The 62,891-nt window shown below is 46.1% G+C and overlaps 3 protein-coding genes across 3 annotated transcripts; 2 read left to right on the forward strand and 1 right to left on the reverse strand.

Annotated features, from left to right (window-relative positions):
• The first annotated feature begins 13,762 nt into the window (after positions 1–13,762).
• LOC136508686 (E3 ubiquitin-protein ligase RSL1-like) lies at positions 13,763–15,320 on the forward strand. The gene is made up of 2 exons (XM_066503433.1): positions 13,763–14,780; positions 15,140–15,320. The coding sequence occupies exons 1-2, from the start codon at positions 13,819–13,821 to the stop codon at positions 15,207–15,209; spliced, it is 1,032 nt and encodes a 343-aa protein (XP_066359530.1). The 5' UTR covers positions 13,763–13,818; the 3' UTR covers positions 15,210–15,320.
• A 15,880-nt stretch (positions 15,321–31,200) lies between these two features.
• On the forward strand, positions 31,201–33,111 carry LOC136508975 (E3 ubiquitin-protein ligase RSL1-like). Its single transcript, XM_066503755.1, has 2 exons — positions 31,201–32,237; positions 32,595–33,111. Exons 1-2 carry the CDS (start codon positions 31,279–31,281, stop codon positions 32,662–32,664), a joined length of 1,029 nt encoding a protein of 342 aa, XP_066359852.1. The 5' UTR covers positions 31,201–31,278; the 3' UTR covers positions 32,665–33,111.
• Positions 33,112–41,653: 8,542 nt separating this feature from the next.
• On the reverse strand, positions 41,654–53,669 carry LOC136506937 (transcription factor bHLH114-like). The gene is made up of 6 exons (XM_066501818.1): positions 53,428–53,669; positions 44,313–44,337; positions 42,554–42,705; positions 42,402–42,471; positions 41,961–42,035; positions 41,654–41,821 (listed from the first exon to the last, which is right to left on the reverse strand). Exons 1-6 carry the CDS (start codon positions 53,667–53,669, stop codon positions 41,660–41,662), a joined length of 726 nt encoding a protein of 241 aa, XP_066357915.1. The 3' UTR covers positions 41,654–41,659.
• Positions 53,670–62,891: the final 9,222 nt, after the last annotated feature.

Genomic DNA, 62,891 nt, shown 5'->3' on the forward strand with positions numbered 1-62,891 from the left:
GCTCGTCTTCCCCGAGCCGTCTCCGACCCCGATTTTCCCCGCTGTGAGACCCCCATGCTCCCCTCTACCTCCCCATGCCGTTTGAATTGAGTTTGGTGGCTTCTAGCGCCGTAGCCGCGAGCGCCGATAGCTCTTGGCCGCCGGCCATGGCGCCCGCCGCTTCAGCCTTCCCCTCCGGCGACCTTCTTGGCCTAGCCGTGATCCCCTGCTGCTCCGCATCTTCCCGGTGCCTTTGGATACGCATTTCGTGGACCGTGGCCCCCGAACCGAGCTCGCCGGTGAGTCCTCGCCGTCGGCCATGGCGCCTGGCCGCCAGGAACACTATTCCGGCCAGCCCCCCTTTGTTCTCTCTCCTCTGAAATAATCATAGCCGTCCGTCGCGTGATCAAAGGCCCTGGATGACCGATACCCTTTCGCCGTGGCAAATTTGTTAAAGAGCCACTCCCTTTTCCTGAAATAGAACTCGCCGTCCTTAGCGTATTTCCCCGTGTACGCTTTCTCGTTTTGAAAGCATAAAGTTAACTGTTTTAGTTCAAAGTACATTTTCAGTATTTACAGAAATGCCATTTGAACTGTTTTGCTTATAAAATCGTCGTTTTAGCTCCGAATTGATCCGTTCAAATCGCGTTAGCTTCGTAATTTCATAATCTACATGTTAGAACCACTGTTAGTCAAGTTTGGAACTTTTAAATTTCATGGTTAGATTTAATTAAATATATTGCTATAGGAAATCCCGTTTAAATCATAACTTTCGTATTTTAGCTCCGTTTTTCGTGAACTTCGCGTTGACGTGATCGTAGCGAGACGTAGATTATTTTCATAAATATTTTATCTTGTTTTCTATACTGTTGGTGTACTATTCTAATTATAGGAATGTTTGCTTTGCATGAATGCCTTTGGAATGTTGTATGTTGCCGTGTTGGTCGCGTTCAGACGGTGAGGAGAACGTTGGAGACCAAGAATTCTTCGACGACCAGCAGGACCAGCAAGAGTTTGTGAACCAAGGCAAGTATAGCATGGGCCTACCTTGATGTCCTATTTCACTTTAATCAATTACTCATGTGCATGTGTCTAATTTTGATAACCCTGAGGACATTCTAGACAGTTGATGACTTTTTCCCTTGACTCCTATGGGGTAATTGCATATGGGTAGATTGCTAGTGCTCTAACTGAATATGATCTACATGATGATGAATGGTTCTATGGAACCAAAAGTATAACATGATTTATAACAACTGATCCATAGGGCGAAGGGGCAAATGACTGTTGATCATGTTGCTCCCGGCCCTCCATAAGGACTTATCTGTCGGCAAAAGCTGGGACTGACAGTGCAACCGGGAGAGTCATATGGCTCTGACTTTAGCTCAGTAATAGGACCTTTTCTAGCTAGTTAGAGGTTACCTTTATGGCGCAAAAGGGGCTTGCCACGTTGGGTATAGGGCTGCCTCTGTTCCTATGTGTATAGCCGCGATGGATATGTGCCATAGGAAAGGAGGGTTCCTACATCTGCCTGCCAAGAAAACCTAGCGGCCCTAACTTGTTAGAGAAACCTATGAAATGGCTTCATAGTGTACCCTGCCCGCTCACCTTGGCAGTGACATGGGAGTAATTAACCCGGGCATAAATCATGACTCGCGGTGAATGTGCACCACCTCTGCAGAGGGTAATAAACTGTTATAACAGCCGTGCTCATGGTCACGAGCGGCCCGAAAAACTCACAGAATAACTGGTAACTTGTTGATGATCATTTAAGTTGTTCTATGATGATATATGATACACTTGACCCTGATATCTGTTCATATGGGATTAAATGGGAGCTTAAGCATAATTTGATAATACCTGAGAATAAAAGCTTGACTTACTAAAAATACTAACTGCAGTAAACCAGAGTCAACCTTTTTGAGCTTCATAACCCCATGTTAACTTGTTAAGTGCGGGGTGTACTTACGCTTGTTTATTTTCTTTATTTGGATAAAAATCCCGGATGGGTAACATATGACAATGGCTATGAGGAATTCCCTGAGGATTTTTAGGCTTGTGGTCAACCAGTTGACCTTCCCTGTGATGAGGCCCACGAGAGAGTTATCTTTTTATTTTTCCGCTGTGTGATGTAAGACTAAGTTATATTATAGATCTGATGTAAGGACATCGTGATGATACTTTATGTAATTTATCAGCTTGTGTGTGTGATTGATCCCTAGGCACACACGAGTTTTGTGCATTCAATTTTATCCTTAAAATTGGGTGTGACAAATTGGTATCAAAGCCGTGTTGATTGTAGGACGCAAGCCGAGTTAGAAAACGGTCGTTTTAGCATCTTTGCTCCTCTGGTTTCTTGCTTACTGTCTTATTCTTGTTATTTTATTAAAACATTTATGCTTTTCATACCTTAATCTATTATATAAAATTATTGATTCTAATTCTATCTCACTTTAAATCTATATATGTCGCATAACCCGAAGACTGCTCGCCTCAGCACTGCTGGCTATCGTGCCCTGTTCACCCCACGTGCTCCACAGGCGGAGAAGGAGATTGTGATCATCTCCGATGACGAGGAGATGGCTACCCCAACACCTGCACCTGCTCCTACTCCAGCTGTCGCACCGGTCTATCCTGTCGTAGCTACACCTGAGGAGTCGACGGCTACTTCCCCTACGCCTGCACCATCCTCAGCTGTCCCTGTGGTGGATGAGGAGATAGGCTAGAAGTGCAAGTACTACTTCAAGCCAGCCCCAGAGACGGCCTACTACCACACCCTCCTCACTCACATGCTGGACGACTACTACCCCGACCTGCACGCCTCCATCAGCTACCACTATGCAGAGTACCAGCATCCATTGGAGGCCACCTTCTGGAAGGTAGAGCAAGTGGTCACCGCTTGGAACGACATCAAGAATGGACATGAGGTGGAGACTGTCCACCGTGCCACTGCCAGGAGGGCCCATGCCTTGGATGGCATGGAAGATGCAGCACAGGACGCCTACATCCACTACCATGGTCGTCGCTTTGAGGCCATGAGGGAGGATCGTTTCAGGTTCCTTCCTCGCAATGATCATGAGAGTGTTTGGTAGGTCTTGGCTCCACCAGAGAGTGACCCAACTCTGGAAGCAACGGTGCAGCATGTCCATGCTATACAGGGGGTGGATGAGGAAGTCAAAGGAGAACTGCATGCATCCCAGAGGGCTGAGAGACGCCTCCAGAAGCAAGTGGATGAACTTCGAGCTCAACTTGGGCAGCCATCAATCTACAAGAAGAAGCGCCGGTCCTTCACCATGATTGACACCGCTCCATAGGTGTTAGGTGCCTTGATTAAGAGTACAACGTCGTTAGTTCGTGTTGCATATTTAGCCTTGTTTGGTCTTGTGAACTTGGATGATTAGATGTTTTAATTTGTGAACTTGGTTGATTTGGTATTTGTTTGATTGCTGGAAGTTTGTGGGCATGTCCACAACTTCCTTAGATTGGAACCTTAAGTTTAGAGGAAATCTTAATGCAGATGTTTCGCTTTATCTTATCTCTGCTGTGCTGATTTCTGGAGCAGCCTGTGTTCTTTATCTGGTATCTCGAAATCTGGGCTGTCAAAAATTATGAAATTTTTGTGGAGATAACTAGACCTCTGTATCTTTCAAATGTCTCTGGAATCACGTCAATAGCTGTTCAGGTTTGTAAGATCTAGCTGTCACAAATTGATGTACCTGCGCTATCTGGAACCCAGAACAGATTCGGTTTAGCTCTACTTTTGACCATGTGTGTGTCAGAATCTGTAAAAGTGATCTACATAAAAGTTGTAGCTGATCTCCTAAGCTTTCTAACAATTCTTGGTACACCTATGTTGGATCTCTGAAACTCAAGTTATAACAGTTTTACTGAACTGCTGAATTTGAATCTTGTCCAGAAAATTCTCAGCATTGTTTCTTATCTTTTGTAAGCTCTCTATAATTTGGAAAATCTCTAAATTTTGCGCATTTGTTGGAAAACAGATGGCCGCAAGAGGAGGAAGAGGCAGAGGCCGTGGTCGTGGACGTGATGCTCTCATAAATCCACCACCACCGCCACCTGTGACCATGGAACAAATATTGGGAATGCAAGCGCAGTTGATGCAAGCTATGATGCAACGCTTGGACAATGAACCTGCAAGAGGACCACCGCCTATTCAAGTCAGAGATAAGCGTGGAGAGTTTATGAAGGGTCGTCCACCGGTGTTCACTCATGCCTCAGACCCTATGGAGGCAGATGATTGGCTGCATGCTGTAGAGAAGCAACTTAACATAGCACAATGCAACGATCTTGAGAAGGTGTTGTATGCTTCTGGTCAACTCTAGGGAGCAGCTCAGGATTGGTGGGATTCTTTCCAGTATGGACGTCCCAACAATGCTCCTGCTATCACCTGGTAGGAATTCAAGGACAATTTCCGGTCTTATCATATCCCTGATGGACTCGTGGAATTAAAGCAGGAGGAATTCAGGTCCCTCAAACAAGGATCCATGACTGTGGTGGAGTATCGTGACAAGTTTGCTCAACTGTCACGCTATGCTCCAAATGATGTGGCTGAGGACAAGGATAAGCAACGCCGTTTCCTCAAGGGACTCTATGATGGACTGCAGCTTCAACTGATGTCCAACACCTACCCCAACTTTCAGTCATTAGTGAACCGCGCTATTGTGATTGACGATAAGCACAAAGAGATGGAAGCCAAGAAGAGGAGGCTTCAAGGGCAAGCTTCTGGAAGTAACACCCGCCCGCGTGCCTATCCCCAGCAGGGTTTCCAACAAAGGAATCAAGGACCATCTAACCAGGGAAACCGTGGTTAGTATCCTCAATGGAATCAGTTCCAGCAACGCCCTCAGTACTAGCAACAGTATGGTAATCAGCGTCCCCCGCAACAGACTGGCAATCCGGCAACACGCCAGGGACCATCCAACAATGCTCCTGTGAAGAGTGGTGCACCCAATAACCCCAATGCTTGCTACCACTGCGGAGAAGTAGGTCACTATGCTCATCAGTGTCCTAAGAAGCAGAACCAACAAGCACCTCAGAACCAGACTAGCAATCAGAAGTTCAACGCTCGACCACCTCACACTGCGAAGGTAAACTATGTATCATCTGATGCAGCTCAAGAGACGCCAGAGGTCATGTTGGGTACGTTCAGCGTCAACTCTATCTCTGCTATAGTACTTTTTGATTCTGGTGCTTCGCATTCTTTTATTTCCCAAGCTTTTGTTAGAATGCATAGCATACCTTTGTGTGCCATGAAAAACCCCATACTAGTAAATTCACCGGGAGGTAGTATGCCCGCTTCATATTGGAGTCCCTCAACTAGCATTTCCTTAAGGGGGGTAGACTTCAAAGTGAAAGCAATTGTGTTGAGAACAACGGGAATTGATCTTATTCTAGGAATGGATTGGATGAAACAACACCGAGCAGTGATTCAGTGTTAGGAGAAATCTGTGGTTGTGACATCACTCAATGGAGATAGAATCTATGTAGAAGTGGTAGTGCAAGCTCAGCCTACAGCCATAGTGAACCAGCTAGATGGTGAAGCCAATGAACAAGATCGTGTCATGGAGGAGTTCCCGGATGTCTTCCCCGATGACTTGCCAGGTATGCCACCTGACCAAGACATTGAATTCATTATTGAATTATTACCTGGAACTGCACCAATAGCTAAACGTCCATATAGAATGGGGGTTAATGAATTAGAAGAGCTTAAGAAACAACTAAAAGAGTTGCAAGAAAAAGGTTTCATACGCCCCAATTCTTCCCCATGGGGGGCACCTGTGATCTTTATGGATAAGAAGGATGGTAGTCAACGGATGTGTGTGGATTACCATTCACTTAATGAGGTTACAATCAAGAATAAATACCCTTTGCCTAGGATTGATGATTTGTTTGATCAGTTGAGAGGAGCCCATGTGTTCTCCAAGATTGATCTCCGCTCTGGTTATCATCAGCTTAAGATTCGAAACTCGGACATACCCAAGACAGCATTCACTACACAGTATGGATTATATGAGTACACCGTTATGTCTTTTGGATTAACCAATGCACCTGCATACTTCATGTATCTAATGAATAAGGTGTTCATGGAGTTTCTGGATAAATTTGTGGTGGTATTCATAGATGACATACTGATATTCTCCAAGACTGAAGAAGAACATGCTGAACATATAAGGTTAGTCTTGCAAAAGCTTAGAGAACATAAGTTGTACGCTAAGCGGAGCAAGTGTGAGTTTTGGTTGAAGGAAGTCTCTTTTCTGGGTCATGTTGTCTCCAATGGTGGAATAGCAGTGGATCCAGGCAAAGTGCAAGATGTATTGAATTGGAAACCACCAACCAATGTAAGTGAGATTCGTAGCTTTTTGGGATTGGTTGGATACTACAGCAGGTTCATTGAAGGTTTTTCCAAGCTAGCCAAGCCTATGACAGCTCTGTTGGAAAAGAATGATAAGTATGTATGGTCGGATAAATGCCAGGCAAACTTTGATGAGCTAAAGAAGAGATTGACTACAGCTCAAGTATTAATTCTGCCTGATTTAAGTAAGAACTTCTCTATATATTGTGATGCATCCCGTTTAGGCCTTGGATGTGTGCTTATGCAAGAGGGAAGAGTGGTGGCATATGCATCTAGACAATTGAGGAAGCATGAGTTGAATTACCCTACTCATGACTTAGAATTGGCAGCTGTGGTTCATGCTTTGAAGATCTGGAGACATTATCTAATTGGACATAAGAGTGATATATATACAGATCACAAGAGTTTGAAGTATATCTTTACCCAATCAGATCTGAATCTGAGACAATGTCGTTGGTTGGAATTGATCAAAGACTATGATTTGGAACTGCATTATCACCCGAGAAAAGCAAATGTCGTAGCTGATGCACTTAGCAGGAAGAGCTATGCTAATGGACTTGGGACAACAATTATGTCAGCAGAGTTATGTGCTGAAATGGAGCATCTCAACTTGAGCCTTGTCACTAATGCAATGGAATTGGTGATAGAGCCTACATTGGAACAAGAGATACGCAAAGGTCAATTGGAGGATGAAAAACTTAAGGAGATAGCAGAGAATGTAGTGCTTGGAAAGGCACCAGGATTCAGAATGGATGAGAATGGCACCCTTTGGTTCAGAAAAAGGATATGTGTACCTAAAGTGAAGGCTATCCATGATGCAATTCTGCAAGAGGCCCATGAGTCTGCTTATTCTATACATCCCGGAAGTACCAAGATGTATTTGGATCTCAAGGAGAAGTATTGGTGGTATGGATTGAAGAGAGATGTGGCAGAGTATGTGGCTTTGTGTGACACTTGTCAAAGAGTGAAAGCTGAGCATCAAAGACCTGCAGGGTTACTACAACCAATGAAGATTCCTGAATGGAAATGGGAAGAAGTTGGTATGGATTTTATCGTAGGTTTGCCCCACACTCAAAGAGGTTATGATTCAATATGGGTAACAGTGGATCGACTCACCAAGGTTGCCCACTTTTTACCAGTCAAGACTACCTATACAGGTGCAAGACTAGCAGAATTGTACATGGAAAGAATAGTGTGCTTATATGGTGTTCCCAAGAAAATTGTGTCGGATAGAGGCACTCAGTTTACATCGCAATTCTGGCATAAAGTACATAGATCTTTGGGGACAAAGTTGAATTTCAGTTCTACTTACCATCCGCAAACTGATGGACAGACTGAAAGGATCAACCAGATTTTGGAAGATATGTTGAGAGCTTGTGCACTTCAGTATGGTGATAGTTGGGATAAGAGTCTGCCATACGCAGAGTTCTCATATAACAACAGTTATCAGAAGAGTCTCAAGATGGCACCTTTCGAGGCGTTGTACGGACGTAAATGTAGAACGCCTTTATTCTGGAATCAGACTGGAGAAACTCAAGTGTTTGGACCCGATGTCCTCAAAGACGCGGAAGAACAAGTGAGAATGATTAGAGACAATTTAAGAGTGGCTCAGTCCCGACAGAAGAGTTATGCTGATACTCGTAGAAGAGAGCTGACTTTCGAAGTTGGTGATTATGTGTATTTGAAGGTGTCACCAATGAGAAGTGTGAAAAGATTCAATATGAAGGGAAAGTTAGCACCAAGGTATATAGGACCTTTTAAGATCCTAGAGAGACGTGGAGAAGTAGCTTATCAGCTGGAACTACCTGAGAGTTTGTCAGGTGTGCACGACGTGTTCCATGTTTCCCAATTGAAAAAGTGTTTGAGGGTACCAGAAGAGCAAATTCCTTTGGAAGAACTTGCTGTCAAGAAATATCTTACTTATGAAGAGTATCCGATAAAGATCTTGAAAACTGCTGAAAGAGTTACAAGAAGCCGAACCATAAAGATGTGCAAGGTGCAGTGGAATCGGTATACAGAGGATGAAGCTACTTGGGAAAGAGAAGAAGATATGAGAAAGTCTTACCCACAACTGTTTGAGTAAGCAATCATCCGAATCTCGAGGACGAGATTTATCTTAAGGGGGGTAGAATTGTAACACCCAAAATTTGCCTCTTTTGGAAAATAGGTTTAAAAGGATTTAATTCTGTATTTTGTGCTCATGAAATGTAGAAATAAATAAATTTCTCATGAATTTAAAATTTATCATAAAATAGTAACATGTATGTGCATTGATGTCGCTGCATATTATTTTGTGAATGTTTGGTATTGATAAAAAATTTCAAAGAGAATTGAAATTTGAATTTAAAATGCTTTTAGAAAATTTGTTTGGAAAAAGAAAAAGGAAATTTCTTTCCTTTCTCCCCTCCTCTGTTTTTAGCCCGAGCAGCCGCGCCAGCCCGGCTCGGCCTTCCCCTGGCGCCCCGCGATGGCCCAGCCCCGCGCCGGCCCAGCAACCACGTCGGCCCAGCTCCACGCTAGCCCAACCGCAGCCGCGCTGCTCGCCTCAGCAACCGTCGCACCCATCCGCTGACACCCAGCCCCGCCTGTCAGCTCCCCCACCTTCCTCCCGCAACCGCAGTGGCGGTCAAGCCGCAACCGCGCCCGCTCCTCGCGCGTCGTGGGAGCGCCCCCTCCCCGCGCCCCGACCTCTTTTTAAGCGAAGCCGAGCCCCCGCGCGTCCCTCTCTCGCTCCCCGCTCTAGTTTTCGCCCTCGCTCATGCCTCGGAGGCCGCAACCGTCGCATGGAGAAGCTCCGAGGACCGCCGTCCGCCGTCCGCGTCGCCCGTCTTCCCCGAGCCGTCTCCGACCCTGATTTTCCCCGCTGTGAGACCCCCATGCTCCCCTCTACCTCCCCATGCTGTTTGAATTGAGTTTGGTGGCTTCTAGCGCCGTAGCCACGAGCGTCGATAGCTCTTGGCCGCCGGCCATGGCGCCCACCGCTTCAGCCTTCCCCTCCGGCCACCTTCTTGGCCTAGCCGTGATCCCCTGCTCCTCCGCATCTTCCCGGTGGGCTAACCGGGAGAGTCATATGGCTCTGACTTTAGCTCAGTAATAGGACCTTTTCTAGCTAGTTAGAGGTTACCTTTATGGCGCAAAAGGGGCTTGCCACGTTGGGTATAGGGCTGCATCTATTCCTATGTGTATAGCCGCGATGGATATGTGCCATAGGAAAGGGGGTTCCTACATCTGCCTGCCAAGGAAACCTAGCGGCCTTAACTTGTTAGAGAAACCTATGAAATGGCTTCATAGTGTACCCTGCCCGCTCACTTTAGCAGTGACATGGGAGTAATTAACCCGGGCATATGGGAATCACGACTCGCGGTGAATGTGCGCCACCTCTGTAGAGGGTAATAAACTGTTATAGCAGCCATGCTCACGGTCACGGGCGGCTCAAAAAACTCACAGAATAACTGGTTACTTGTTGATGATCATTTAAGTTGTTCTATGATGATATATGATACACTTGACCCTGATATCTGCTCATATGGGATTAAATGGGAGCTTAAGCATAATTTGATAATACCTGAGAATAAAAGCTTGACTTACTAAAAATGCTAACTGCAGTAAATCAGAGTCAACCTTTTTGAGCTTCATAACCCCATGTTAACTTGTTAAGTATGGGATGTACTTACGCTTGTTTATTTTCTTTATTTGGATAAAAATCCTGGATGGGTAACAGATGACAACGGGTATGAGTAATTCCCTGAGGATTTTTAGGCTTGTGGTCAACCAGTTGACCTTCCCAGTGATGAGGCCCATGAGAGAGTTATCTTTTTATTTTTCCGCTGTGTGATGTAAGACTAAGTTATATTATGGATCTGATGTAAGGACACCATGATGATACTTTATGTAATTTGTCAGCTTGTGTGTGTGATTAATCCCTGGGCACACATGAGTTTTGTGCATTCAATTTTATCCTTAAAATTGGGTGTGACATGGACCCGGTTAGAATGTGGCTTGGATTAAAAGAGGAGTTTATATCAAGAACAACAAAAAAACAACTCAAATTAAAAAAATCAAAGAAATTTATCAATTGGATTGTATAGGACACGAATTATTCCGTGTCACAAAATAGATATATATCTATATAGATTCCAAAGAAAAGTTATTTGAAGCTAAGGCTATATATATATATATATATATATATATATATATATATATATATATATATATATATATATATATATATATATATATATATATATATATATATATATATAAACTAACCAAGTCACCCAGACTCCAACTAAAACTTTACTCAAATAAACCTATACATAGCTATCTAGGAGCCTGTTTGGTAGCGCTCCTACCGTTCCATGTGAGAAGCCGAGGAGCGTTGCCAAATGCCTCTGCTCCCCACTTCCCCCTTCGTAATCGCTCCCACAACTCCTCTTGTTTTGCACTGCATGTGGGGAACAGAAAAACCTGCTCCCCATCCTCCGCTTCTGCTCCACCACCGCTGCCCTCCTCTCGCCGCCTCCCCCGCTGTCCCCAGCCCGCCTCCTGCCACGATCTTCCGCAAGCTCTGCCGCCCTTCTTCCCCTCGTCCACCACCTTTCTTTCCTACACTCGCCAAGATCCATCCTGTCGTCGCCGCGTTCACCAAGATCTGTGGTGCTCTCCTCCATGGCCATGGTGGTGCCCCTTTCCATCGTCTGTGCCTCCTCGTCGTGCGAGCGCTACCAAGTGTCGGGGTCATGATACCCCGGGTATTTCAAGACACAGATTAGTTAGCCACTCGGGCAGCCCAGCCAACAAGAACCTAACCGCCACGGCCAAACGAAGCCACACGGGCCCTGGGACACACGCCAGAGTAAGTGGTCCACCACGACCTCTCCCCTCTCCTGCCGGTGCACGCGATGCAGCCGCACACGACCTCTCCTCCGTCTCGACCCCTAGGAGGGACAAAAAGGGGTCGGGTGCCATCAAGTACACCTGACCTGACAAGGACAGGCACGCTCCCCTCACTCCGCTAGGATTGAGGGGACAATCATCTTAGGGCAGATGCCATCCCTGTGCACCTCTGCGCAGACAAGACAACACCGTGGGGTGGTACGGTGACAACTGGTACAACACTGCACCGTCCAAATCCACCCCGAGAAGACAGGCATATGGCCCCACCCACTATGGGATGGGGCGCACGACCCCAGCCTTGACTTTCATGACCGGCCAGGCCACCAGAAGCCTCGACCTCACAATCTGGGGTCCAGGCCATTGGCATCACGACCTGTAAAGGAGATCGACGACCTAGGAGCGGCTACCTGCTCCTGCACTGTCTCCACGACGCCACAAGAAGAACAGAAGACGATGACGAAGGCCACGGCAAGATCACGTCGCACAGGACAGTTGGCGAACCACCTTCGTTCCAATAGTGCCACTGCAGCCGGCACTGTAGCATCACGCCACGCCACGCCGCGACGTGCGAACAATATCACAACGACGACCGTACTAGAACGTGCCATGATGCCAGGAGAAGACAGGGTTGCTTGTAGGCCAAGTTTACTTATTTCTCCCTCCCTCAGGCTCACAACCACTCGGTCGGGAGAACCCCTCTCTCCACATGTAACCTAGCTCCCGCACACTATATAAGGGGAGCCAGGCCACCATTCCAATGGGACAAAACCTGAGAACACCATTCGGGCTCTCGTTCACCTCACTCCTACCTGTTTCCCTTAGTTTACACACTCCATTGTAAGAACTTCAGAGCATTCAACCGAGCAACACGAACTCGAATCATCTCTGAGACTGGAGGTAGGGCTACGGCCTGAACCAGTATAACTCTTCGTGTCTTTGAGTGCTACCATCATTTTCCTAGTGCAGCGTGGCACATGTATAAATTCACTAGTCGGTCGACAAAACACCGACACAAAGTCACACAAAAACATAGAGTAAGTGTATAAATGCAGTAAGAAGATGAGCAAGAGGGCCTAAATTTTGCAAAAAGATTTATCCCGTAATATCACAGAGCAAATCACCAGTACACCTTGGAACCTTGCCAAGAATGTTATGCTTTCAGTCACCAAGCATATCCGATAGTACCAGTAGTCTTTATCTTTCGGTCACTACTAGTTTCATGGTCAAGATATTTAAATTCATCATGGTAAATATATATATTGATTCATTAAATTAAATCAATCCGAATAAAGCTTCAGCCAGGTTTGCGCAATGTGGAGCGAGCGAAGAAAGTCAAGCTTTTGCTTGGTCTCGAATATAGCATCAAAGGGAAACACAAAAGGCATTATCTTTGGTGCCTTCTTAGAAAGATGCACGGTCCTTCAAATATTTGCTCATTCTCGGAGAAGAAACACATTTGTAAGATAGATATATGGTCCTTCGAATACTTGTTGATTGTCGGAGAAGAAACGCATATGTAAAAAGTAATAAGATGTTTGTTTTGAGGAACCGCCACATTATGATGAGGTGGTGCATCATGAGTTTATACTAATTTGGTGAAATGACTCCATTTCTCATGTTTGTACTATTTTTTAGCTTACGAGGGAGTTGGTGATGGACCAACTAATTCTATACCACAGACCAAACAAAAACGTAAGGAGTGAGAATATGATAGAACTAGTTCATTCCTTTTCAAATAACTGAGACCTAGCTAGTGCGATTGAATAAAATAAGTGTTTCTCGTTCCTTTCCAAATGTCCGAGGACTAAGGAAGCCTCTACGTGAGAGGAATGTTGAAGCATAAGTGAATTGTCGGTTGTTCACTATCAACTTAAACTTTTAAGTTGAACTGATCGATAGATGCAACTCAATAACCATAGATATTCATAGGTGTGAGTGTGTATATGCATCTAGTGGTGGTGTGCGTGTGTGATTATGTGTGTGGGGGGGTGGGGGGTGGGGGGGGGTGGGGGTGGGGGTAAAAAAACATAAGGTTGTCATAAAGTTATGATACACTCTAAAGTTCTAACAGCATGTTTGGATCACCTAGTACTAGTTGTTAATCCACTACTTATTAGAACTAATTGTTAGATGACCAAAGTTTAGTCCTATACTGTTTGGATACATTGACTAGTAGCTGGTAGTATTCCTAGACAAAGACTCTTATGCTCCTGGGTGAGGAGAGAGAAAAGGGGGAGATAGCGTAGGGGGAGGGCAGTGATGCCATTTCTCAATCCAGGTGGCTCCTTTTAGTCCTATTAGCTAGATATAGCCAACTAATGGACTACTAGTTGTTAATTGAGGTGTGTGGACTAAAAATTAGTTCACTCATTAGTTGGATGGCCTAGTACTAATTTTTAGGTGACTAACAATTAGTCCTGGCATGAAAGAGGCTCTTAAGTCCAGCAGCTATGTTACCGTACGTTTTTGTTGCTCTACATATAGATGGGTCCATCCATTCTGGAGACCAGAAAACAGCTTCGTTCCCGAGGTAGCCGTCCTCTTCTCCCACAAAGCTGACAAGCTGATCGATGGCTGCCACTTCTTCCTTTGGCGACGACGCTGACCTCATGGTTGTCGACGACCTGTACTTGATAGCAGTTTGCCAAGGAATAAACCAAGCAGACGCCACCGGGCTCATGGCGATATCGGACGAGGAGTACGCCGCGGAACTCCAGCTCCAAGAGGTGATTGTTTCCTCCGCCATGGCGGTGATTGTTAATTCTGGCATGGCAGCGACTGCTGCACAATCATCGCTCATGCCGCAGCTTGATAGCGCCGTCGTCGTGCACACTGCCAACAATGACACGGCAGCTGCTGAGACGCCCGTGCTTGCCGTAGCTGAGTATAGCTGCTCCTCCTCCTCCTCCTCCTCCTCGCCTCCGCCACCTCTTGCAGCCCCTGCCACCGGGGAAGACGACGCAACTGCGGTGGCAACTTGCAAGATCTGCCTGGACTACGTGCCACCGTCGCACGTGCACCACGCAAGTCGCGGCTGCGCACACGCCTTCTGCACAGCCTGCCTCTCCGGCTACATCAGCGCAAAGACCCAAGGCGGCCGCATCTCCGACGTCAAGTGTCCGGGGGACGGGGAGGACTGCTGCAACGTCCTTGACCCCGAACAATGCCAAGGCATCATATCCGGCGAGGCTTTCGAGGCCTGGTGCGCCGCACTGTGCATGTCCATGGTGGAGGGGGCCGGCAACTTTTGCTACTGCCCCTTCAACGACTGCTCGGAGATCTTGGTGGACGATCACGGCGGCGACGTGCCGGAGTCGGAGTGCCCGGCATGCAGGAGGCTGTTCTGTGCACGGTGCGGCGTGCCATGGCACGCTGGCATTAGCTGTGCCGAGTATGGGCAATTAGCACCTGGGGACAAGGGGAAGGAGGACTTAGTGGTGCTGGAGATGGCCAAGGGGGAGAAGTGGAAGAGGTGCCCCCATTGCAAGTTCTTGGTCGACAAAAGCGAAGGCTGTGTGCACATAACTTGCAGGTGAAACTAAATCTACTCCCTTTTGTTGCGAATTTAAGACCTAAGATGTTTTAGTTTTTAGTTCTGTCGTTCTAAATCAAACTTTTAGGTTTACAGAAAAATATAGCATTATCTACAGTAATACAAATAAATACGCAATTAGGATATATTCCTTGGTAGATTTAATGAAACTAATTTGATGTCGTAGATGTTGATACATTTAATTTTTCGATAAACTTGATCTTTGTTAAAAATGTTTGATGTAGGTAATTTAGATTGGATGGTGTAACTTCGAGCAGTTAATTTGCTTTCTTGTACATACATCAAATTGATAGAATTTTGTTTTCAAGGCAACATAACTTCTTGAATTCATTATGTAGGTGTGGCTTCCAGTTCTGCTATGCATGTGGCGAGCCGTGGGGGCAGTCTCATCATTGCAACACGGCGTGAAAGCTGATTTTGCGCATAATCCGGCAGTGGAAAGCGAATGAAGTTCCACGATCCATGCAGTCAAACTATTTTTAGTTATATATTGGCACATGCAGCCAAACTATTTCTCGTCATATATGGCACTACCGCAGAAGTAAAAACTAATAAGTGTAGTTCAATAACACATGTAGTCAAACTATTTTTGATTTTATGAGCTATGTAATGTCATTGTGGTGGTACTACATAAATCTCTATCACAATTTTTTAACTAAATTATGATAGAGATTTTTATAGTAGTGCTATAAAGACATACATAGCTGATAAAAGCAAAAATAGTTTGACTGCATGTATCATAGGCATACACATAAAAGCAATTATGTGTAGGCCTATGATACATGCAGTCAAACTATTTTTGCATTTATGAACTTTGTATATCTTTATTGCACTACTATAGAAGTGAAATAAATTGTCTTCGTTGCAGTATTACAAAAATCCGTATCGGATACAATCAAAGGCTGCTAAAACGGTTCTGGAATCTTAATATCACAAGCAGCTCAAACGCTGCTTCTCACAGTATAGTACAATAAAATGCAATTCCAACCTCGAACCACATTACTACAGGTTTTTGGATCTTAGTATCACAAGCGGCTCAAAAACCTCTTCTCATAGTAGTACAATGAAAAGCAATTCCAACCTAGAACCACCACTGCTACTACAGGTTTTTGAATCTTAGTGTCACAAGTGGCTCAAAAAGCTCTTCTCATAGTAATACAATGAAAAGCAATTCCAACCTAGAACCACCATTACTATTTTCAGCTGCCTCTACAAATGACCTAATCTTTAGCGGCGGCTCTCAGCCGCCTCTATAAATGGATTTCTAGAGGCTGCTGGATCTAGAGCCGCCTCTGAAAATCAATTTGTAGAGACGGATGGATTTAGGGCCGTCTCTAAAAATAGGTGCAGCATAGTAAAATTTGAATTTTGTAAATGGCCTCAGATAGAGAAATGACAAACTAAATTTATAGATCTCGAAGAGTTATACAATTTTATAGTTGACAACTTTTTCATTTGAAATCATTTATCCAAGGAAAATTATGTTTGAATTTTTCACATTTGAAATTCATTTTTTTCAAATGATCTCGGATGGAGAAATGACCAGAACCGAAGTTGTAGATCTCGACGATATCTACAACTTTGTAGTTTAAAACGTTTTTATTTGGATTCGTTTAGCGTCCTACATACTCATTTTAAAATCCCGAAAAGAGAATACGAGGAGAATGAATATGGCTTATGGACATGACTGTCATTTGAGTGGGGTGATTAGAGAAGTTACACGCGAGGCCATAGGTCGGGGTTCGAATCCTTGCTAGCGCGCAGCGTGTGCTTTTTTCGCATGACTTTTTTTTTACTATTTTTGTCCAGATTTACGAATTTTTGGATGATTTCTGAGAAATGATTTATAGAGGTGGCTATTGTTGCCAGCCGCCTCAAGACATCCTATTTCTAGGCCCGGCTGGGCAGCCGCCTCTACAAATCGATGATTTCTAGTAACGGAAGAATAGAGGCGGCTGGCCCAACCACCTCAACAAACGCGGCCTATAGTAGTGTGTCTGCCCCTTGGCCGGACTCAGCCGCCTGCAGCCATTCCCGCTGCCTAGCCGCACCCTCAGCCCTGCTCGGGCGCCGTCGTCCTCACGCCGCCGCCTAGCTGCGCCAACCTGCCCTGCTCGTGCCGCCTCTACCCTTCTCGCGCCTCCACCTAGCTGCGCCGGCCTGCCCTGCTCGCATGGAGGTCAGCGTGAGAGAGACAGACAGAGCAAGACGCCCTCTCGATGGGACGAGCACGTTTGGCCAATTTGAGAGAGCGAGCACATCCCGAATCTTGCTTGAATATTTCCTCTCAGGAACCGCTCCATTCTACTCGTTTCGCAACCAAACATCCATGAAAGCGGGATGGATCGGTTCCATCCCGGTCCGCTCCTCAACCCAACGCATCATAAGTCAATCGACTAAGTCAAGCTCTGATGCTTAATGAAGAAGGTAGCGTGGAAGGACAAACGAGCACACCCTTTAAATCATGGCCCGGTGACAGATAATGTCATCAGCTTTCGTAACATCGTCTTTTCTTACAACGGGTGACTTCCTAGGCTTTAATAAATAGTTGTGATGCACGAATTTTAATTTGGAGAAGAAAATATACAAGAAACAGTAAGTACACACAAGTTCTATTGCATGTGTTAATTAATATGCTAAACACTCCATGTGAGAATCGAAATATTTATGTGTTAACATTCGTTTTAATTTAGAAGTCAGCTGATGATCATGGTAGCCCTGCAAATGAAAAATATCAATTACATGTACATGACCCCCTGGTTAGTCTTGCACGCTGCCATCAACCTACAAGCAAAGCAACTGGCCGGCCGTTACACGTCGCAAGCGCACTATCTCAGCCACTAATTTGGCCAGGTTCCCGCAGTGTGAAGCCGTGGAAGCGCACTCTCTTTTGCCTTTTGTTTCGAAGAAAGCATCCAGGGAAACACAAAAGAGGCATTATTATCCTCAGTTTCTTTTCAGAAAGATACATACATCGTCCTTCCAATATTCGTTGCTTGCCAGAGAAGAAATTAAATGCATTTGTAAGAAGCTAAGTAATCTGTAATTGTACATCTATCTGTATGAATATCCAAGTGGGCACTAGCTATATATGAGAAGATTATCCTGTGTCAAACGGAAAATCTACATTTCATTAGGCCCTTTGAGAAAATTCTTGTACATATATGTTAATAAGAGAAATAAGAAAAATCTAATTAAGTGGACCCGGTTAGAATGTGGCTTGGATTAAAAGAAGAGTTTGTATCAAGAACAACAACAAAAAACTCAAATTAAAAAAATCAAAGAAATTTATCAATTGGATTGTATAGGACACGAATTATTCCGTGTCACAAAATAGATATATATCTATATAGATTCCAAAGAAAAGTCATATATATATATATATATATATATATATATATATATATATATATAAACTAACCAAGTCACCCAGACTCCAACTAAAACTTTACTCAAATAAACCTATACATAGCTATCTAGGAGCCTGTTTGATAGCGCTCCTACCGGTCCACGTGAGAAGCCGAGGAGCGTTGCCAAATGCCTCCCCTCCCCACTTCCCCCTTCGTAATCTCTCCCACAACTCCTCTTGTTTTGCACTGCGTGTGGGGAACAGAAAAACCCGCTCCCCACGCTCCGCCTCCGCTGCCCTCCTCTCGCCGCCTCCCCCGCTGTCCCTAGCCCTCCTCCTACCACGATCTTCCGCAAGCTGAGCCACCCTTCTTCCCCTCATCCACCACCTTTCTTTCCTGCACTCGCCAAGGTCCATCCCGTCGTCGCCGCGTTCACCAAGATCTGTGGTGCTCTCCTCCATGGCCATGGTGGTGCCCCTTTCCATCGTCTGCGCCTCCTCGTCGTGCGAGCGCTACCAAGTGTCGGGGTCATGATACCCCGGGTATTTCAAGACACCGATAAGTTAGCCACTCGAGCAGCCCAGCCAACAAGAACCTAACCGCCACGGCCAAACAAAGCCACACGGGCCCTGGGACACACGCTAGAGTAAGTGGTCCACCACGACCTCTCCCCTCTCCTGCCGCTGCACGCGATGCAGCCACACACAACCTCTCCTCCGTCTCGACCCCTAGGAGGGACGAAAAGGGGTCGGGTGCCATCAAGTACACCTGACCTGACAAGGACAGGCACGCTCCCCTCACTCGGCCAGGACTGAGGGGACAGTCATCTCGGGGCAGATGCCATCCCTGTGTGCCTCTGCGCAGACAAGACAACACCGGGGGTGGTACGGTGATGACTGGTACAACACCACACCGTCCAAATCGACCCCGAGAAGACGGGCATATGGCCCCACCCACTATGGGATGGGGTGCACGACCCTGGCCTTGACTTTCATGACTGGCCAGGCAGATACAACATACTGTAAACATTTTGGGAATCAACGTAGTTGGAAATCGATTTCGGCAAGGCAACCCTTAGCACCATGCGATCATGCAAACCGCTATGTCACTCTCATGGCGCAACTGCGCACAAGTAGACAACTACGATAGGACACTCATGGTTGTCCCTGGTGCTTTCCATCGAGCATATGATGAGCAATTTAGTCGAACACATGCACGCACACAGGCGAGATACGACATAACGGATGAGCAACCGAAGGACATGCGAAGATGAGATTTGCTCACCTGGTGCGGATCTCGGCAGGGTCCTGATCTGGGAGGAGCTCTGGCATGCCATCTAAGGAGCGGTTGGCATCCCCCACTGACCTAAGCCAAAACAAGAGCACATGCGAATCAGGGCGCCTCCAACTTGGATCTGCGTGGAGTGAGATAGATAGAGAGTTTAGTGCGGGAGAGATGGGGCCAGGGCTTACCTGCTCGTGCCGCCCCCGATAGAGCCGGCCGCCTCGTTCGCTTGCGCCGCCTGCTCACCTGCTCGCGCCGCCCCCAATAGGGCCGACCGTAGACCACAGACCACAGCACCCGTGTGCTCGTCTAGGAGCAGCAGGCGCAAGACCGTGAAGCAGCACCAGCGCTACAGTGAGGGCGCGACGGTGCTGGCGGAGGGAGAGGAGGAGACCGAGCGGACGCGGTCTAGAAACCGCAAAGAAATCGTGGGTGAGTGGGGGGAGCTTAGGAGCTGTCGCTCGACCTCCTCGGTGGGTGGGCCAGGCCTGTAAGCCTAAAGCCCGAACAGAGTGTGGGCCTGTTTGCCTGGCTTATAGGACGCTGGGTACTAAATAACTATTTGGTACCCAGGTACCATATAGTAATACTATATATATATATATGTATGTATGTATATATATATATATAAATATATAAACAAACCAAGTCACCCAGACTCCAACTAAAACTTTACTCAAATAAACCTATACATAGCTATCTAGGAGCCTGTTTTGTAGCGCTCCTACCGCTCCACGTGAGAAGCCGAGTGATAAAGGTCGGAGATCACCAACAGCAAGATACCAATGGAAACCTCCTCAGAATGGCCCGATCTTCATGACAGTAGGTTGGAAATCACAAGATAACTTGCTGCGAACAGCGGAGGATAACTAGCTTTATACCTGCCAAGGTTGGATGCGACCAAGCGACGGGGAGAGAGGCACCGAAACCGCGAAGACTTCGACTCAGTCTCCGAACGACAGCAGAACCACAACCGGAGCTAATCCACACAAGGCGGGGCAGCCGTACTGGAACCCGCAAAGCACAAACTAGTGGATCCCAGAGGAATCTCTTCACAAGTCCAGAAAGAACAAGGGTTTGAGTAAGCACTCGGCAGCTCGGCTGCAATATCACTAGAATTATCAAATTATCAAAAAAGTTCTTTTCTAGTAGCCTAGAGGTGGTATTTATACTATGAGAAGTATCTAAGATAGATGTGAACTGAAGAAGCCATGTTGGGAGGTGGAAGATCAACGCACGAGGTGGTCTTCAGTTTCCGCGTGTCTTCTGGGCTTCTGGGCAGTCTTTAATGTTTTGGTCATAACTCCTTCCTAGAAAATCCAAATGACGAACCGTTGGATGCGTGGGAAAGCTAACTTCATCATCTTCTCAACCATGTATGCTATGCACCACGAATTATTGTAGAATGGTACAGTTTTGCACGGGATCTTTAGCTTCATGCAGACTGTTGAGCTTCGGAGCAGTCTTCACTAAAACTGGTCGGACGCCACGCTGGACACTCCAAACAGGTCGGACATGACAGCATTGGAAACTAGGCTTCAAGATCTTTCCAACAAGTGCTCATTCACCTTCATAGCTTTTGGGAGACAAAAGATATGACTGTTTCTTCTGGATGGTTCTGTCATGCTGGATTGACTCGAACGTAGCTCTTCTTTCTGATCCATCCTTGATGTATCCTTGTCTTCCTCCTCGGAGAACCTGAGTAATAACAACATGCACGACTAAGGTAGCTCGAAATTACCATCAATGTTTAATTGAAATTCACAAAGTAGCACGTGCACCTCTTGTTGTATCTTTTTGGCGCGGCTACGGGTGATGGGTCCAGTAAGGACTTGGAGTGGTGTATCAGCTGGTGAGGTGGTCGGAGAGGTTGCCGAGGTCGGAGAGGTCGCCAAGGTGGTCGGAGAGATCACCGAGGTGGTCGGAGAGGTCGCCGAGGTCGGTGAAGTGGTCGGAGAGATCGCCAAGGTGGTCGGAGAGATCGCCGAGGTGGTCGGAGAGGTCGCCGAGGTCCCCGACACTGACATGGTCACATCATCCTCCCCCCCTTGAAAAAGAGTCAACCTCGACTCTTCCAATCCAAAGAATGGAGATAGGTCGGCCACATTAAAACTAGTACTCACACCATAAGTACTAGGTAGATCAATTTCATAAGCGTTGTCGTTGATCTTGCGTAGCACTTTGAATGGGCCATCAGCTCGGGCTTGCAACTTGTTTTTGCGTTGTTCAGAAACCTGTCTTTGCGTAGATGCACCCAAACCAAGTCTTCTGGTTCAAATAACACCTTCCTTCGACCTTTATTGGCGTGCTTCTCATACATCCTTGTCATCTTTTTAATGTTTGTCCGAGCTCTATCATGAAGGTTCTTGACAAACTCGGCTCGCTTACTTGCATCGAAGTTTACACGTTCCTGCATAGGTAAAGGCAAAAGATCTATGGGAGCAGTGGGTTTAAACCCATATACAATTTCAAATGGACAAAATTTAGTGGTCGAGTGTACTGCCCTGTTGTATGCAAATTCGACATGTGGCAAACTTTCTTCCCAAAGTTTCAAGTTCTTCTTGAGGATAGCTCGCAGTAGCATTGATAGAGTACGGTTCACAACTTCAGTTTGTCCATCCGTTTGTGGATGACAGGTCGTAGAGAACATCAACCGTGTTCCAAGTTTGCCCCACAAAGTTTTCCAAAAATAACTCAAAAATTTAGTGTCACGATCAGAAACAATGGTTCGTGGCACTCCATGTAGTCGTACAATTTCTTTGAAAAATAATTCAGCGATATGTGAAGCATCATCGCTCTTGTGGCATGGAATAAAATGTGCCATTTTGCTAAAACGATCAACCACAACAAAGATGGAATCCCTTCCCCGCTTGGTTCGAGGTAAACCAAGAACAAAATCCATGGAGATATCTTCCCAAGGCACACTAGGAATAGGCAGAGGAGTGTATAATCCATGAGGATTCACACGGGACTTAGCTTTGTGGCATGATTCGCAGCGAAGAACATGTCTCTCCACATCTCTTCTCATCTTTGGCCAAAAGAAGTGGTCGGTAAGGACTTGTTCTGTCTTCTTGGCACCGAAATGTACCATGAGTCCTCCTGCATGGGCTTCCTGCACAAGTAAAATTCGAACAGAGCAATCTGGAATACAGAGTTTGTTAGCTCGAAACAAAAACCCATTATTCACATGAAATTTTTCCCATCCTTTGCTTTCTCGACACTTGGAATATGGTTCAACAAAATATGAATCAGTTGCATATAAATCTTTTATGCTTTCTAAGCCAAGAATCTTAGCGCAAGTTGGGTTAGCAAAGTGTGACGTCGAGACAAAGCATCTGCCACAACATTCTCTTTTCCTTTCTTGTACTTGACAATATAGGGAAATGACTCAATGAATTCACACCATTTTGCATGCCTTCTATTCAGTTTTAGTTGCCCTTTAAGGTGTTTCAATGATTCATGATCTGAATGTATCACAAATTCTTTAGGAAAAAGGTAATGTTGCCAAGTTTCCAAACTCCGAACGAGAGCATATAATTCTTTATCATAAACTGAATAATTTAGAGTTGGACCACTTAGCTTTTCACTGAAGTATGCAACTGGCCTTCGTTCTTGCATGAGCACACCTCCAATCCCAACTCCACTTGCATCACATTCTATTTCAAATGTCTTACCAAAATCTGGGAGGGCAAGGACTGGGGCTGTTGTTAACTTTATCTTCAATTCTTCAAATGCCTTCTGTTGTGCTTCTCCCCACTTGAAAAGCACTTCTTTCTTGGTCAGCTCATTGATTGGTGCAGCAATAGTGCTGAAATCCTTCACGAACCGCCGATAGAAACGAGCAAGTCCAAGGAAGCTTCTGACTTGGCTCACGTTCTGTGGAGGTGTCTAGTCTCATACAGCCTTGATATTTTCTTCATCTACCTCCACTCCTTGTCCTGTAACAACAAATCCAACGAAGACTACCTTGTCGGTGCAAAAGGTGCACTTCTCAAGGTTAGCATACAATTTCTGTTCACGTAGGACAGCAAGCACACATTGGATATGTTCAATATGTTCATCAAGAGACTTGCTGTAAATCAAGATATCATCAAAGTAAACAACAACAAACTTGCCAATAAAAATTCTAAGTACATGATTCATCAATCTCATGAAGGTGCTCGGTGCATTGGTCAAACCAAATGGCATTACCAACCATTCATACAGCCCAAACTTGGTTTTGAAGGCTGTTTTCCATTCATCTCCTTCTCTCATTCGGATTTGGTGATAGCCACTTCTCAAATCAATTTTGGTGAAAATTATAGCACCGCTAAGCTCATCAAGCATATCATCAAGTCGAGGTATGGGATGTCTATACCTTATGGTGATGTTATTAATGGCTCGGCAATCAACACACATTTTCCAAGAGCCATCTTTTTTTGGAACTAAAAGGACAGGAACAGCACAAGGTGATAGACTTTCCTTTACATAACCTTTGTTGATGAGCTCCTACACTTGGTGCTGAATTTCTTTTGTTTCCTCTGGATTGGTGCGATATGGTGCACGGTTAGGAAGTGGAGCACCAGGAACAAGATCGATTTGATGTTCAATCCCTCTCTTTGGTGGCAGCCCTGGTGGTACTTCCTCAGGAAACACATCTTCATATTCCTGTAACACATCAAAAACAGCACTAGGCAAAGTAGAGGGTAAGTCATTAGTGACAAGAAAATTGTCCTTGTACAGGAGTATATAGAACACAGTATTGGGTTCACTCAATTCTTTTAAATCCCCCTTCCTAGCCATCATCACTAAACCCTCTTTTCCCTTTGGCTCGGTTCTTTGCAGCTGTGGAGTTTTATTTGGCTTTGGAAACACTCCTTCACTATGTTTGTGTGTCACTCGTAAGTGGTTCTCGCTTGCCCACTATTTTCTTTTCAGATCATCTCTCACAATCTCCTCCGGTGACAAGGGAAGCAAAGTGATGCACTCTCCTTTGTACATGAGAACAATCTTGTTGGCGCGACCGCAAATCTGAGCATCTCGGTCATACAACCAAGGTCTTCCTGACAGCAATTGGCATGCTTCTATTGGAACCACATCACACTCCACATGATCATTGTACCGCCCAATGGAGAAGGGAACGATCACAATATTTGTTACACGCAGCGCACCACAATCATTTAACCATTGCATCTTGTATGGAGAAGGGTGGTGCCGCTGTTTCAGTCCCAATCTTTCAACTAATTCTCGACTTGCAATATTATTGCAGCTGCCATTGTCAACAATGATTTGACACAACTTGTCCTTGATCATGCCCCGGGTGTGAAAAAGATTGTGCCGCTGATTATTCTCTTCTTGGACAGCAGTAACACTAAGCACTCAGCGAGAAATGAAGCAATTGTTGTCTCCATCATCAGGTTGAATTTCATCACCTTTGTCTTGCATAATTTCTTCATCATATATTGGAGCTTCTTCCTCAGGTTCGCTTTCAAATTCCCATTCACGTTGCTCATTTATAATCATGGTCCTTCGACTAGGACATTGAGCAGCAACATGTCCTCGACCTTGGCACTTGTGACAAACAATGCCTCGGGTATGGGAAGAAGAAGCAGCAGCTGATGCAACAGAAGGGGTTGTTGTGCTTGCAGCAGGACGTCACTGTTCTTGCTGAATTGCAGGTGAAGAAGCAGTAGAAACCGTTGTCTTTGCAGCACCAATAGATGGAGAAGGCATAGTAGCAACTCCTTGTGATCTTCCCCCACCAACAGAGGTACCGGACTGCTGCCGACGCCATGGGGCTGAAATTGATTGGCTCCCATAAGACCTTTTTCGTCCCTCTTGCTGAATTTTCCTCTCGGTGCGCATAGATTGATCAACAAGGTCTTGCAAATTATGATATGGAAACATCTCAACAAAACCTGAAATTTCTTCATTGAGACCATTCAAAAATTTTGCCATTTTTGACTCTTCATCTTCTCTAATTCTAGATCTCACCAAGAGTAACTCCATCTCCTTGAAGTAGTCATCAACAGACTTTTATCCTTGTCTCAATGTTTGTAACCTATTGCGGAGGTCACGCTGATAGCTTGATAGCACAAAGCGTCTTCTCATCACTCTCTTCATCTCAGCCCATGTGTTGATATGGTCACGTCCCAACACACGTTGATTTTCTTGAACTTGGTTCCACCATGTGAGAGCGTAACCTGAAAACTCAACAGAAGCTAGATTGACACACCTCTGATCAGAAAGATTATGCACTCTAAAAATCTGATCACATTGCTCCTCCCATTCAAGATAAGCATCAACATATTCTTTCCCTGAAAATTTTGGAATACTTAACTTTACACGAGCAATGCTATCCTGATCATCTCTATTGCAACGACCACGAAGATTTTCCCCATCATGACCAGCACCACGACGATGTTCATGTGGCTGTCCAAAATGCCCATGGTGACCAAAAGGATTTTCATTATCATCAAATCCCTCCTCATACTCATCATGAACCTCATCTTCATCATCAAAATGTACACGACGATCACGTTCACGTCCTCCTCCACGCTGATGATCAAATTCAGCACGCCGTCCACCACCGCGCTGATCAAAATTAGCACGACGCCTTTCACCCTAACCACCACGACCATTGCCGTTGCGGCCATGAAATCCAGCACCCAAACCAGAATTTTCATCACCAAATTCTTCACGGTGATTGTCTTCATGTTGATGTTGTGGACCTCGACCACCCGCTGCAGGGAGACGTTCGTTGAACATCCTCTCCATCGACTCCAAGAGCGAGTTGGCCATTTGGCATAGCTCCGCCCGTGCAACAAGGGGTTCTTCATCTCCATGGTCCCCACCATGAACACTCGAATTGGATCCTGCCATGTTAGACTAGTTGCAAGAAAAAGTGAAATAGGTAAATTTGTAGAAACACACAATCTCACCTCTTACTTACCCAAGTTCTTGCTCGTTCTCAAGGACCATGACGGTGCTGGTGTGGCAGCTTCAACGGAGGTGGTAGAGAGGTCGTAAGGATTACGAATCGAACGTCTTGGTTCAAGTTTTGGTGGAGCTATAGGTGGCTAACAAGGAGTGCTACGGTACTGCCAACCGAGTGGTTTGATGTGCTCAAAGACACGACGTTGCTGCTAACAAGATTACCACCAACTCAAATATGTAAACTGAAATTTTCAGCAATACACCGCAACACAGATCCTTCAACTTCTTTTCACTTCTCCTCTTTTTTTTTGGAAACTAATCTCGTTCTTTTTTTATAACACTGACAACGGTAACGAATGAAACAACTCAATTTATATAAACGGTAGTGACTAGCAACTCGATGAACACAAAACACAACATAACAGTACCGCGAAATGGTTATAGGTATTTTTTTGTGTGGCTTTGGACTATAGGATATGGCGAAACAAATATATGTGATGGATAAAAGCAGTAGTAGATGGTAAACGAATAGATAGATAAGTAGGTAATAACAAAACCTACCGTGACAACGATAGCTCTGATTACCACATGATAAAGGTCAGAGATCACCAACAGCAAGATACCAATGGAAACCTCCTCGGAATGGCCCAATCTTCACGACAGTAGGTTGGAAATCACAAGATAACTTGCTGCGAACAGCGGAGGATAACTAGCTTTATACCTGCCAAGGTTGGATGCGACCAAGCGACGGGGAGAGAGGCACCGAAACCGCGAAGACTTCGACTCGGTCTCTGAACGACCGCAGAACCACAACCGGAGCTAATCCACACAAGGCGGGGCAGCCATACTAGAACTCGCAAAGCACGAACTAGTGGATCCCAGAGGAATCTCTTCACAAGTCCAGGAAGAACAAGGGTTTGAGTAAGCACTCGGCAGCTCGGCTGCAATATCACTGGAATTATCAAATTATCAAAAAAGCCCTTTTCTAGTAGCCTAGAGGTGGTATTTATACTATGAGAAGTCTCTAAGATAGATGTGAACTGAAGAAGCCATGTTGGGAGGTGGAAGATCAACGCACGAGGTGGTCTTCAGTTTCCGTGTGTCTTCTGGGCTTCTGGGCAGTCTTTAATGTTTTGGTCATAACTCCTTCCTGGAAAATCCAAATGACGAACCGTTGGATGCGTGGGAAAGCTAAATTCATCATCTTCCCAACCATGTATGCTATGCACCATAAATTATTGTAGAATGGTACAGTTTTGCACGGGATCTTTAGCTTCATGCAGACTGTTGAGCTTCGGAGCAGTCTTCACTAAAACTGGTTGGACGCCACGCTGGACACTCCAAACAGGTCGGACATGACAGCATTGGAAACTAGGCTTCAAGATCTTTCCAACAAGTGCTCATTCACCTTCATAGCTTTTTGGAGACAAAAGATATGACTGCTTCTTCTGGATGGTTCTGTCATGCTGGATTGACTCAAACGTAGCTCTTCTTTCTGATCCATCCTTGATGTATCCTTGTCTTCCTCCTCGGAGAACCTGAGTAATAACAACATGCACGACTGAGGTAGCTCAAAATTATCATTAATGTTTAATTGAAATTCACAAAGTAGCGTGTGCACCTCTTGTTGTATCTTTTTGGCGCGGCTACGGGTGATGGGTCCAGTAAGGACTTGGAGTGGTGTATCAGCTGGTGAGGTGGTCGGAGAGGTTGCCGAGGTCGGTGAAGTGGTAGGAGAGGTCGCCGAGGTGGTCGGAGAGATCACCGAGGTGGTCGAAGAGGTCGCCGAGGTCGGTGAAGTGGTCGGAGAGGTCGCCGAGGTGGTCGGAGAGGTCGCCGAGGTCCCCGACGCTGACGTGGTCACATCACCGAGGAGCGTTGCCAAATGCCTCCGCTCCCCACTTCCCCCTTCATAATCGCTCCCACAACTCCTCTTGTTTATCACTGCGTGTGGGGAATAGAAAAACCCACTCCCCACGCTCCGCTTCCGCTCCACCTCTGCTGCCCTCCTCTTGCCGCCTCCCCCGCTGTCCCCAGCCCTCCTCCTGCCACGATCTTCCGCAAGCTGAGCCGCCCTTCTTCCCCTCGTCCACCACCTTTCTTTCCTGCACTCGCCAAGATCCATCCCGTCCTCGCCGCGTTCACCAAGATCTGTGGTGCCCCTTTCCATCGTCTGCGCCTCCTCGTTGTGCGAGCGCTACCAAGTGTCGGGGTCATGATACCCCGAGTATTTCAAGACACCGATAAGTTAGCCACTCGGGCAGCCCCGCCAACAAGAACCTAACCGCCACGGCCAAACAAAGCCACATGGGCCCTGGGACACACACCAGAGTAAGTGGTCCACCACGACCTCTCCCCTCTCCTGCCACTGCACGTGATGCAGCCGCGCACGACCTGTCCTCCGTCTCGATCCCTGGGAGGGACAAAAAGGGGTCGGGTGCCATCAATTACACCTGACCTGACAAGGACATGCACGCTCCTCTCACTCGGCCAGGACTGAGGGGACAGTCATCTCGGGGCAGACACCATCCCTGTGCGCCTCTGCGTAGACAAGACAACACCGCGGGGTGGTACAATGACGACTGGTACAACACCGCACCGTCCAAATCCACCCCGAGAAGACGGGCATACGGCCCCACCCACTATGGGATGGGGCGCTCGACCCCGGCCTTGACTTTCATGACTGGCCAGGCCACCAGAAGCCTCGACCTCACAATCTGGGGTCCAGGCCATTGGCATCACGACCTGTAAAGGCGATCGATGACCCAGGAACGGCTACCTGCTCCCGCACTATCGCCACGACGCCACCAGAAGAACAGAAGACGATGACGAAGGCCACGGCAAGATCACGTCGCACAGGACAGTTGGCGAACCACCTCCGTTCCAGCAGTGCCGCTGCGGCCGGCACCGTAGCATCACGCCACGCCATGCCGCGATGTGCGAACAAGATCACGACGACGACCATACCAGAACGTGCCATGATGCTAGGACAAGACAGGGTTGCTTGTAGGCCAAGTTTACTTATTTCTCCCTCCCTCAGGCTCACAACCACTCGGTCGGGAGAACCCCTCTCTCCACATGTAACCTAGCCCCCGCACTCTATATAAGGGGAGCCAGGCCACCATTCCAATGGGACAAAACCTAAGAACACCATTTGGGCTCTCGTTCACCTCACTCCAACCTCTTTCCCTTAGCTTACACACCCCATTGTAAGAACTTCAGAGCATTCAACCGAGGAACACGAACTCGAATCATCTCTGAGACTGGACGTAGAGCTCCGGCCTGAACCAGTATAACTTTTCGTGTCTTTGAGTGCTACCATCGTTTTTCTAGAGCAGCGCGACACACGTATAAATTTACTAGTCGGTTGACAAAACACCAACACAAAGTCACACAAAAACATAGAGTAAGTGTATAAATGCAGTAAGAAGATGAGCAAGAGGGCCTAAATTCTGCATAATGATTTATCCCATAATATCACAGAGCAAATCACCAGTACACCTTGGAACTTTGCCAAGAATGTTATGCTTTCGGTCACCAAGCATATCTGATAGTACCAGTAGTCTTTATCTTTTGATCACTACTAGTCAATCTTCATGGTATATATATTGATTCATTAAATTAAATCAATCCGAATAAAGCTTCAGCCAGGTTCGCGCAATGTGGAGCGAGCGAAGAAAGTCAAGCTTTTGCTTGGTCTCGAATATAGCATCAAAGGGAAACACAAAAGGCATTATCTTTGGTGCCTTCTTAGAAAGATGCACGGTCCTTCAAATATTTGCTCATTCTCGGAGAAGAAACACATTTGTAAGATAGATATATGGTCCTTCGAATACTTGTTGATTGTCGGAGAAGAAACACATATGTAAAAAGTAATAAGATGTTTGTTTTGAGGAACCGCCACATTATGATGAGGTGGTGCATCATGAGTTTATACTAATTTGGTGAAATGACTCCATTTCTCATGTTTGTACTATTTTTTAGCTTACGAGGGAGTTGGTGATGGACCAACTAATTCTATACCACAGACCAAACAAAAACGTAAGGAGTGAGAATATGATAGAACTAGTTCATTCCTTTTCAAATAACTGAGACCTAGCTAGTGCGATTGAATAAAATAAGTGTTTCTCGTTCTTTTCCAAATGTCCGAGGACTAAGGAAGCCTCTACGTGAGAGGAATGTTGAAGCATAAGTGAATTGTCGGTTGTTCACTATCAACTTAAACTTTTAAGTTGAACTGATCGATAGATGCAACTCAATAACCATAGATATTCGTAGCTGTGAGTGTGTATATGCATCTAGTGGTGGTGTGCGCGTGTGATTATGTGTGTGTGGGGGGGTGGGGGGTGGGGGGGGGGGGGGGGGGGGGGGGGGGTAAAAAAACATAAGGTTGTCATAAAGTTATGATACACTCTAAAGTTCTAACAGCATGTTTGGATCACCTAGTACTAGTTGTTAATCCACTACTTATTAGAACTAATTGTTAGATGACCAAAGTTTAGTCCTATACTGTTTGGATACATTGACTAGTAGCTGGTAGTATTCCTAGACAAAGACTCTTATGCTCCTGGGTGAGGAGAGAGAAAAGGGGGGAGATAGCGTAGGGGGAGGGCAGTGATGCCATTTCTCAATCCAGGTGGCTCCTTTTAGTCCTATTAGCTAGATATAGCCAACTAATGGACTACTAGTTGTTAATTGAGGTGTGTGGACTAAAAATTAGTTCACTCATTAGTTGGATGGCCTAGTACTAATTTTTAGGTGACTAACAATTAGTCCTGGCATGAAAGAGGCTCTTAAGTCCAGCAGGTATGTTACCGTACGTTTTTGTTGCTCTACATATAGATGGGTCCATCCATTCTGGAGACCAGAAAACAGCTTCGTTCCCGAGGTAGCCGTCCTCTTCTCCCACAAAGCTGACAAGCTGATCGATGGCTGCCACTTCTTCCTTTGGCGACGACGCTGACCTCATGGTTGTCGACGACCTGTACTTGATAGCAGTTTGCCAAGGAATAAACCAAGCAGACGCCACCGGGCTCATGGCGATATCGGACGAGGAGTACGCCGCGGAACTCCAGCTCCAAGAGGTGATTGTTTCCTCCGCCATGGCGGTGATTGTTAATTCTGGCATGGCAGCGACTGCTGCACAATCATCGCTCATGCCGCAGCTTGATAGCGCCGTCGTCGTGCACACTGCCAACAATGACACGGCAGCTGCTGAGACGCCCGTGCTTGCCGTAGCTGAGTCCTCCTCCTCCTCCTCCTCCTCGCCTCCGCCACCTCTTGCAGTTGCAGCCCCTGCCACCGGGGAAGACGACGCAACTGCGGTGGCAACTTGCAAGATCTGCCTGGACTACGTGCCACCGTCGCACGTGCACCACGCAAGTCGCGGCTGCGCACACGCCTTCTGCACAGCCTGCCTCTCCGGCTACATCAGCGCAAAGACCCAAGGCGGCCGCATCTCCGACGTCAAGTGTCCGGGGGACGGGGAGGACTGCTGCAACGTCCTTGACCCCGAACTCTGCCAAGGCATCATATCCGGCGAGGCTTTCGAGGCCTGGTGCGCCGCACTGTGCATGTCCATGGTGGAGGGGGCCGGCAACTTTTGCTACTGCCCCTTCAACGACTGCTCGGAGATCTTGGTGGACGATCGCGGCGGCGACGTGCCGGGGTCGGAGTGCCCGGCGTGCAGGAGGCTGTTTTGTGCACGGTGCCGCGTGCCATGGCACGCTGGCATTAGCTGTGCCGAGTATGGGCAATTAGCACCTGGGGACAAGGGGAAGGAGGACTTAGTGGTGCTGGAGATGGCCAAGGGGGAGAAGTGGAAGAGGTGCCCCCAATGCAAGTTCTTGGTCGACAAACGCGACGGCTGTGTGCACATAACTTGCAGGTGAAACTAAATCTACTCCCTTTGTTGCGAATTTAAGACCTAAGATGTTTTAGTTTTTAGTTCTGTCGTTCTAAATCAAACTTTTAGGTTTATAGAAAAATATAGTATTATCTACAGTAATACACATAAATAGCAATTAGGACATATTCCTTGGTAGATTTAATTAAACTAATTTGATGTCGTAGATGTTGATACATTTAATTTTTCGATAAACTTGATCAAAGTTAAAAATGTTTGATTTAGGTACTTTAGATTGGATGGTGTAACTTCGAGCAGTTAATTTGCTTTCTTGTACATACATCAAGTTGATAGAAAATTGTTTTCAAGGCAACATGACTTCTTGAATTCATTATGTAGGTGTGGCTTCCACTTCTGCTATGCATGTGGCGAGCCGTGGGGGCAGTCTCATCAGTGCAATGCGGCGTGAAAGGTGATTTTGCGCATAATCCGGCAGTGGAAAGCGAATGAAGTTCCACAATCCATGCAGTCAAACTATTTTTAGTTATATATTGGCACATGCAGCCAAACTATTTCTCGTCATATATGGCACTACCGCAGAAGTAAAAACTAATAAGTGTACTTCAATAACACATGTAGTCAAACTATTTTTGATTTTATGAGCTATGTATGTCATTGTGGCGGTACTACATAAATCTCTATCACAATTGTTTAACTAAATTATGATAGAGATTTTTATAGTAGTGCTATAAAGACATACATAGCTGATAAAAGCAAAAATAGTTTGACTGCATGTATCATAGGCCTACACATAAAAGCAATTATGTGTAGGCCTATGATACATGCAGTCAAACTATTTTTGCATTTATGAACTTTGTATATCTTTATTGCACTACTATAGAAGTGAAATAAATTGTCTTCGTTGCAGTATTACAAAAATCCGTATCGGATACAATCAAAGGCTGCTAAAACGGTTCTTGAATCTTAATATCACAAGCGGCTCAAAAGCCGGTTCTCACAGTACAGTACAATAAAATGCAATTCCAACCTAGAACCACATTACTACAGGTTTTTGGATCTTAGTATGACAAGCGGCTCAAAAACCTCTTCTCATAGTAGTACAATGAAAAGCAATTCCAACCTAGAACCACCACTGCTACTACAGGTTTTTGAATCTTAGTGTCACAAGTGGCTCAAAAACCTCTTCTCATAGTAGTACAATGAAAAGCAATTCCAACCTAGAACCACTATTACTATTTTCAGCTGTCTCTACAAATGACCTAATCTTTAGAGGCGGCTCTAGATGCAGCCGCCTCTGAAAATCGATTTGTAGAAGCGGCTGGATTTAGGGCCGTCTCTCAAAATAAGTGCAGCATAGTAAAATTTGAATTTTGTAAATGGCCTCAGATGGAGAAATGGCAAAAACTAAATTTATAGATCTCGAAGAGTTATACAATTTTATAGTTGGCAACTTTTTCATTTGAAATCATTTATCTAAGGAAAATTATGTTTGAATTTTTCACATTTGAAATTCAATTTTTTCAAATGATCTCGGATGGAGAAATGACCAGAACCAAAGTTGTAGATCTCGACGATATCTACAACTTTGTAGTTTAAAACTTTTTTATCTAGATTCGTATAGCATCCCAAATACTCATTTTAAAATCCGGAAAAGAGAATACGAGGAGAATGAATATGGCTTATGGACATGACTGTCATTTGAGTGGGGTGATTGGAGAAGTTACACGCGAGGCCATAGGTTGGCGGTTCGAATCGTAGCTAGCACGCAGCGTGTGCTTTTTTCGCATGGCTTTTTTTACTATTTTTGGCCAGATTTATGATTTTTTGGATGATTTTTGAGAAACGATTTGTAGAGGTGGCTATTGTTGCCGGCCGCCTCAAGACATCCTATTTCTAGGGCCGGCTGGGCAGCCGCCTCTACAAATCGATGATTTCTAGTAACGGAAGAATAGAGACGGCTGGCCCAACCACCTCAACAAATGCGGCCTATAGTAGTGCGTCTACCCCTTGGCCCGACTCAGCCGCCTGCAGCCATTCCCGCTGCCTACCCGCAACCTCAGCCCTGCTCGGGCCCGTCCTGCTCACCCTGCCGCCTAGCTGCGCCAGCCCGCCCTACTCATGCCGCCTCTACACCCTGCTCGCGCCGCCACCTAGCCACGCCGGCCTGCCCTGCTCGCATCGAGGTGAGCGTGAGAGAGAGATAGACAGAGCGAGACGGCCTCTCGGTGGGACGAGCACGTTTGGCCAATTTGAGAGAGCAAGCACATCCCGAATCTTGCTTGAATATTTCCTCTCAGGAACCGCTCCATTCTACTCGTTTCGCAACCAAACATCCATGAAAGCGGGATGGATCGGTTCCATCCCGGTCCGCTCCTCAACCCAACGCATCATAAGTCAATCGACTAAGTCAAGCTCTGATGCTTACTGAAGAAGGCAGCGTGGAAGGACAAACGAGCACACCCTTTAAATCATGGCCCGGTGACAGATAATGTCATCAGCTTTCGTAACATCGTCTTTTCTTACAACGGGTGACTTCCTAGGCTTTAATAAATAGTTGTGATGCACGAATTTTAATTTGGAGAAGAAAATATACAAGAAACAGTAAGTACACACAAGTTCTATTGCATGTGTTAATTAATATGCTAAACACTCCATGTGAGAATCGAAATATTTATGTGTTAACATTCGTTTTAATTTAGAAGTCAGCTGATGATCATGGTAGCCCTGCAAATGAAAAATATCAATTACATGTACATGACCCCCTGGTTAGTCTTGCACGCTGCCATCAACCTACAAGCAAAGCAACTGGCCGGCCGTTACACGTCGCAAGCGCACTATCTCAGCCACTAATTTGGCCAGGTTCCCGCAGTGTGAAGCCGTGGAAGCGCACTCTCTTTTGCCTTTTGTTTCGAAGAAAGCATCCATATGGAAAGACAAAAGAGGCATTATTATCCTCAGTTTCTTTTCAGAAAGATACATACATCGTCCTTCCAATATTCGTTGCTTGCCAGAGAAGAAATTAAATGCATTTGTAAGAAGCTAAGCAATCTGTAATTGTACATCTATCTGTATGAATATCCAAGTGGGCACTAGCTATATATGAGAAGATTATCCTGTGTCAAACGGAAAATCTACATTTCATTAGGCCCTTTGAGAAAATTCTTGTAGATATATGTTAATCAAGAGAAATAAGAAAAATCTAATTAAGTGGACCCGGTTAGAATGTGGCTTGGATTAAAAGAGGAGTTTATATCAAGAACAACAACAAAAAAAAACAACTCAAATTAAAAAAATCAAAGAAATTTATCAATTGGATTGTATAGGACACGAATTATTCCGGGTCACAAAATAGATATATATCTCTATAGATTCCAAAGAAAAGTTATTTGAAGCTAAGGCATATATATATATATATATATATATATATATATATATATATATATATATATATATATATATAAACTAACCAAGTCACCCAGACTCCAACTAAAACTTTACTCAAATAAACCTATACATAGCTATCTTGGAGCCTGTTTGGTAGCGCTCCTACCGCTCCACGTGAGAAGCCGAGGAGTGTTGCCAAATGCCTCCGCTCCCCACTTCCCCCTTCGTAATCGCTCCCACAACTCCTCTTGTTTTGCATTGCGTGTGGGGAACAGAAAAAACCTGCTCCCCACGCTCTGCTTCCGCTCCGCCTCCCCTGCCCTCCTCTCGCCGCCTCCCCCGCTGTCCCCAGCCCTCCTCCTGCCACGCTCTTCCACAAGCTAAGCCGCCCTTCTTCCCCTCGTCCGCCGCCTTTCTTTCCTGCACTCGCCAAGATCCATCCCGTCGTCGCCGCGTTCACCAAGATCTGTGGTGCTCCTCCTCCATGGTCATGGTGGTGCCCCTTTCCATCGTCTGTGCCTCCTCCTCGTGCTCGCTCGCTTTCCTCTTCCTTCGCTGCTGCTGGAGCTGGTGTTGTCGTGCGAGCGCTACCAAGTGTCGGGGTCATGATACCCCGGGTATTTCATGACACCGATAAATTAGCCACTCAGGCAGCCCAGCCAAGAAGAACCTAACCACCACGGCCAAACAAAGCCATCAAGTACACTTGCCCTGACAAGGATATGCACGCTCCCCTCACTCCACTAGGACTGAAGGGACAGTCATCTCGGGGCAGACGCTCCCTGCGCGTCTCTGCGCAGACAAGACAACACCGTGGGGCGGTGACGATCGGTACAACACCACATCGTCCAAATCCAGCCTGACAAGATGGGCATACGGCTCCACCCACTATGGGATGGGGCGCATGACCCCAGCCTTGACTTTCAAGACCGGCTAGGCCACCAGAAGCCTCGACCCCACAATCCAGGGTCGAGGCCATCGGCATCATGAACTGCAAAGGCGACCGACGACCTAGGAGTTGCTACGTGCTCTTGCACTGTCGCCACGACGCCACCAGAAGAATAGAAGACGATGACGAAACACCGACAGTTGGCGCGCAAGGTAGGAGGACAATCGCACACTCTCCTTGTTGAAAAGGAAGCGATGGCTCATCACACCTATGACGGACTCACCCATGGAACGGCCGTCGGTGGCCGCATCCGCTTGTGGAACCCCAAGTTTGCCAACGTCGACGGGCCAACGCCTACATTCGCCTTCGGCCCCGGACATGTTCTTCATTCTAGAGACTTGGACTCCGTATCCTATGGTGAACACGCTCTCAAAAATTCCCCCCTACGGCCGCATCCCAGAGTTTACCCACATAGGGGGGCCAGTACCCTCCTTCGCCTTTGGTTATAGCCAGGCATTCCGCCCCGGGAACCTAGACTCCATGGCCTACGATGGACATGCTCTTGGAACAGCCCCCTGTGGCCGCATCCCAGAGTTTACCCGCATAGGGGGGCCAGTACCCTCTTTCACCTTTGTCATAGCCAGGCATTCCACCCTAGGAACCTAGGACCCATGGCCTACAACGAACTCACCCTCGGAATGGCCCTTAGCGGTCACTTCCATCTGGGGGACCACGAGTTCGCATACACTACGGGAATCAGGAGATTTGCCGAGTGCCCCTGGCACTCAGCAAAGCCTAAAAAACACTCGGCAAAGGACACTCGGTGAATTTTTATCGGCAAACAGACTTTGCCAAGTGTTTTTTGTCGGACACTCGACAAAGACTTCGCCGAGTGCCCAAAATACACTCGGCAAACATTTTTTCAAAAAATAAAAAAAAACGCCACCACAAACATTTTTTCGAAAAATAAAAAAAAGTCACCACCGCCCGGTCTCCGCCGGCCGCCGTCGGTCTCCTCGGCGGCGCCCTTCCCCTGCGTCTCGCCTCCGCTCCCTGGCTTCATGGCCGCCGCCACGAGCCACCACCGGCCACCACCACCACGCCACCGCCGCCCACCACCACCACGCCACCACCCGCCACGTTGGGGAAGAGAGGGAGAGGAAGGCGCGGCCGCCGGATCCGGGGAAGAGAGGGAGAGGAGGGGGCGGTCGGGCCGGATCTGCCGCCGGGGAAGAGGGAGGAGGGAGAGGAGGGGGAGGGGCGCCGGCGGTGGGAAGAGAGGGAGAGGAGGGGGCGGCCGCGCCGGATCCGCCACCGGGGAAGAGAGAGGAGGGGGCGGCCACGCCGGATCCGCCGCTGGGGAAGAGAGAAGACGGAGAGGAGGGGGAGGGGCGCCGGCGGTGGGAAGAGAGGGAGAGGAGGGGGCGGCCGCACCGGATCCGCCACTGGGGAAGAGAGAGGAGGGAGAGGAGGGGGAGGGGCGTCGGCGGTGGGAAGAGAGGGAGAGGAGGGGGCGCCCGCGCCGGGGCCAGATCCGGCCTCCCCGTGCGCCACTGTCGCTGGATTCGGCCGCGCCGGGGCCGGATCTAGTGGAGGCGGTGGAGGAGGGAGGGAGGTGCGCCAGCGAGGGAGGAGGGGAGGGCGGACCGCGCCAGTGAGGGAGGAGGGGAGGGCGGGCCACGCCGGCGAGGGAGGAGGGGAGGGCAGGCTGCGTCGGCACCAGAGGGGAGGAGGGGAGGGCGGGGCCGCGCCGGCGCCGGAGAGGGAGGAGGGGAGGGGCGGCACGTGCGCGTGCGTGGGGAGGGGGCGGCGCGTGCCCGTGTGCGGAGAAGGGGAGGGGGCGTGCGGACACGGCGCGGGGAGAAGGGGACGCGGCGCGGGGAGAAGGTGGCGTGCGGACGCGGTGCTGGGGTTAAAAAAGATTTCTTTCATTTGCCGAGTGTCCTAGATCTGGGCACTCGGCAAAGATTTTTTTCATTTTTTTCTTCTCTTTCTTTCCTAGAAAAAAATATTTTTATACTTTGTCGAGTGTCCTAGACCTGGGCACTCAGCAAAGATTTTTTTTTCATTTTTTTTCTACTCTTTCTTTCCCAAAAAAAATATTTTTTCCTTTGCCGAGTGTAAAAAAAAAACACTCGGCAAACCCCATCTTTGCCGAGTGTTTTTTTACACTCGGCAAATCACCTCTTTACCGAGTGTTTTTTTTTCTGAGTGTTTTTATGGCAGCACTTGGCAAAGAACTTGTTTGCCAAGTGCTCGAAAGAATACACTCGGCAAACATAAAAACACTCGGCAAATTTGACGTTTCCGGTAGGGATACATCGATGGGCCAATGCCCGCCTCCAACCGTTACCTCGGTCAGACCTTCCATCTCGGAAGCCTGGATCCCGTGGCAAGATCACGCCTCGAGCGGCGAGACATGGCCGCCCAGGGCGCACACGGGAAATGGAACCATTCACCGCCGCGCGAGCACGTCACGAACAACAACGCAGCCATCCGGCACCCCACCCCACGGGACCAAGCTCAGAGTGAAGGCCAAACCTCTCGAGCGGGTTTAGCCGCGTCCGATATTTTCACAAGTCGCGCCAGCTCCCCCATAGAAGCGCACGCCTCCAAGGGCACAGGCCCCCTAGACAGGCACCTTGCCACACCGGGCAGATCGTGCCACGTCAAGTTCAGAGCCCGCACCCGCAGCTTTAGGTCCCGCAAGCTCACCATCACGGACAGCAACAAGTGGAGAAGCCACGACCATGACGTCGCCGTAGGGCGAGATCTCGAGCACAAAGGCACTCGAGCCGTCGGGGTCGAGGCCGCTCCCAGGCCAAACAAGAAGTACTCCCTGGGCTCACGAGCCTGCCGAGGGCATCAAGGTGGCGAGGGTCGATCTGAGAAATGCCTGAAAGATGACCCGAGCCGACTGCGACCCCTTCGAACGATAGAGAAGCGCCCTCAATGGCCTGTAGCTCGAGAACCACGACAACCCCACCAAGAATGTACGCCCGAGGGCTCATCGCGACCCGAGCGGCGACAGCAGGATCTACAACGGCTTCCTGAACGCCAATCAGTTACGTCAACTCTATCCCTAGCTTCTTTGCCTAAGCACGTTCATATACACGTGTAGACTCACTTATAGTTTACAAAACTTTGGGTCAACGTGTAGAATAAAACTAAAAAACATGGAACACATATAGTTTCTTAGGCTTCATCTGCTTCCCGAGCGACCCGTGTCCCGACTCGCGCCAGCAGCCGGCGACGGTTCACTCACGGGGGCTACACATATAGGCACATGTACATACACTTCAAAGCATACCGCCGTCCAGGAGACCTTTTTTCACAACTACTCCACGCTACGAACTGGCAACCCGTCCCCCAAGTTGTCGATCGCACCAAGAGGTCGCACTAGACTAAGTCCCGCAGACCAGCTCCAGGGGAAGGTCAAGCACCCATGCACGAATACAAAGGGGAAGTGCACGCTGTGTCACCACAAGCAGAGAGGGGCGGGAAAAAGCAAAACTCCTTTCCATTCGTTTTCTTTTCGCATCATTACGGGTCGACTTCCAGCCTCAAGACGCTTCGACCGTGCCGCCAGGTCACGCAAGTACTTAGCCCCGCAGGCTAGCCCCCAGGCAAAGTCATGCACCCATGCGCGCAAGGCTAGAGGGAACGGAGTGCGCTCCTAACTCGAACGAAAGAAACAAGGTAAACGGCAAAACAGGCGGACAAACTGTGAAGGCCGGCCAGGTCTGCCGGTGACGGGGACAGGGGAGACACCTTCCCTGACTGGAAAGGGTGCCTTATGATATTCGGTGGACCGATGGATAGCGAGTCCAGACGCTAGCAGAAGCTAACAACCAGAGAGGTCAATGCGGCTACTTATCGGGGCGAAGCCATCCTAGCCTTCTTGAAATGGTCGGAAACCGCGATCACCTTTGATAGGACAGATCATCCCATTCACATTCCCTAGCCGGGGCGCTTCCCCCTTGTCGTTAATCCACTCATATAATTCTTCCCCACATCTAAGGCTCTCAGTGCAACCGTCAGAACACGTCGTAAAGCATGTGTCATACACAACGTTCCAACGACACGCTCACTTCCCGAGTGACCCGTCTCGACCTGCGGCAGCTAGTTAACATGGCTCACCGCGGGGGCTACTCCACGATACGCCATGCGCCAGCACGCACCAATGGGCCGCATAGAGCCAAACCCTAAGGACCAGCTCCCAGGCAAGGTCAAGCACCCGGGCGTGAGAATGAAGGGGAGGAGAACGTTGCCTCGGCCTAAACAAAAAAGGTCAAGGAAAAACATAACGCTACCCAATTTTCTTATCGACACCATGGTCACGCCAGCGAGTCGCACTAATGCCAAGCCTCGCGGGTTGATCCTCGGGCGAGGTCGCGCATCGGCGGCGTTCTAAGCGACCAAACAATTAGCAGTCGTGATAGATTAATGGTAGAAAGGATAAATCGAACGTCCAAAATGAAATTTCTTTATAGGCCCTAGATACAACGTAATGCCTTTGGCTAGCACCGCGGAGGATTTCCTCCACATTCATGACCACCACGACGGCCGCTGCAGCGACGGTGAAGTCACCAACCAGCTCCTCCCACCTGGCATGGTCCAAGAAGCCAGGCTACGGATGGCGGAGGTCCTGGCCGGAACGCAGCTGCGCGGCGGCAATGGCAACACTGGCCCCCCGGCCTGCCAGATCCTCCAGATCACCGCCCACTCGCGATCCTCCATCAAGAGGACCTCCTGCACTACGTGAAAAACGCTTTCCAGGGGTGGCTGCAGATCGTTTGTAGAGGCGGCTCAGCCAGTCGCCCCTACCATATCGTCTCTATAAATCATGTATTTGTAGGGACGGTTCCAGACCGCCCTTATAAATCGATTTGTAGGGGCGGCTGGTGTTATTAGCCGCCCCTATAAATCGATTTATAGGGGCGGTTGGTACTGTAGCCACCCCTAAAAATCAATTTATAGGGACGGTTGGTACTGTAGTTACCCCTACAAATCGATTTGTAAGTGCAGCTACAGTACCAACCGCCCCTACAGTATATTTTTCCGCTAAAAAATTCAAATTTATAATTCAAATTATATATATATATATAATTCAAATCTGACCAGAACATATATAATTCAAATCAGGCATACTGACAATCTATAAGTGCCGTCACAACTTGTTATATAATTCAAAGCTTTCAGTTTGGTGTACAAGGGTCGCGTGACCATTCAGTAAGAAGCTGATGCAATGCAACATCTGGCTCACCTGGATCTGCTCGTGGAGATGCTTGATGCAGGTAGCTGCCTCGTGGAGCACTGATGTCGTATCGGTCTGCACACGCGGGTAGATTTTATTCAGGTTTCAGAGACACGAACGCTCTTCAGATTGGCGCATGCTATGCATGCAGATCACAAATAGGAATACACACACAGCATGGGCAGCAAAGGTCGACGAACTGCTGGAGCTTTACCTTGCCATACGGGGAGACGAGCTGCTGAAGCGCCGTGATTTTTTCCCCCAGCTTCTGGCTCCTCTTACATGGTGCCTGCACAAAGTATATAATAACAAAAAAAAAGGAAAAAAAAAAACATTCAGAATACAGAACGTTCAGGTGATGCTTCTGGCTCCTCTTACGTAGTTTTCTTGCCAATTTTGCAAGAGAAGTTTAAAAAACTAAAGCAAGAATAGTTTCAATGGTGCTTCTGAACTTATATGTGAGTACATAAACAACTACAACAAGAGATAGTTGCATAATATAGAGAACAGGTTCTTAACATGACTTTTTCTTTATTATGTGGCATAATCTTTCACATTTAAACATCACTTGCATTGGTGAGCTCTAAAGAAGCATGTTCTGGTCAGACAGCATATCAATTGGATTGATATCATGAAATCGAGGCAAAAAACACACCTCCTCCTGAGCAGCTTTTCTAATGTTCTCTTTCGCTTGTAAGTTAGCATTCCTCAGGCTAGCACGTAGCCTGCAATCACAATCAAAATTGTTGTAAAAAGAAGCAGGCTAAAAGAAGGATAACGAAAGAAAAAATTCCAAGACTATCTTACTTCTTGTATTGTTCATCCCATGACTCTAAGGTTGCTTGTCCAGACTGCACTTCATCAAAAGTGGGTAGCTGCTGAGCTAGAAGATCAAGCCGGAACTGCAGTGACTTGAGCAAAATCAGCAACAGCTTGTGTGACTTCGTCCATCCTAATATCTGAATGGATCAAAATCGGCAGACTTATCATGCTGGCATGCAGGAGACACAACTGACAACTTGTAACATAAAAAGAAGAGAATCTAGCTTTGATGCATGAATAAATGAGCCAGTCCAGAAAAACTAAGTTCCTTAGAGAAAATATCCTCACAAAACAGGAGGGCTGTTCCTTTAAGGCGTGCATGAATGAATGGGCATGACGTGTGGAGTGCATTTCAGATTAGTGCAGAAATCCATGTATATTCCTTCCAAAGTAATGTCATTATAATCCAACTACACGGCATGTAGCACCATCCCAAGCCCCATTATAAGCTAATGAGCAAAGACATTTCAGAATGAATGGCAACTCACAACAACAATATGACATCATCCGGAATATAACAGAGGTTCAGAATAACATATGGGATCCCTAAAGTACAAGTAGGGCCTAGGGCAATCCGGTTTGCCTTCATCAAACAAACAGGGGCAACATCATTGTTCGTGCATGGGAAATGTAATGAAACACAATAGTAAAACACGGATGAACTAAAAGAGATAGCTAGCATTCACATGAACATGACAACACAGGTAGCATCCACATGACTTAGTAGCAAGCAGATTATTACTGACCACACAACCACAGCACCAAGAAAGTCAAATTACAGGCTGGCTCACTGCTTATCTTATTAAGCGTCATGCAATCAAAGCAGCCCTACTGCATAGCTTGCTGAGACAGGCTGACCAATATTATTGATGCTAACCAAATATTATGCTAATTGCAACAAAAAAAAGTTCATGTTAAATTTGAAGTTCTCAAGAGGAAAATCTGAACTATAATAGTATTCTACGTAACACCTGTTCCCCAAAAAAACATTGGAAGTGGGAAAAAATGAAGCAACCTCGAAAATTCGAGCAGAGTAAAATCGGCCGAACACACCGAATTGGGCTACCTACCGACACATGCCATAACAAAGTTTACTAGTTTAGTGATGGGATTTGCTGCCGCTTGCCGGAAATGGAGAAAGGATAAAGATTCTTCGCTTTGATTTGATTTTGGAAAAAAGGGAGGTACTCCAGTCTTGATTTAGGAACAATTTCAGAAAGAAATCAAAACGGGGAAATAGTTAGCGTAAACCTCGGTACACTAACCAACTCTCAGATCGTTGTCTCGCACACCTTCATCGGAGACGGAGAGAGAGATTCCAGTGGCCAAAACCTGGTCTGCCACAAATCGCGAGCAGTATCTGGCCAAAACCTGAAGAGCAGTCCAGAGCTCGAGCAGCATGGACCTCCCCTCAGAGCCACCGAATTCACGCTGCAACTCCGGTGACCACGCAACACGAGACAGAGGACAGGACAGATCTGAATGAACCGAGCAGCAATTGCTTAGCCGTGGGCATCCATGGCAGAAACCTCAAAACCCTCGAATCAGCTGTCGGAATCAACAACAACCCACCCGCAAAAGCTACCATACTTGACATGCATGCCTAACCAGGGCTGCTTGCTTAGCTAGGCTGTACGTAGCTGCGTGCCCAGCGAAACGAGAGGAGAAGAATTGCGGCCGCGGGGCCATGGCACAGAGCATGCAATACAACGCCGAAGCGGAAGGGATCGGCTTGTGCTTTTACCTTTGGGGAGGGACGCCGGCTCTCCCTGTCGCAGAACCGATCAATTTATAAGAGTACAAGTACAATGGCAGCCCGCAAGCGGTTGCACTGTCATACTTAAACCTGGTAATCCGTCGAGTACCACGACGGGTCTCGATAAACAATTTACAACAACCAAGATCTTACATGATTCAACATACATGCCACATATTACATAAAGTTCACCGATACATTTCATCATCAAAGTACGAATAAAAGTTATTACAAATCGAGTTTGATAGAAAAAGCGGAAACAATTAAGTTCGAAAATAAAGTTTTCAACATAGTTTGATACAGTGCCAAGTAGGATCATGGTCCACAAAAGCAAAGATGGGGATTAATAAAGAAGCCTGCCCAAGGCTTACTCTTCATCCACCGCGGGATAGAAGCAACTCTTGCAATAACCATGATACACAGTGCCATCTGCAACAATGGGAAAATAAAACCCTGAGTACGAGAAGGTACTCAGCTAGACTTACCCGTCATAAACCAGAAATAAAATGACTCCAAGGATTATGCAAGGCTGTATAAGTGGACGTAACTTGACAACATTTTGCATAAAGGCAATTGACTCATTGTATAATTACGATTCCTTTATTGAGTTAATTATAACTATCCATTTCTAGATTAGCAACTATCCTGTGTCAAACATGTGGTATATCAATTTAAAAACATACAATAGTAACCATAGCAGGTATTGTAATTCCATATTCATCCGAACCATCATGTTCCATAACACAGTTACTACGATGTTGGGACTAGCCAAGTTTCTCACTATTCGGGAGAGACGGCGATTCGAATCGATTTCAACCAGCTGGGAATTTATTCCTAACACAAACCGAGGTCTACCAGCCACGATAGCCTTAGGTCACCTTTGGTACAACTCAGGTACACATTTCGTGGGTCCGTACCACGCCGCACAATCTAGAACACCAGATTCCAGGACGTTCAGGCCTAGCCTGCCCTTAGGCTCAGTCTGATCGTTCCCTGGAAGGAGCGCACAACAGAACGGTTCCCGACCTGAGTTGAATTACTCGGCTTCGCGGTCGGAACGAGTTATCCGGCTAGCTAAGTGAGAGGCATGCGTTCAATCTTGTCAGAAGCGTCAACAACGGTACGGTCCTTAATCGACATAGACGGGGATAGATCCACACCCAAGACCTCCATGTCTTGTTGCTTCTCTATCGACTTCCCGTCCGGTCTCGATTTTCTTTTACCCCATGGTTCTGTTCCACGATAGCAAATATAGCCAACCGTGCTCCGGTATCCACCTATATCTCACAGGTGACAGGACATCACCCGACTTCTACCGGTCTAAGCATGGCTAAGCATATATTCGATCCTGGACCTATACCGGTTAAAGGTGTAATATCTGGACAAGGAATTTATATGCATCAAGTGGTTCCATTCAACTCTTATAACCTAATGCATCAATCATAAGTACTTAAGTAAACATTTGTAAAATACTGGGAGACTTAGAATGCTCCGGGGCTTGCCTTTCAGAAAAGAAGTAGGGCGGTGGTCAGGACACTCCGGAAGCTCTTCAGGATTCTGCTCCACGCCTTCGGGAGCTGCGGCTTGCGGATTCTCCTGCTGGTCCCCTTCCTCTGCTTCTTCGAATTCCAGTAACGTTATCTTTTCCTCCGATCCTAGATGCATGAACATGGCATAAGTATTACAAATGCATATATGTTAACAAGTGCATCATGTTTATTGAGTAGGTGCATATCTCTTCTCGATTATTTAATTAACTACTTCCACAATGCATCGACTATACCACAAAACAGCAGCTACTTGTTTCACTCATAACTGGAGTTCTACTAATCCAAATACAGTGATCTTGGACTTTCTGGAAAGCTTATCAAATTATCTACAACTTTGTTATTAAGCATTTTTACAGCAAACATCATCCCTATCATGCAACTTATCCAACTACAGAATCTGTCCGGAAACTAATCTAATTCGTATTACAATGTAACAATACTTCTACTTCATGTAATCATTCAAAGTTTGACAACACTAAGTCTACCAACAGTTTAAGCATACCAAATACATTCAAGACAATATAATGGTGAAGCCCAAACTATTTATTTAAATGCCTTTATTATTTTATTTAGATATCTAGGTTAAATAATAAACATATATCAAATGTTCATCACAAATTCTTAAAAATTTACAATGCCTTACTAATACTATCAAAGGACTACTGTAAAAGTTTCATATCATTTTGCCAAGTAAAACATCCTATACAAAAATTACAAGGCAGCAAGGCTTGAAATAGCATAAATGGAAAACCCTATTGAAAAGTGTCAAGCAACAGATTTCCTATTTTTCTTAGCATCCATATGGTACTAGGATTACCTCCAACAAATTTCATGAATTTTGGATTCATAAATAATTTATAAAAATTCATACAAGGATTTACTATTTATAAAAGAAAAATCTATAACTATAAATCTACACATGCACTCATCTTCAAATTTTTACCAGAGCTCATATATGCTAAGACTAGCTTACCACAACAATTTCATAATTTTTGGAGCACAGGAACTCTAGATATAAAATAAACAAATTTGAATGTATTCAAAAGCACATTTCAAATCTCTATTTAAATCTCCAAAAATTTCTACTGTAAATGTCAAGAACATATTTTTCCTAAATACTACACTTCCTAAGGAGCACTACCAAATTTATTTCACAATTTTTGAAGCTACCAAACTAGAGATCTAAAAATTACAAAAACAGCACCAGATCTGGATTTAAATGAACTAGCTTTTAAGTTGGAGTCGCTGACAAGCGGGACCCACTGGTCAGTTGACCCCACCGGTCAGCGAGACAAAACAGAGCACGACGACGCTACTCGACGCTGCGCGGCCAAAGCTCACCGACGGCGAGGTTGCCGGCGGTGACATCATCACCCAGTAACCTACTCGACCTAGCGCATCTATCGCACCACTTGGCCGACCCTATCGTCAACGCCAGTGACGACGGCGGCGGCCATGGTGGATCGGCAAGGCGGGACAACGGCGGTACGCTAGTGGAGGCCACGGCAAAGCAATAAAGGCGCGGACGAGCTTCCACGGGCTCAGGCGGACCTATCGCACAAGGTTGCACGTCCGATGGTGGAGGGAGGTGCCCCAGCCACGGTGACGGGCGCGGCGGTGATGCTCCGGCGAGCTTGCGCACGGCGCTGTCGCTTACCAGGTGCTATCAGCGGGCACGGGAGGAGGCAGTGGGTTGCTAGGGAGCTGGTGGTGCTGCTGCGGTGACGAATGGGTGGCTCAGCGCTAGCTTGCGCTGGCTATGGCGACGGCGGCGCTGCGGGAGCTCAGCGGCTGCGCGCAAGGACGAAGGAGGAGCCGAGGAAATGAAAAATGGAGCGTGGGAGGGGTCGGGAGGGCGCTGGCGGTGTTAAAGCCGCGCTCTGGCTCGCCACTGCCGCGCTGGGCAGAACGCCGGCAACGCGCGGCTAGTTCCCACGCCACGCGGCGCGCGACGACTGATGCCGGTCGGCCACTGAAGCCAGCGTTTCAAATTTGATTCAGTTCGTCAGACAACACGATGGCCTCCTGATAGCGTGTTTTCACGTCGATCAAACTCCTAATCCGTGGAGTATTAGCTCACACCGTCTAAACCAAAATTGTAGCTCAATGTACCAGCTACAACTATTGTTCAAAGACCTCGTGCTCATTCGCAATAGGAACGGAGTAAAATCATCCCAAATATCGGCTATCAGTCAGTCAAGGTTCATGACTTAGCAAGAATTTGCTAAGTGTTGCAAATGTTGATTTTTCTGATTTTTGTGATCCAATTTCACACATGTTAGGAGTTGAATCAGTTAATGACCTAAAAATAAAAGTTGTTCCTTATAGCAAATACTACAACTTTGCTTTAGTGATCTCCTCCATACAAGGTCTCTAACATCTAGTTCAAACTTGGTCAAACAAGCTACATTCAAAAGATGGTACATACTTAAACTATGACATAATGACCTAATTAGCCCTAGCCATAAATACCAAAGTTGTTCATGATGATATTCTAAACATGTTTAAGCTATTTGTAAGGTCACACAATCATCTACATGTTTACACTCATGATCATATGCACATACACATGGAAACATGAAATAATAAGAATGTTGCATATGTTTCAATCAAATGTTTCAAGTGTCAAAGCTTATATATGAATGCTTTATGATCATGCTCATGCTATGCAAGTCAAGTTATGCAAGGCTAACACCCGAGGTGTTACAGCCCCTCCCCCTTATAAAAATCTCACCCCGAGATTTGCAAGACCTACCATTCTTGGAAAAAGGCGGGATAAACTTCTCGTAGATAATCTTCTCTTTCCCACGTAGCATCTTGTTCACTATGATTGTTCCACACCACCTTATAGAACTTAATAATCTTACTCCTTGTCACTCTCTCCATCTCCTCTAATACTTGAATTGGCTTTTCTTCATAGGTCAAATCCGATTGAAGTTGCACGTTGGTGGGTGCAATAGCTTCTTCAGGTATTCGAAGACATTTCTTTAACTGAGAAACATGGAACACATCAAAATATTGCACTCATCTCTGGTGGAAGTTGTAACTTATACCCAATATTTCCTTTTCGTTCCAAAATTTTGTATGGCCCTACATATCTTGGTGAAAGCTTCTTTTTTATCCCAAATCTTTTCACACCTTTCATGGGTGATACTCTCAAGTATACATAGTCACCCACTTCAAAAGTCAGTGGTCTTCTTCTTCTGTCGGCATAACTCTTCTGTCTTGATTGAGCTGCCTTCATATGTTGTTGGATGATACGTACTTGCTCTTCGGCTTCATTGACAAAATCAATACCAAAGTATCTTCTTTCACCGGGCTCAATCCAGTTCAATGGAGTTCTACATTTTCTGTCATACAAGGCTTCAAATGGAGCCATCTTGATACTCGCTTGATAGCTGTTGTTATAGGAGAACTCAGCTAAAGGTAACCATTTCTCCCATGAACCTTTTGAAGATATAACACAAGCTCTAAGTAAATTTTCTAGGATTTGGTTCACTCGCTCTGTCTGTCCTGAAGTTTGCGGATGATAAGCTAAACTTCTGATTAGCTTGGTTCCCAAAGCCTGGTGTAAGTGCTCCCAGAAACGAGCTATGAACTGTGGTCCTCGATCTGAGATTATAGTCCTGGGTACTCCATGCAGTCTCACAATTTGGGAAACATATATCTCAGCGTATTTTCCAACTATATACCGTGTGTTCACGGGTATAAAGTGTGCTGACTTGGTGAGATGATCAACAATAACCCATATTGAATCGTGACCTTGTGGCGTCATTGGAAGGCCTATGATAAAGTCCATGCTGATTTCCTCCCATTTCCATCCTCGAATAGGCAATGGCTGAAGTAATTCAGCAGTTTTCATATGGACAGCTTTTACTCTACTGCAGTTATCACACCTAGCAACATAGGTTGTGATCTCTTTCTTCATCTTAGTCCACCAAAAACAGGTTTTTAAATCTTGATACATCTTACTACTACCCGGATGGATAGACAATTTGGATGAGTGAGCTTCATCTAAAATTTGATTCCTTAGCTCACGGTCTTTTGGTACCACAAGTCGGTCCTCAAACCATAATACATCTCTTTCATCCAATTTAAAATGTTTGGTTTCTTGCTCTTACATTTTTCTCTTGATGTGACTTATTCCTACACCGGTCTGTTGTAGCTCTATGATTTTGCTCTCAAGTGAACAACTGATCGTGATATTGTGTAGTACAGCAGGATGTAACAAGTTGAATCCATCTTCCAACAAATGCTTCCATAGTGTTGCAATGGGACTTTTGACTAAGTGCATCGGCTATTACATTTGCTTTACCCGGATGGTAATGCACTTCTAAATTGTAGTCCTTAATCAATTCCAACCATCTTCGTTGTCTCATGTTCAGTTCTGGCTAGGTAAAGATATACTTGAGACTTTTGTGGTCAGTATAGATATGATATACATTGCCCAACAAGTAATGTCTCCATATCTTTAATGCGTGAACAACTGCTGCTAGTTCTAAATCATGTGTAGGGTAGTTAACTTCATGTTTTCTCAATTGCCGAGAAGCATATGCAATAACTCTTCCTTCTTGCATAAGCACACATCCCAAACCTATTCCCGATGCATCACAAAATACATCAAAAGGCTTTTCAATGTCTGGTTGTGCTAGCACAGGTGCTGTAGTCAACAAGGTTCTGAGGGTGTGAAAAGCTGTTTCACATTCTGGTGTCCAATTGTACTTCTCATCTTTCTGAAGTAGTCTGGTCATAGGCTTAGCTATCTTTGAGAAATCTAGAATAAAACGACGATAATATCCTGCTAACCCTAGAAAACTTCAAACTTCATGAACCAAAGTTGGGGCTTTTCAATCCATGACCTCTTGTACTTTTGATGGGTCTACAGAGATTCCATCTCTTGATAAAATGTGACCTAAGAAAGGTACTTTGCTCAACCAAAATTCACACTTGCTAAATTTTGCATATAGCTTATGCTCCCTCAATCTGGATAGGACAATCCTCAGATGCTCTTCATGATCTGACTCATTTTTTGAATAAATCAATATATCATCGATAAACACGACCACGGACTTGTCAAGTTCAGGCATGAATACCGAGTTCATCAGGTACATGAAGTAGGCTGGAGCATTTGTTAGTCCGAAAGACATAACCAAATACTCGTATAAGCCATACCTAGTAGAGAAAGCAGTTTTAGGTATATCCTCCAGTCTAATCTTTATCTGATGGTAGCCTGATCTCAAGTCAATTTTGGAGAATACCTTTGCCTTCGCTAGCTGATCAAACAAGATGTCGATGTGGGGCAATGGATATTTGTTCTTGATGGTCACAGCATTGAGTGGTCTATAATCTACACATATTCTCAGTGACTTGTCCTTCTTTTTCACAAACAAAGCTGGACATCCCCATGGAGATGAGCTAGGTTGGATAAGACCCTTGTCCAATAGATCTTGCAATTGAACCTTAAGTTCCGCTAACTCGTTGGGTGGCATTCTATAGGGCCTTCTGGATATGGGTGCCATACCCGGCACTAACTCAATCTTAAATTCCACGTCCCTATCAGGTGGTAAGCCTGGTAATTCTTCTGGAAATACATCCAAAAACTCACAAACCACTGGGATATCACAAAGTGTGGTGGTTTGGATAGCACAAGCTAAATGTTGGAGTTCGAAATTGTGGGAGAGTGGTACTAGAAAAGCATTCCCTCTTGTGGGTTCTCTCAACATAATAGTGCGGGTTCTAGTGTCAATAAGAACACCATGATCCTTCATCCAATTCATGCCTAAGATTACACTTATCGATAACCCGAGCAATATTATCAAATCCGTGGTGTACTCCCTCCCTTGTATAGAGATGAGTACATTTTTTACTATCTTTTTGGTAGTAACAGTACCCCCTGCTGAACTTATGTTATAACCCCCTTTACTTACTTCAATTATTTCTTGATCTTGTCTAGATGCAAATGCTTGACTCATAAATGAATGAGAAGCTCCCGAATCAAATAAAACAATAGCGGGATGCTTGTTGACGAGAAACATACCAACCGTGACAACTTCTCCAGCGGGCACTTCTTCAACAGCTGTAAAATGCACGTGTCCCTAACGTGCCCTGGCATTCGCCTGCCTCTGATTGTTCTGATTTGGGTTGCCATTCTTCTTGGGGTGGGGGCATTCCTTGGACCAATGACCCAATTGGTTGCAGTTGAAACATGGTTGATTACTTCTGAATCCGGTGGAGCTGTCCTGACTGCCATTTCCTTTTGGTAAGGCAATAGTGAATGCCTTATGGAATGGTTTTTGTGGCCTATTATTCGGAGCTTTAGGTGGTGGAGGCCTAAACTTGGGTGCAGGTGGATGGAATTGTGGCCTAGCTGTGATAGGCACTTTTGACTAGAAAGATTCGGAGGCACCGGCCTCATATGCCCTCTTGCGACCCTTGGCAACTGCATGCATGTTGTTGTGGTTTTCTTGGGTCAAGGCATCACTAATAAACTCATTGTACGTGGCACACCTAGAATTGGCCATGGTCTTCATCAGTTTGGTACCCAGACCTCGCTTGAAACTCTCTATCTTTTTCTCCTCAATATCCACAAAACTTGGAGCATATCTGGACAGGTTGTTGAATGCGTGCATATATTCTGTGAGTGTCTTTGTTCCCTGAGTGAGCCTCATAAATTTGGCCGCTTTCATGCCCATCAGGCCCGGGGGAATATGATGTCCCCTAAAAGCCAGCTTGAACTATTCCTAGGTCACTCGCGCATTAGCAGGCAAAGACGATAGGAAAGATCCCTGCTGGTCCTTGCAATTGATGAGAGGCATACTCAGCTTTCAGATGCTCTGTGACCCTTAGCAGACGAAATTTCTGCTCAATGGTATTTAGCCACTCGTCAGCCTGCAGTGGTTCCTCAGCCACCTTGAAGATTGGAGGCTTCGTATCCAGAAACTCTTTGAATGTACTGTGCTGATTTGGCTCGGCCCCTGGTTGATGTGGGTGGCCACGAGCAGTGTTTTGCGCGATGAGGCGCAAAGCTTCCTCCATTGTCCTTTGGCTCCCCAGGAACTAGGTAAAGAACTCCTAAGCAGACGGCGGCGGTGGGGGTGGCAAGTCATCATGGTTGCCATCCTGGCTGCCACCAGCTCCAGCACGAGTGCGCGTTATCTGCGAAGTTGCAACAATAAGCGATTATTGGTTGATGCCAAGAGATTGCAGATGAACCATAATCATGCCAAACTGAAATTACTAGAAAATTTTCTCAAATTCGCAACAACAACAGAGGCATAACAATTCATTCTCACAACATGACATTACCAATTTGACCACTTATCGCGCTCATAATGCATGCAAATTTAAATCGTGATTACCCACATAGGACTGGAATCGCATTGATGTTCAACCAAATGTGCGATAGTCGTGCGATTAACGATATTACATGATAGTCGGATTACTAATGCCAAATTCGAGCTACAGGTCCATTACATGAATAAAGGTGATACATTAGACCTTCCACTAAGTACTAAGCGATCTAATCCTCATCATGATCACTATCGAGGTCAGACGTAGGATCATCTCCTTCCTTAGGCTCCACTTCTTCTTCTTTCTCGTCCTCTTCTAGATCCATCTCTATGGCTCTAGGCGAAACATAAGGGTGAAGTTGATTATTCAGCAGATGAACCTCTTCATGTAGGTTATCGTTGTATTCTTCCGCATTGGCCAGCTGCTGCTCCAGCTCAAACTGTCGAGCTCTCAGAACATCTTCTCTGGACCAGGCTGCATTCCTCTGGTGAATTAACCGGGCCATCTCTACATTGAGCCTCTCAATCTCGGTGTTGTGCTCCCTCTGAAGCTGACGTCGGTCTCGCGGGCATGACCAAGAGCACCAGACACACGTCTGAGGCTACCTTCTACTCCATCTAACACCTTCATCACTGCGCACATGGCGCTCATGGCAGGGTTATCACTGTTCTGCCCTTCTGCTACACCAATCTCCAAAGATCTTCCTCTTGCCTGCTGCCATGAGTCAGTGGAGGGGTTGCCCCTCGGAAAAACTCCAACCAAAGCGGTTGCCAGCTCCTAAGGAAAACGATCCATGATATCCCTCAGGAAAGGCTGCCCTGCCAGCTGCTTCTTCAGCAGTCCTACCAGTTGACCCATAACACCAACCTGTCCACTCAGAATCGTCACCTCGGGGATGAACAACGGCCTCCACAGTAACTAAGAGACCTTCCCCTAACTGCTCATTCGCCCAAAAGTAGCAGGGTTCCATTCCATCAGGATAGCCTACATAGCTGAGCACTCTCCACAAGAGTGTAGGCATCCCAAACTCTCCAAGGAACGTGTGATGTTGACGGGTACGTGGAGCAAGCTGACGGCTAGGAGCTCTGCCTCCGGTGGACTTGCGAGCGGTCTGCTTTATGCGTGCCATCTGCACCATTAACATGTACCACTTGGTGAGACAATGCCATAATGGATAAGAGTTACATAACCGAGTAAGAATTTTATAAGGGGAGAAACAATGTAGTTATGTGAATGGTAATTATCATGATGCATGCCCGTTTCGTACGTCCTCACAAACTTAGGAAAAAATTTGTTTCTAATCGGTAGACACGGTGGCATACATTCGTTCTCTCATAATAGCGTAACTAGTCGAGCTACATGTTTCGTTGTCAGTGTACCTGCATAAAATTCCATTTCAGCCCTAAACCCATAATGAAATTTATAGAATGTAATTGTAAATACTTTCATATATGTATACCTATACATATACTTCTGTATCAATCTACCCGACAATAATTTAAACCCACAATTAAATACGTACCATATACACATGCAATCATGCATACATAGCCATACCAAAGCTAACTCTCCCTGACCGCACGCTCACATCTCGTGATCATACACTCATCATCTTACCTTGGCGTAGAGGCATTTGATCCATATATTACCACTCAAGTGAATGGTATCCATACAATAGCACGCTGTATGGACGACGAAGTAAAAACCCCCATGTTAGTACTTAAATAGCCACCTAATAGTCCTTAATTTGGGCATAAGGAAAGTGATCATTGACACACTTTAGATTTCAAATACCTATTATATAACTATTAGTTGCTAGAGGAGGTTTTTTGGAAAACAAAAACTTTTGTTTTAAATACACTTGTGACAAATAACGTTGAATCTTGCTCTAATACCAGCTGTCGTAGAACCGACCAATTTATAAGAGTACAAGTACAATGGCAGCCCGCAAGCGGTTGCACTATCATACTTGAACCCATATAAACCTGGTAGTCCGTCGAGTACCACGACAGGTCTCGATAAACGATTTACAATAACCAAGATCATACAGGATTCAACATACATGCCATATATTACATAAAGTTCACCGATACATTTCATCATCAGAGTACAAATAAAAGTTATTACAAACCAAGTTTGATAGAATAAAGCGGAAGCAATTAAATTCGAAAATAAAGTTTCCAACATAGTTTGATACAGTGCCAAGTAGGATCACGGTCCACAAAAGCAAAGATGGGGATTAATAAAGAAGCCTGCCCAAGGCTTACTCCTCATCCACCGCGGGATAGAAGCAATTCTTGCAATAACCATGATACACAGTGCCATCTGCAACAATGGGAAAATAAAACCCTGAGTACGAGAAGGTACTCAGCTAGACTTACCAGTCATGAACCAGAAATAAAATAACTCCAAGGATTATGCAAGGCTGTATAAGTGGACGTAACTTGACAACATTTTGCATAAAGGCAATTGACTCATTGTATAATTACAATTCCTTTATTGAGTTAATTATAACTATCCATTTCTAGATTAGCAACTATCCTGTGTCAAATATGTGGTATATCAATTTAAAAGCATACAATAGTAACCATAGCAGGTATTGTAATTCCATATTCATCCGAACCATCATGTTCCATAACACAGTTACTACGATGTTGGGACTAGCCAAGTTTCTCACTATCCGGGAGAGACGACGATTCGAATCGATTTCAACCAGCTGTGAATTTATTCCTAACACAAACCTAGGTCTACCAGCCACGATAGCCTTAGGTCACCTTTGGTACAACTCAGGTACACATTTCGCGGGTCCATACCGCGCCGCACAATCTGGAACACCAGATGCTAGGACATTCAGGCCTAGCCTGCCCTTGGGCTCAGTCTGATCATTCCCCGGAAGGAGCGCACAACAGAACGGTTCCTGACCTGAGTTGAATTACTCGGCTTCGCGGTCGGAACGAGTTATCCGGCCAGCTAAGTGAGAGGCATGCGTTCAATCTTGTCAGAAGCGCCAACAACGGTATGGTCCTTAATCGACACAGACGGGGATAGATCCACACCCAAGACCTCCATGTCTTGTTGCTTCTCTATCGACTTCTCGTCCGGTCTCAATTTTTTTTACCCCATGGTTCTGTTCCACGATAGCAAATATAGCCAACCGTGCTCCGGTATCCACCTATATCTCGCAGGTGATAGGACATCACCCGACTTCTACCGGTCTAAGCATGGCTAAGCATATATTCGATCCTAGACCTATACCAGTTAAAGGTGTAATATCTGGATAAGGAATTTATATGCATCAAGTGGTTCCATTCAACTCTTATAACCTAATGCATCAATCATAAGTACTTAAGTAAACATTTGTAAAATACTGGGAGACTTAGAATGCATCGGGGCTTGCCTTTCAGAAAAGAAGTAGGGCGGTGGTCAGGGCACTCCGGAAGCTCTTCAGGATTCTGCTCCACGCCTTCGGGAGATGCGGCTTGCGGATTCTCCTGCTGGTCCCCTTCCTCTGCTTCTTCGAATTCTAGCAACGTTATCTCTTCCTCCGATCCTAGATGCATGAATATAGCATAAGTATTACGAATGCATATATGTTAACAAGTGCATCATGTTTATTGAGTAGGTGCATATCTCTTCTCGATTATTTAATTAACTACTTCCACAATGCATCGACTATACCACAAAACAGCAGCTACTTGTTTCACTCATAACTAGAGTTCTACTAATCAAATACAGTGATCTTGGATTTTCTAGAAAGCTTATCAAATTATCTACAACTTTGTTATTAAGAATTTTTACAGCAAACATCATCCCTATCATGCAACTTATCCAACTACAGAATCTGTCCGGAAACTAATCTAATTCGCATTACAATGTAACAATACTTCTACTTCATGTAATCATTCAAAGTTTGACAACACGAAGTCTACCAACAGTTTAAGCATACCAAATACATTCAAGACAATATAATGGTGAAGCCCAAACTATTTATTTAAATGCCTTTATTATTTTATTTAGACATCTAGGTTAAATAATCAACATATATCAAATGTTCATCATAAATTCTTGAAAATTTACAGTGCCTTACTAATGCTATCAAAGGACTACTGTAAAAGTTTCATGCCATTTTGCCAAGTAGAACATCCTATACAAAAATGACAAGGCAGCAAGGCTTGAAATAGCATAAATGGAAAACCCTATTGAAAAGTGTCAAGCAATAGATTTCCTATTTTTCTTAGCATCCATATGGTACTAGGATTACCTCCAACAAATTTCATGAATTTTGGATTCATAAATAATTTATAAAAATTCATACAAGGATTTACTATTCATAAAAGAAAAATCTATAACTATAAATCTACACATGCACTCATCTTCAAATTTTTACCAGAGCTCATATATGCTAAGACTAGCTTACCACAAAAATTTCATAATTTTTGGAGCACAGGAACTCTAGATATAAAATAAACAAATTTGAATGCATTCAAAAGCACATTTCAAATCTCTATTTAAATATCCCAAAATTTCTACTGTAAATGTCAAGAACATATTTTTCCTAAATACTACACTTCCTAAGGAGCACTACCAAATTTATTTCACAATTTTTTAAGCTACCAAACTAGAGATCTAAAAATTACAAAAACAGCACCAGATCTGGATTTAAATGAACTAGCTTTTAAGTTGGAGTCGCTGACAAGCGGGACCCACTGGTCAGTTGACCCCACCGGTCAGCGAGACAAAATAGAGCACGACGGCGCTGCTCGACGCTGCGCGGCCAAAGCTCGCCGACGGCGAGGTTGCTGGCGGTGACATCATCACCTAGTAACCTACTCGACCTAGCGCATCTATCGCACCACTTGACCGGCCCTATCGTCGACGCCAGTGACGACGGCGGCAGCCATGGCAGATCGGCGAGGTGGGACAACGGAGGTACGCCGGTGGAGGCCACGGCGAAGCACTAAAAGGCGCGGACGAGCTTCCATTGGCTCAGGCGGACCTATCGCATAAGGTTGCACGGCCGATGGTGGAGGGAGGTGCCCCAGCCACGGTGACGGGCGCGGCGGTGATGCTTCGGCGAGCTTGTGCACGGTGTTGTCGCTTACCAGGTGCTATCAGCGGGCACGGGAGGAGGTAGTGGGTTGCTAGGGAGCTGGTGGTGCTGCTGCGGTGACGAATGGGCGGCTCGGTGCTAGCTTGCGCTGGCTATGGCGACGGCGGCACTGCAGGAGCTCGGCGGCTGCGTGCAAGGACGAAGGAGGAGCCGAGGAAATGAAAAACAGAGCGCGGGAGGGGTCGGGCGGGCGCTGGCGGTGTTAAAGCCGCGCTCTGGCTCACCACTGCCGCGCTGGGCAGAACGCCGGTGACGCGCGGCCAGTTCCCGCGCCACGCGGTGCGCGACGACTGACGCCGGTCGGCCACTGAAGCCAGCGTTTCAAATTTGATTCAGTTCGTGAGACAACACGATGGCCTCCAAACAGCGTGTTTTCACGTCGATCAAACTCCTAATCCGTGGAGTATTAGCTCACACCGTCTAAACCAAAATTGTAGCTCAATGTACCAGCTACAACTATTGTTCAAAGACCTCGTGCTAATTCGCAATAGGAACGGAGTAAAATCATCCCAAATATCGGCTGTCAGTCAGTCAAGGTTCATGACTTAGCAAGAATTTGCTAAGTGTTGCAAATGTTGATTTTTCTGATTTTTGTGATCCAATTTCACACATGTTAGGAGCTGAATCAGTTAATGACCTAAAAATAAAAGTTGTTCCTTATAGCAAATACTACAACTTTGCTTTAGTGATCTCCTCCATGCAAGGTCTCTAACACCTAGTTCAAACTTGGTCAAACAAGCTACATTTAAAAGATGGTACATACTTAAACTATGACATAATGACCTAATTAACCCTAGCCATAAATACCAAAGTTGTTCATGATGATATTCTAAACATGTTTAAGCTATTTGCAAGGTCACACAATCATCTACATGTTTACACTCATGATCATATGCACATACACATGGAAACATGAAATAATAAGAATGTTGCATATGTTTCAATCAAATGTTTCAAGTGTCAAAGCTTATATATGAATGCTTTATGATCATGCTCATGCTATGCAAGTCAAGTTATGCAAGGCTAACACCCGAGGTGTTACACTTCCTACAGGCGGCTGGAGAGGGCCGGCCCTCGCTGCTTCACGGCGGTCGGCGGATGGAGAGGGGCGGCGCTGCTTCCCGACAGGACGGCGACTCTTCACTGCGTCGGAGGCCAAGAGGGAGCGGCAGATGGGGGGCTGGGGATGGAGTGAGGGTTGCCGGTGACGCCGTCGTCAGATCCAGCGATCAGATCCAACGTGCGAAAGCGCCCAGGCCGCCGCTTCGGGACAGCCGCAGCTGGGGCTTGGCCAGGCCGCCACGCCGGGAGGTGGAGCGCCTGTGGCAGGGCTGCCATGGTCGGGCGCCCGTGGCGCGAGGGCCGACGGGCTGGCCGCGGCCAAGGGCCGGTGTGCCGGGTTCGGCCGTGCCGGGGGGCGCCGCCGCCGGAGGGGAGCCCGTGGGGACGGCCGCTGACGCCGCCGCCGGAGGGTGCGGCCGTAAACAATTTAGCATACAAGACAACATCAATAATCATCTATCCACACAATGAAAGCGACCATAAACAAACACCTATGACCTACCCACACAATGAAAGCGACCATACAATGACCACCACAACAGAGTGAGTAGTCCACCACTACACCATCAGTTGCATTTCTCCTAGCACACAGAAAATGGAAGTTGTTAAAAAAGGCATAGCGCGGATTTTGCAATTGCAATGCATGTATTAACCATAGGAACGACACCATGCATGAAGCTTCGTAAGTGGGGCAATGCTACAGTACTCCCTTTACTTACAGGAGGTAATGTCTTAAACAAATCTGAGCCATTGATTTTTTAAAAAAAAATTGAATTAATTAATGAATTAATCAAGAAATAAAAAAGGAAATATATCAAATCCCCTCATTACGGGGACAGAAAAGCGAGCGGACCTCCCTTTCTTTCCTGTACGCATGTATCCTTCCTTTCCTTGTGTGTTCAAGTTTTAATTTTAAATAACTTTTTTAAAATAGTTTTACTATTGTTCGTGCTTGCATCTATTTTTTTTTTTCTGAGATGGTTCTTTGAACATTTTCGAGCGACCAGTGATTGCTTTGATTATGTATGTGTTAAGTATTCTGTCCTACTAAAATAATCGATAAATCATATATCCAAATGCAAATTTGAAGTATTCATATCTAATAAACATACAATAATATCGATATTCATATTTGAATTTGAATTCAAACTAAAATATGGTAAATATTGCTATCCAAATTTGAACCTATCTATTACACACTCAGTTAAAATAATAATATTACATACATGAAAAAGTTTGACGTACGTTACATAATTGAGAGGGCCTTCTAATAAAACACGTAATTGTCATGTATATTCAGCACGGAATAAGTTTGATGTACACACATAAAATTGAAAGGGCCTTCTAATAAAACACGTATTGTCATGTATATTGAGCACGTAAAGTTTGATGTATGCACATCAAATTTTATATACGTCGAACACGTTTGTTTTTTTATAATATAATACAGAACACGTCATTGGCACGTACCTAAATTCACGTGTGCCCAATGTGCTACACGGGTTACTTACATAAAAAGTACTTTATACTAATTAAATTATGTTATTAGATCCAAAGTTGCAAAAATTAAAAAGATTTACCACATCTAATATATCATGTATGCTTTAATTAGATCAGGAAAAGATCTTTATATCTAAAAATTTCCTTATTTATCCTATTCTATAAAATAAAAAATCAAATAAATATATATTCCACATATTACCTCCTAGTTTAAGGGGCCTTAGCTCGAAAATGACTGTAGAAATTGTTTTAGTAGGACGGCAGAGCTCCGCCGGAGCCCCTTATACGAGTTAAGGCTCTGCCGTAGCTCAATAAATCCTAGTATAAGGGGCCACATATTAACCATATTGGATGTAGAGTACTGTAGCACGACGGAGCCGGAGCCGGAAATTAGAGCGGGACGCATGCGACCGCTAGAGTAGAATGGCGGCCGGCCCAAGCAACCATGCCCGCTCGTGGGACGATTCCAAGGCCCACGCCCGCTCATGGGACACAATTCTGTTGCGTTGCGCCAGGCCGGTGATTGGTGACGGCAATTTAATCCCACCTCGCCTGCTCACTCTTACGAAATACAACTTAAAAATGTGAACGGGATGCCCATACTAAAATTTCCAATCATACTATTTAGCCTCGTCGTTCGATTGTTAGGTAGAGCCCAGACCTCGTTCGAGCTTCGGGGGTTGCTCACACGTTTTCCCTTTTTTTTATTTGAAAAATAAAGAATTCAGACAAAAAAAAAGTAAAAAAGTCTAGTTAGATCTATCTCCAAATTTTGAGAACACCTTGAAATAAAGAATTCATAAAAAAAGGTAAAAAGGCCTAGTTAGATCTATCTATCTCCTAGAATATGCAACGATTTTCCCTGTTTTTTTTTTTTGAAAAAATAAAGAATTCAGAAAAAAAGTAAAAAAGTCTAGTTAGATCTATCTCCAAATTTTGAGAACACCTTGAAATAAAGAATTCAGAAAAAAAAAGTAAAAAAGCCTAGTTAGAATGTCTCCAACAACAAGAACATAAACACAACACCTGTTCTCTGGTTTTGGTCATGTACAGGAGAAAAAAAGGGTCCGCACACAAAATTTAGCTTCTCCAGCAGCCAACGCAAATCAGCCCTCTTCTTCCTCGGTCTCTCCGCCGCCCACCCATCTCCATCCCCTCCTCTCTTTATACGCCTCACCACCTCCCTCCACCCCGTCCCCGTCCTGCCCGCACCTCGCCGCGCACTGCCTGTCCTTGCACCCGCAACGCTTCCTCCGCCACTGCCTGCGCGTGCGCCTGCTCGGCCGCCCTGAGATCCGACGAGACCCGCGCGAGCTGTCACGCTGCTCGCCCTGCGCCACCGCAGCCCCGTCCCCCACCTCCCTCCTCTACGCCTGCCTCTCCTACGCTGTCGTCTTCTGCCCCTCCCACGCCGCCTCGCACGCCTCCGCCTCCGCTCCCCGGTGCCCGGTGGCCGCGAGATCTGGCGGCGAGAGGGCGCCCCCGCTCCCCGCCGGCGCCTCGTCCTCCTCCTTCGTCAGGATCCTGCGCCGCGGCGCCCCTTTCCCGGCGGATTCGACCTCGACGTCCACGCAGATGGCCCCCACGTGCGGCGGCGTCCTCTCCCCACCGGTGGCGCGCATCCTCCTACCCCACCTACAGCGCGCGGTCATGGCTGCTCCTCCTCCACCGGTGGTGGCTCCCTCTCCCCTTCCGGTCAGCTATGGGCGAACCTGGTCGATTGGGCGTGGCGGCGCCCCTTTCACGGCGGATTCGACCTCGACGTCCACGCAGATGGCCCCCACGACAGCGGCGTCAGAGATTTGGGTTCGAGGAGAGAGGCGACGCTTATTTGGGTCATGCATCACGTCCCACCCAAAATAGGTCCCTCGTTTGCGTCGTCTGTTGGACCGCGTTTTCCACCGATAAAGCAACCTCGAGTAGGCATTTTGAGTTTGTATGCCGTGATGCATGAGTTGTCTTGTAGAATATGCAACGATTTTCGGAGGCGGTCAGACTATTTTCAGAGGCACTGACAAAATAAATCGGCATCCAGACTCCAGGAATAGGGAATCG

Source organism: Miscanthus floridulus, chromosome 15, assembly GCF_019320115.1.
Source record: "Miscanthus floridulus cultivar M001 chromosome 15, ASM1932011v1, whole genome shotgun sequence".
Lineage (NCBI taxonomy): Eukaryota > Viridiplantae > Streptophyta > Magnoliopsida > Poales > Poaceae > Miscanthus > Miscanthus floridulus.

Bases quoted from the DNA above. Each gene is read 5' to 3' on its own strand.
- LOC136506937 (XM_066501818.1), bottom strand. From the start codon at position 53,669: ATGGCCCGGTTAATTCACCAGAGGAATGCAGCCTGGTCCAGAGAAGAT. The intron at 44,338-53,427 runs GTCTGACCTCGA...GTTCTGCGACAG, and splicing joins AAGGAAGGAGATGATCCTAC to GGAGAGCCGGCGTCCCTCCC. The intron at 41,822-41,960 runs GTAAAGCTCCAG...CCGCGTGTGCAG, and splicing joins TCGTCTCCCCGTATGGCAAG to ACCGATACGACATCAGTGCT.
- LOC136508686 (XM_066503433.1), top strand. From the start codon at position 13,819: ATGGCTGCCACTTCTTCCTTTGGCGACGACGCTGACCTCATGGTTGTC. The intron at 14,781-15,139 runs GTGAAACTAAAT...TTCATTATGTAG, and splicing joins TGTGTGCACATAACTTGCAG to GTGTGGCTTCCAGTTCTGCT.
- LOC136508975 (XM_066503755.1), top strand. From the start codon at position 31,279: ATGGCTGCCACTTCTTCCTTTGGCGACGACGCTGACCTCATGGTTGTC. The intron at 32,238-32,594 runs GTGAAACTAAAT...TTCATTATGTAG, and splicing joins TGTGTGCACATAACTTGCAG to GTGTGGCTTCCACTTCTGCT.